Source organism: Sus scrofa, chromosome 5 (assembly GCF_000003025.6).
Source record: "Sus scrofa isolate TJ Tabasco breed Duroc chromosome 5, Sscrofa11.1, whole genome shotgun sequence".
NCBI lineage: Eukaryota > Metazoa > Chordata > Mammalia > Artiodactyla > Suidae > Sus > Sus scrofa.
Window position 1 is genome coordinate 23,625,616 of NC_010447.5, and position 72,089 is coordinate 23,697,704.

Here is a 72,089-nt window from a genome sequence, read left to right on the forward strand (position 1 = left end):
TGTAGCCTGAATCATTCCCAGTGTCTCTGGTTCCATATTGGTTTATGACCAATGACTAATGCTTCACCCATGAGTCATTAAATCCATTCTGCACTTCCCTGGTTCCCTAATCTTCTTGGAATTCATCCTTGTGTCCACTGGTCCAATGCTCTAGCTTGGTATTTGGATGACTGAACAGAAATAGCAATAAAAATGTATATGTAATATAACAGTTCAAAATGCAATTCCCTTTAGAGAAGGCATCTGAGCAAATAAAAATCCACCTAAACTGTTTCAAATCCTTTGAAATACTTGAAGCTTTCAGTTTCCTTTGCACCTTCATGAGAGGTCAACAAATACAGCAAGAGCATCTGCTGGTTCTGCACATACTTTGCTACAAAATTCAGACTTCATAAGGTAGCTCTATTTTCTAATGCTCTTGATTAACTGCACTAATGGAAGAAGGCAGAAGCATGGATAATCTAATATAGATAGCAGCTGATGAATATGTATGTGTTTGATGTTCTAGAAAACTACTTTGAAGGAAGTAGTGAAATGCCATTGATGGTTAAACTTAGGATGAGAAAATGTCCACCTTCTTGACTACCGCTCAGTTCTCTGAAATCCTTATCATTTTAAGAGCACTTATTTTCACAGAAAGAGCCAGGAATTGCCTGATAACTGTGAAAGAGTATGGCAGACTAAGTGGAAGGGAGGTGACTTGAGGTGGGGAAGGAAGGAGGTGTAAATAAGACATGGGAATATCCTATTCACAGGAGTGCGGTGGGCTCTGAGGGTGGGGAGGCCCAGAGGAGATTTAGCTGCTAATGCTGGCCAAAATTTACTTTAGCTATCCAAACATAAGATCTAAATGGCATAGCCTAGGTGGAAAGTCCACCTCAATCTGAAATAACTGCTAAGTATCCTATAAGCAGGCAGATAGAGCAAAGTGATGGAGCCTCCAGAGAGATGTGATTGATGTTCAGGAGTCGAGGCAGAAAATGTGCAGTCATCTTCTTCTGGAGGGATGGTAGAGAGAGGAGGCTAGCCTGCGTGGTTAGGGGTGAGACTGTCTAGGACAGAGTAGGGTACCAGGGTAGGAGGATGGTAAGTCATATAAGAGTGTTCATACTGGTCACAGGAGGAGCTCTTGATGCTGATGTTGGGAACCTGAGTATGAAACCAGGAGAATCATGGAAGTCTGGGTCCAGATGGGAGGGTGGTCCTGGTGTATACCTGGCACAGGATGTGGCCCACCTGGCTTTTATTTGTTCTCTTTGGAGGGACCTCTGGCATCCGCAGCCACAATTAAGGGCAGAAGATATAGACAGACAAGTGACTGTCACCTACAAAACCTGTTTTCAGGTGGCAGGGCATTATCCAGCATATCCCAGTGCTACTCCCTAGATTAATGCCTCAGGTGCTCTGGATAGATTTTCTCTGGTTGGCCTGGAATAGATATGGATTGTGTCAGCTAGACGTTATTTTGATCTCATCCTTTCTCTTCAGTATGAGGTGTGGATGGGTAGTGATGATGTCTGAGGGAATGACCACAGCAGAGGAACTAGCAGGAGAGTGACTGGGAAGACAATTGGGCAGGCAAATTTTATCAATTTCTCATCAGTTATTCAGATAAAAGAGACTATAACAATATTCCATAACAGAAAATTGAGTTACTGAATAATCACATGTTGTATACAGACTTTCTAAAAATGTGCCACTAAAAAAAATTGACTTTTACCATTTGATATTGAAAATGAAACTTAAACTCCACTGTAATTCCTTTTGGAACCTTATGCCACTTAAGTTTACTTAATGAGATTTTCTTCCTATTTTTCAAGTAGAAAATAAAATAATATAGTTTTATCTATCATAACTCCATTTCCAAAAAGGGTTGCCATGTTACTACTGGATAGGCTTGGTTAAGAGAGGTTTTATAACTTTGGGGCCACCAGGCTTGAAAATGAATTGGTAAAGTCCATTTCAAAAAGATGCCAGTGTTAATGCAAGAGAGTTTAACTACCATTTACTGGCATCCACCATTGGGATAAGTTAGCTTCAGGGCTTAAATGTAAAGTGAGCTAATGATGAAGAGGCATCTGAACACAGACAGCATGTCTTTTGAGATTGAATGGGTCTGAATGATTATAATCATGAGAACATGAGTGTACAATTAAGATTTTGTGAACTAAGAGATGACATGTTTCTTGCCGGATTTCAAAAAGCTGGGTCACTTTTGTGCAGTAGTGCTCAGTCATCTTGAGCATCTAGGACTAAATTGCAAACTGAGCACAGCTGACACATGATGAAACCATCCCTTCACTATTTACCCAGAGTTCTCTGTGTGATTTCTCACTAGCACATGCACTAACTCCTGCTGTCAAAAGTCTAGTTTCACAAGTGCCCAAGCAAATCAATTTTGGGTATTGATCATTCAGTGACTGCTAATTGCTGTGGCTTAGAATTTGATTCACTAGTGAAAAAACAAAACAAAGGGCCATTTGTTCTATTCTTGCTATATGTTTTTGCAGGAAGATGCTTGCTTTTGCTACCTTAGCTAGTCATTTTTTAAGTGTAAAATCAGAAAAATTTTGTAAAAATGTTATGATTTGTTGGCATTAAAGCTGAGGTTGCCTTCAGGCTGCATTAACTTTTGTATCTTCTTTTAATTCCTCTGTTTTGTTTTAACTTAGTTGTCCCTGCGCAAGATGGAAGACCTATTTTTCAAACAAGATTACTTTTTCTGATATTAGGCAACCCATCTTATTCTCTCCAAAGCACATTTTCATAGATGTAGAAGGATGTATTTTTCTTAAGTCATCAACTGTGTCTCCAGTTTCTCAAATGCAGAGGAAGTCTGCAAAAGGAAGGGTGAGAAACCAATTTGTTGACTCAAACTTTGGTGACAACTTCTTTCTGTTGTTGGCTAATCTTCCACTAGCGTAAATCTGAAAATGATTTTGTGGGTTGAGAAGATAAATTTTCCTTGGCAATTCATGGGATCAACCTTTGCTGGATGCCCACTGAGACAAAAGACAACAATTGAGTTGCAGTGATTTGCTCTGGGGAGCAAAGACCACTTTGTGGCCAAAGGATTCACATGAACCCAGAAATGCAGTAAGAGAAGGGGGAGATTTGCTCAGGAGAGGCCGGTCTTGAATATGTAAGAACTGGGGATTTTAACATGCAGCTTTAAGTGGGCAAACTTGTGATATTCTAAAACAAATATATATTTTTTGACCCTAGAATGGAACCTACAATATGAAGGTAAACTGTCGCTATAGATTAAGAACATCATCTCCTTTGGAGGACAGCATCATCCACACTTTGGTTTAGTAGTGATATCTTTAGATTTCAAAGTTTACATCCTGTTGGGAGATGTTTTATTCATACACCCCCCCCCCCCACTGCATCCCTGTTTCCATCCGTACCCAGATTATTGGCTGTAATTTAAGACTACATTGTCTGGTGTCATGACCACTAGCCACATGTGGATACTCTGAATTGGGCTGTGTTTTAAGTGTAAAATAAACAGTAGGTTTCAAAGACAATATTAAAAAAAATCTTAATTTTCTGTATTGATTAAATGTCAAAATTAATATTTTGGATCTATTAGATTACTAAAATATATTATTAAAATCAATTCTACCTGTTTATTTTTACTTTCTTGATGTGGCTACTTGTAAATTCACTTTTGTGGCTTGCAGTATGTCACTGTTGGACAGGGGTGGTCTTAGAGCATATGTCATGACAAATGATCCCCTGGCATTTCACAGTGAGCTGTGAAAAGTTACTGGAACTTTTGTCGCCAGGTCTTGACATGCAGGGATCCTTTCCGTGGTGTCTCTTCTAGGGCTCCTCAGTAGCATCCAGTCTCCTCTGAGCCAGGACTACAGGCAGAATCCATTTTCCTGTCTTCTTCACTCCATGCTTTATCTGCCTTCTTAGCTGTAGCTCCTCCTCTTGTCCTTGCTTCTAGACACGATCCACTCCTACCACTGTTGAGGGGAGAAGAGAGAGAGCATCATCTCTGATGGTTGAAAACTCTTTTATCTATGTATTTATTGTCTTGGAAAATCAAATAGTTTGATGCTATTTCTTATAGATCCCCTGATGATAGAAGTTGCCTATTTACCTTCTTCTTAAAGTTTATTATGTGGTTTAAGTTCTTGGTGTAAGTCCCCTTGGGCTAAGGTGGAAAATGATACAAACCTCATCACACAGTGGAGTACATGAGAGTGGTTCCTCTTTGCCTTCCCCTGACTATGCATATATGGATTTCTTTCCTATTCCACCTATTGCTCAGATATGGAGGTCCAGCCACAGTTCTCCAAGATTTATAGTCACATCCCTTTTTCTAGGATAGGGCCATGTCCTGACTCTGGCATGTGCAGAGGGTACTAGCTTGGACCCTTGTTCTGAGACAGTTATTACATGTTGTATTCAATAATTGATAATAGATGCCAGTTGTCAGATAGGGATTAAAGTATAGTATCAGTATTATACTAGGAAAGCTGAATTAGAGAATGATAGCTTGGGCTCTTATCTCATACCTCAGTTGAAACTTGCCTATCAGTCCGTAGCAGAGAGGCTAGAGAATATTGGATCTCTTGGTAGAGGAAAAGTACTGTTTGGGGCAGGAGCTAGAGGGGCAGAGAGTACCCAGCATGAGGGTATATGAGTCAAGAGAATAAGATAGCAAGAGCCTGGCTTGTGCAATGTTCGATGCCATGATTTTACCCTTGGTAAACAAGGTCCTGTGGATTTCAGGTGCTCCTTGCCTCATCTTTCAGGGAAATCACCCCTCTTCCCATCAGGAGGAGTGAGTGAGTGAGGGGATGGAGAGAGAGAACCACCTGTTTGTCCTGTACCCTTCTTCATTGGAAAAGGAACAGAAGTTTCTTCTCTATACAGAATGTGGGAGAGGAGAAGTAAGCCCTCTGTATACTATACAATGTAGACATTAAATCAATTATAGTATCATAGACTCTCAGAGCTGACAGGACTGGAAATTCTGACTGGTCAGATACCATCATTATAGAAGAGGAAACAGCTTCACAAAAGCAAAGTAACAGAGACTAGAGAAAGCTCCCCTGTAGTGTCGCCTGTCTCTTAGCACCTCTAAAAATAAGCAGAAAAAAATAGGCTTCCATTTAATATGACTTGTGCCTTATTAAGCATCCCTGTTTTTGACTCTAAATGTTTTCAAATGTTAAAATACAATTAATAGTAAGATTATAAATCCAGGGAAGAATTTACACTTTGGTTTGGCACATTTGCTGTGGATTTACATACAACAGAACTAATCCAACTGAGAGATTTAATATTTTTATTTTCCTGCCATAAATTTATACAGTCCTTGAGCAGCAGATTCCCAGGAGGAAGGGTGTGTAGCACTCAGATAGTATTGTTCATATATAGAGAGAACTGGGTCCCTGGACTATTTTAGCCAGACTCTGTGTGTTGAACAAGGTACCTGCTGAGATCAGTATAAAAATCACCAATATGAAGCCCAGTTCTTATTAATAGAAAGCTTAATTTAAGGGATTAAAAACAAATATATTTCCAAACATGAGCTTTGCAACTTTAAATAACTGTGGCATACACAGTTAGTGGCTAGGGGTATGCACCTCTGTATTCCTGCATTTGTTTATTTGTCTAGTATAACAGTTATGTCACCGAATTGTAATTATTTGTTTACATGATCTTCTGGTCACTAAACATATATGAAGTCTCTGCTAGATGTTAGGCAACAGCCTGGGCCCTGGGGAGAAGTAATGTTTTAAATTTTATATATTGGCCTATATAAAGGATTTTGGTCAAGTTCATTGAAATCTTCTGCTTTCCTCATTTTTCTCATCTTGTAAAATAGAGGGTGAGGACTAGATTCTTTTTAATATCTATTCAAGTCCTAAGAAAGAAATGTGTTTGAGGTTTTGGAGGAAGCTTGAAAAGTTTATCCTTCACGCAGTTGAAGTCCCTCCTCCCCCCACCCCAAATCACAGTTTTTGAAACAAAGAGAGCTGTACAATTTCTCTCTCACGTAAAGGAAATAGACATTAAGAAGTTGAGACTTTAATGGCAGTTTCACGAGGCTGCAGGATCCCAGGTTCGGTCATCCTTACTCCTCAGCCATCCTTAGTGCAAAGCATCTAGTCCAGATGGCTACTGGAATAGGCATGGGCATACTTAGTTGCTGAGAGGACTGGAGCATGTCATGTAATATCCTAGCTGAAAATATTACTACTCTGAATAAGATTGGTTCTAAGGAAAAAAGGGGTGGTGGATGATTGGATTGTGAACTATTGTTTGTAAGAGAAAAATTGTGTTGGATCAGTGCAGTTAAGTAGTCAGGGAAGATTTTATTCAAGACTGTTGCAATAGAGGAGAGAGACTGTTTTGGTGAGGAAGAGAGATTGAGCTTAACTCTGTTGAAATAAAAGGCAGAAGGAATTTTCAATGCTGGGGTGAGCTAATGAAAAATACTCAAGGATATTAAAGGGAACATGGGTTTAATGTGATTAGGGCACCTGCATTTAATTGTTACTTATGGAACTTAGGCTCCCCACCCCCTTCCACAGAGACTGGGGGATAGGGGTGCTCTCTTTCTAGATAATTGCATTCCAAAGGGATGACTTCCAAGTCCTTAAGAAAGACAATCCTGCGTTGTATAAGATTTATATTTCAGAGGGGCAGAGAAGGAATTTACAATTTCAGTTTTTTCTAAACTACATGCTTTAGGAAAAAGGGGTGGGGGGGTAAAGGGCCTGTAGTCAGGAAGAATTCTGTCTCAAATTTAGGCAAGCTGAGAGAAACTTGCCACCTCAGTCCTGTCTGTGCCATTGAATTTATTCCTTTTTGCCTCAACTTTGTTTACAATACTAGTATCTTAGAAATCCTCCCTTCATGGGTAAGAAAAGCTTCAGCTCAAATTGCTTTCCAAAGTGTCCAAAATTCTTAGTTCATGGAATCTGAGTAGATAAGACGGTGCACTACACAGGGGAGAGGAGATTGAGGAATGCAGATCATCACAGCTTAACGACCACAAGCACAAGCTGTGGTATTGTGAACAAAATCTGGGGACTTCATGCCTCCAGAATCAGGGGAGAGAAAGTTTCAGGTTCTGACAACAATTATAAGTCACTCTCACTGGGTGTACAAACCTCCTGGCTGGCTGTTCCTAAGAATAGGCTGCTATGAACTCCTGTTTCTCGTGACTTTCTATTGAAGATTGAGCTATCGAGGTGGCTGTATGATTTGAGTCTGTTTTCTTCTCCCCTAAAGATGACAAGCTCTAATTTTATTTTATTCTTGGTAAACTTGAAAATGAAAGGTCTCCCTGGGCTGTGTGGGAGAAGCTGTGTGTGCCTTTGCATTCAAGGTGAGCAGCACATAAATGTTTTCTTAATGTGTTTCAGACACGTTTGGAGGCATAAAGAAGGGGAATAGACCCGGCAGGTTAGTGAGCCCATCTCCCTTCCTTTGCATTGATTGAAACTGCCTTACTCGAGCGTGCCTTTTAGAATTTTGAGCAAACTAATTTTCTATGTCCCCAGGACCTGATACTTGTCACAATTCCATTTCAGAATGTTTTTTTCTAACATGGCAGACCTCATTGTCAAGATATGTTCCCTCATCGGTTCTATCTTTTTTTTTCTTGGCTAGCCAGGCTGGTCCATGAGATCAGACCCCATCACTGAGGTGGGAGAACAAAGCCCAAAGAATAACTGTGTTATGTTAGAATTTTACTCTGTGAAGTTACATTTCAAGGGATGTAGTTCAACACTTAATATGTCTCCAAATACATGTAATAAGAAGTTGAATTATATTTTGATTGCATTTATTAATATTTTTCTTTTTCATATGCCTGGAATTTCCCCATGTATTGACTATTTTGATTATTTTCTTTTATATGCTATCCTATTTTCCACATTTTAAAAAACCCCAAACAATAGTAAGTCATTTTGAATTAATTTAATTCACATATATAAAAGATGCTATCAAGTACCATGGAGTTCTAGCTTTCAAAGAGTTGATGATGGAAAAATATTCTAGGTTAATTTAATAGAGCACAAGAAAGACACAATAGATCAGAGGTTCCATTTTTACCAAAAGGCTGAATGGTAGAAGGGGAACACTGAGATATCAGTATTGAAATGGTTATACAGTCAGACTAAGCAGCTAAGTCAGGGGGAGGGACTGTTTAATAAGACTGAGGTAGGAGATACATAGGCACCAGGCTGAGCAGCTACAGCTGGTCTCCTGCTGATGCTTAGGGATGGGCTACCAGCAGGACTGATGGGCCCTGATTGGGTGCATATTTGTGGATTTCTCATCCTGGCACATGCACAGAGAAGGCCTTCAGTCTAGGGAAAGGATGAAAGGAGGAAGAAGATGCCAGCTGGAATCCATCTTGGCTGAGAGATGTGTGCACACACCAGAACCAAATATGAAAATGATTGGATAGGAAAATTGCCCCTATATAAGCAACCCAAGCTAGCTGCCCCTATTGTATGCAGCTCATTCCAGGCTCTCCCGTGTGGTCTTCCACATGGTACTTTGCTTCTAATAAATGCTTTTCTCCCCAAAACACCAAATATAAACTCTATTTTTTTGCTATGGCATGAGAATACACACCAGAAACACCCCCCAAAACACACACACACACACAAAGCCAGAGCGGGGGCGGAGGGGGGGAGGGAGGGAGAGAGTGCAAGTGAGCCCAGCACTATGACAATAAACAAACAGAAAGAAAAACCACTCCTAGCAAAAGAAATCAAGGATATAGTTGGCATTTTTGAAATTACTTAATAAAAGAACTCCTCTTTACAAGTACCATTAATAAAGGCTGCATTGATAATACACATTGAGCAAGCACATAAGGAGAAACTATTTCTCTGCTCTTGGTAACATCAGCTCTGAAATGCTAAGAGGATATTCCTGACCAGAACAATGTGGCATGTACAGAAAAGGATCAACCAAGACCGAAAGGAAGAGAGAATATTTAACTAAAAGAAAGACTATCTTTTTATTTCTTCTGTCAAAGCTTACCCCCCTACCCCTGCAGACTATTTCCAAGTTGTGGAGCTAGGAATTAATTTTGTTAACACTACAGTAAACAATCTATTGTTTCTGTGTACAGTTGTTTTTAACTGCTTCTGTAATTTTTATTTTAATCTTAATGTTACTCCTTTATTCACTTATTCATTAATTTGTCATTCATTCATTTGTTCATACATCCTTTTACTCATTGAATAAAAACCAAAGTATGACCAGTCATTCTCTACCTAAACCATCATTGTTTTCATAGGAACACAAATTTTTTTTTTCTTTCTTTATAGATCTGTACTTGGCTGACCTCACTTGATTATTCTAGTGAATTCTCTGCTACTCAAAAGTTAGGAAACAAGGAAGGCAACACTCCTTACAGAATTCTGGCTTAACAGATGGATCCTACATGATACACTGGTAAGGCAGCCAGCAAACATAGGTGTCAAGTACTTTTATTTATTTCTTTTTAATGAGCCTATCTACAGCCAATTTGAAACATGACAATGATGGCTGATTCTAAAAAACAATAACCAGACAGATGCTACCATTTTTAAAACTATCAGCCACCATGAAACATCAGGCAACGGTTTTATTAAAAGGAATTAAATTCAGTGTATTATCATTCCTTCAACTCAAAAGAGATAATGAGAAATTTGCAACAGGCATAGGCCAAAAAAGCATTTGCCTGAATATAAATGACAGTGTAGATTCTATCTGTGGAGAGAGGAAGTAGTATTCACTCAGATAGATGTGAAAACACTTGGCAACTTGTTAATTGTTTTAGTCACCCTATCTAAACATTTTAACACAGTTCCTTGGCATATCTTATTAGCAGAACTCTAATAAGTAACTGTTCAATGTGGAGTAAAAATCACATCCTTAACAATGTGCTAAAAATGAATCGATTCAGTCAATTTAGTCAATTTTTAAATTTGATGTGGAGCAGATTATTTAATTAATGGAATTTTCTACTTTCCCATCATATTTTGATTCATCTCTTTTGGCTGCTGGAACACAGCCGCTCAGGTTGCCTCTGGAAGAGGGAGAATTTGTCAACAGAGATACTCGGGGAGCTATTAGGAGCAGAGCAACTCTGGCTCTCACTGAGGCCTGACTTCCTTTCCCAAGTTTCCAGCTCCAGTATGTCCCAGAGAGGGAATCTAATTGCCCAGCTTTTCTCACCAGGCCACAAACAAGCTCATGGATTGGTTGACCTTGGGTAGCCTATCTAATTAACTATGGCCAGGGTGCTGAGGAGGGAGGGGAGACAGTGTGTGTCAGCAGCAGAGTGAGGATGTATTCGTACTGCTTGCGGACTGGACAGTAATGCCTTAGAAGGAGCATTCTGAGGTTTGTTTATGTGCTACCCATAGCATCTAGCTGACACTATAAGAATGGGCAAATTTGTAATGTGTTTGTCAAAATAGATCTCTTTACTTTTATATTTTTTTCTATACTCTGTAATAATATTTATCACTTTTATAATTATGAAATTGAAACATCTTTATTGAAAGGAGTTTTGAAACTAAAGAAAAAGCACAAAGCAGAAACCTGGATTTTTATTTTATTTTTTTAGGTTTTTATTTTTTCTATTATAGTTGATTTTCTTTGTTCTTTCAATTGCTGCTATACAACAAAGTGACCCAGCCATACACACACACACACACACACACACACACACACACACATTCTTTTTCTCACATTATCCTCCATCATGTTCCATCGCAAGTGACTAGATATCTTTCCCTGTGCTTTTTAATTGGGCCTTAAAGATGTTTAATCCATTAATATTTACTATCACAAATGGTAGATTTAGTTCAGTGTAGTTTTTAAATACTTTTCAGTTTTTGTACTTCCTTAAAAAAATTTTTTTTTCTATATAGAATTTTTTGCTACTCTCAATAATTTAAAAGTTCTTATCCTATTTTTATTTAATGTAGTTAATGCATATATTGTTAATTGAAATATATTTAAATTTTTTTATTATTTATTATTTTATTCTTTTCTTCCTTCTAGGTATCTTTGATATAATCTGGTGTGTTAGATTCAGATTTTTATTTTATATTGTAAATTTTACATCAGAACTATTTTATTTAAAGAATTATTTTTGAATAACACATTGCATCTTATGACACTGCTATTTACAATTATTCAGGTAGAATTCTAACTTAAATCTCTCCATTACTGATTACAATTTTTTAAATACCACAACTTACCCACATTTTTGAGTTTTTCATTTTAATTTTTGAAGTAATTATTTTTGGAAAGAGTACATGGGTATTATACATTCTTTATTTTTTATGTCTGAGAATGTCTCTTACCTGGTTACAAATAGATTCTTTGGGTTAAATATTTTTTTTCCCCAGAAAACTACAAACTTTCTATATGAAAACTTCTGGTGCTTAACAATGTAGATGAGAAATATAAACCAGCTTGATTTTATCATTGTTACTATTTTGCTGTTTGTTTTTTCTACTCTGAAAATAGCATTTTTTATCCTTTAAATTAAATGACCAGAAAACATTTTGGTTTTGAGATCTGTTATGACCAGAATTGTGTCCCTGCTGCCCAAATCCACATATTAAGGCCATAATCCCTGGTACCTCAGAATGTGACTGTATTTGAAGGTAGGACCTTTAAACATGTGATTAAGTTAAGATGAGGCCATTGTGGTGGACTGTAATCCAGTCTGACTGGTGTCCTTATTTAAAAAAAGATGGAATTTGGACACACAGTGAGACACCAGTTATGTGCACACAGAGGAAAGACCATTTGAGGGCACAAAGAGAAGGTGACCACTCTGCAAGCCGTGGAGAGAGGCCTCAGAAGAAACCAGCCTGCTGACATCTTGATCTTGGACTTCCAGCTCCCTGAACTATATAAGAAGCAAATTTCCTCCTAAGTCAACCAGGCTATGGCTTTTTCTTTTTTTCTTTCTTTTTTTTTTTTTTATCATGGCAGCCCTAGCAAAGTAATACAGAATCTTTTAACAAATAATGTCTACTACTTGTTAAGCCCTTTTAATATGAACATTTAGTTTCTCTTCAGTTTAGGCAAGTTCTGTTGTTTTTGCTTTTGGTTTTTTCTCTATTCTCTTTTTCCAGAGTTTTTACTATAATGAACTGATTCTCAAGGATCTGTCCTTCTTGCCTTTTATCTTTTTGACCTGTTAATCTTTCTCTTTTTTACTTTTACTTTTTTTGAGATAGTGGATCTGTTGTTCAGCTACCTTCATTGTAGTATTTATTGTGGACTTTATGGTTGTCATCTCATGAGGTCTTTTATTATTCAGAAACCCCCTCCCACCTGTCCTAGTTTTTTGGACCTAATGTCTCTTTTATTATTGTTAAAAATACATTTTTAAGTTGTCCTTTAATTATACTAGTTTACTGGAGGATCTTGCTTTGATTTCTTAGCATGATGTCCTTCCTTTGAACTGCCATGTGGTTTCATGCAATCTTTGTGGAGGGTTGGTCTATGCTTGTTAGAATTTCTCATAGATGCCTGTCCACTTACTTTCCTGGCCAGCAGTTCTTTCTCATACATGAAGTTGTATGATGGGAGTTCCCATCATGACTCAGTGGTTAACGAATCAGACTAGGAACCATGAGGTTGCGGGTTCGATCCCTGACTTTGCTCAGTGGGTTAAGGATCCGGTGTTGCTGTGAGCTGTGGTGTAGGTTGCAGATGTGGCTCGGATCCCACGTTGCTGTGGCTCTGGCGTAGGCTGGTGGCTACAGCTCCGATTCGAGCCCTAGCCTGGGAACCTCCATATGCGGCCGGAGTTGCCCAAGAAATGGCAAAAAGACAAAAAAATAAAATAAAAATATTAAAAAAATTGTGGGTTAGACGGGTCCTTGTGCCAATCTGCTTTCGTCAGCACAATATCTAGCAGAAATTCCCCAAGATTTGTCATGTGGATATGGCTATTCTCTAATTTCTAACAATTATGCAGAATTTCCCCTGTTCATTGGTCATTTAGATGGAATTTTTTGGGAGGTGAAAAATTAAAAGTATGTTATAAATGGAATATTTCCCTAGTTAAGACACTTGCAGTTGGATCTTTGCACAGGGTATGAGTGGGGGTGGGGGAGCCAGGTTTTGCCAACCACTTCAAAATTTCCATCAGAACAGTCCATAGAAATGATCTGCTGATATGTCTCTCTCTACCACTGCACCTTTCTCAGCTGCCATGGCCTATTAGGTGCTCAGAAATATTTGCTGGGTCTGCACATAATCTTCCATGTGCTCAAAGCCCTAGTCTCTAGGACACTAGTGACTGATCTTTATCAAGAGCATAGTACCTCCCTGGGGAAGAGGGTTGACTCTTCATTGCCATCTTGATTTTGCTTAGGTTTTTTTTTTTTTTTTTTTTTTGTCTTTTTGCCTTTTCTTGAGCCGCTCCCGCGGCACATGGAGATTCTCAGGCTAGGGCTCGAATCGGAGCTGTAGCTGCTGGCCTACGCCAGAGCCACAGCAACACGGGATCCGAGCTGCGTCTGCGACCTACACCACAGCTCACGGCAACACCAGATCCTTAACCCACTGAGCAAGGCCAGGGACCGAACCCGCAACCTCATGGTTCCTAGTCGGATTGGTTAACCACTGAGCCACGACGGGAACTCCAATATTTATTTATTTATCTATTTATTTATTTTTCCCTTAGTTTTTTGCTCATGACTCTGCTTAAGTTCTTTGCTTGGGATTTTGAAAATTGTTTAAATATTTGCTTTAGTGTCTTTCTGGGAATCAGAATAAGCTGACAAGTTTTGGTCCTGTCTAATTTTAATGGCTGGACATTACTTGTGCCTCTTAATTTTTTTTGGAGATTTTATTTATATTCTGGGAAGTGTAATTAGTTGTCTGATGAATATTCTAAGTACTCTGGGATATGCTTTCTTAGGCTTTGCTTTTTCAAAAACTTTGAGTTTTTATGGAAATATTTCCTTACCCTTTGTCAGTATTCTTCCTCATATTAACTAACTTTTTACATGTCTGCTCTCCTCTATTAGGTTGTAAGTTCCTTGGAGAGCAGGGACTATGTATTACTTACTTCCCTTTCTCTCTGCTAATGCCTAGCACAGTGCTTTGCTCGCTAAGTATTTAAATATTTTCCCAGTAAATTATCTCATTAAATTGCTCCTTTCCTATCTTGCTTTCTTCTATATATTGTGGATATTTGCTTATTATCTGCCAACGATTTTTCCTTTTCTTGCCAGTACTCCTACTTTTATTTTGATTACCTCCCCCTACCCTTACGCCTGTATGCTTCTAGGGAAGGTTATTCTATCTGAAGTTTCTGAAGTGGGCCCTCACTGGCTTAGGCTAAACAACATTGTCTATAACCTGGCTGCAGTGTTTGATTGAAGAACAAACATGAGACCCAGCCTGGACCAATTGTAGTTAATTTCAGGACTTTTCCTTGGATGTCTGAGATAGAGCTGTTGGATGTAAACGAAACAGCATGTAGCCCTGGGATTTTTTGGCAGCTATGTTGCAGCCACAAGGAAAGTAGCTTTAGGATGAGGTAGACAGTATGGAAGGCAGAGCATAGAGACAGGTTGGATTTCCTTGTGGACGTTTTTGTGCTACTGGCTCAAACTAAATCTCAAACCCACATTACTCTTGAATTTATAGATGAAGAATAATACATTTCTTTATTGTTTTAGATGATTCGTGCTGGGTTTCTTTTATTTTCAACTGAAATCCTTATGACTGGTGCACTGCATTTTCAGCTATTTGCTCATGAAAGCATTTTGCAGCTTGCTTCATTGATTTTTTTTTCCCCTTGCTTAATTCCTTGCTCTATTTCGGTTTCATCTTTTTTCTTTAGGTTTGCAGTTTCTATTAGTTAGTGATAATCAATTGTTTATAGCCTCATAGAATCACAGAATGACCAGAGTTCAGTGATTCCTACTCTCTTATTTTTAGATAATAAAACTAAAGGTTAATGAGGCTAAATGATGCACCTAAGATGATTATAGTTTTAATATTTTATTCATGACTTAGGGTCATTATCAATATTAATTGTTAGGCTGTCTCGTAATACATAGAGGGTTAATTGCTAAGTACAGCCTATTCACTCCCCCCCCCCCATGAATGAAGGTGTTTTTCTAGATAGTTTTCCATCTATATTTTTCGGTTAAGAGTCACTTTTTTACTGATATTTTGATCATTCTTGTTGCCTCTAATCTTAGGTCTGTTGAATCATAGGAAAGGAGTGAGGGTCACTAAGGCTAATCATGTTCTATAAGCTGACAATCTCAATTTTACACACAATATTAAGGCAATAGTCACTTAAGGATGACAGTAATTATTATATAGTATAGATGGCCACTGAAGTTATTTTCACCGGTGCTCTTCAGTGTTTTTTCAGTTGCTTCTGGTTTGGGGCCAAATAACTAGTTGTGTGTATGTGTGTGTGTGGCCCCCCCCCACACACAAAACCTACTCATTTTATATATGTATAAAACTAGGTATGTATATATTTTATACGTATCTAAAACTAGGTTGAAAGAGTAGAGAAGAATTTTTGAAGGTTGTTTTATGTTAACTATCACCAAACTTAATTTAAAAAGAAAAGCAGGTAAACCCAAGTTAAGTGGTTTGTTTGGGGAATTGTCCTCTGGTTATTTAATATTTCAGCTTACTGAAAAGATATTCTGAAAGTCCTTCTTGTTAAGCTCTTTGCATATTATGTTAGTTCATTTAACTTTCCTAAGAAATTTATGGTGTGGAAGAAATTTTTTTTCCTGATCAATTTGTATCTTGCAATACTTCATTCTTAATAATACCAGGTGAAGACAGGGAGGGTGATGGCTTTGAGCTGCTGTAGTTTTGACGCTACTAGTGTTGCTGTATGTTAGGCATGGTTCCTGTCCACTGCTGTCTTGCTCTCCTGGAAGGATCTGTCCTTTCTACCACCTTATGACTAAGCATGGCTGTGAACCTTCTCTGGTCAAGGAAATAGAAACAGAAGGGATGCGTGTCATTCTGGGCAAAAGCCTTTAATTGCCAGGCTTTAGAATCAACTTTGCTTTTTTCCTTCTCTGGCAATAATAGAAGCATGTGTCAAGATGGAGCCTCTGCCGGCTAGAAAAGTAAGACATAAACCGTTGTTATTTCAAGTTGCTGAGATTTGGGGATCTATTATACCATAACATATCCCAGCCTCATCTGGCTAATCCGTAGGTTAGGAGTGGGCAGAACTCTGAACCAAATGCACCTTACCTCCCACCCCAATGCCTGCTCTGCAATAATTTTTGTTTTATTTGGAAAAAAATTTTACTGCTTCAAAAAATGAAACTCACTGACGTAGGAGTTTGTCCTTAATGTGCATTGGAACCCTAGGATTTAATGGATTTTTAAAATGTTCACACCTTGAGTTTTTTTGTGATTGGCTTCTCTCATAAAAGTAGAATGTAGTTAAAGTTTAGTTAATTAAGGGTTTCAGTATATTCAGCTTTTCCCTAATGGTATACCCAAGCTGTGCTTATAAATTGACATGTCTGATGATTGTATGTGGTTTATGAAATGAGGCTCATTGGTTGATAATATATATTATAAAGCACAGCAGTGACAAATATTAAACGCAGTAGATAGGAGTAGGGATATTTTGATAACCATAGCTTATCATTTAATATTATTTTATCACTTGATATCAATCAGTACACACACTGCCTTCCATGTAAGACAGACATTTACTATGCTACTGGAATTTGGACTGAACAGTGTTATTTGAGGATCTATGGAGAGTCTTCAAGGATGGACTTAGTGGGACAGTGACATTTTTTTAAATATACACTGAAAGAAAATTATGTCATACTCGGAATTCGTTTTTGGAAAACACTTTTTGAAATTATTTTCTCTCAGGAATTTGAGCACAAAATTCCTAAAAACAAAACCCATTCATGTGTTAACTGTTTATTTAAAATCATACATGCTTCAATGTCGGAAAAACAAGCAACCCAATCAATAAGTGGGCAGAAGCTCTAAATAGACATTTCTCCAAAGAAGACATACAGATGGTAAAACAAACAAACAAACAGGAAAATAGGCTTAACATCATGAATTATTAGAGAAATGCAAATCAAAACTACTATAAGGTACCAGCTTAACTAGCCAGAATGACCATCATCAAAAAAAACTCTACCAACAAAAAATGCTGGAGAGGATATGGAGAAAAGGGAACCCTCTTACACTGTTGGTGGGAATGTAAATTGGTAAAACCACTATGGAAAACAGTATGAAGGTTCCTCAAAAAACTGAAAATAGAACTAATCTATGATGCAGCAATCCTCTCCTTGGCATCCCTCTGGAGAAAACTATGATTTGAAAAGATACATGCACCCCAGTGTTCATAGCAGCACTATTTACAATAGCCAAGACATGGAAACAACCTAAATATCCATTGACAGAAAAACAGGTAAAGAAGATGTGGTACATGTATACCATGGAGTATTACTCAGTCATAAAAAATAATGGAAGTAATGCCATTTGCAGCAACATGGATGGACCTAGAAATCATCATACTAAAGAGGTTAGTGAAAGATAAACACATGATATCACTTATATGTGGACTCTAAAAAAAAGGATACAAATGAAGTTATTTGCAGAAAATAAACAGATTCACAGATTTTGAAAACAAACTTATGGTTACCAAAGGGGACAGGTGTTGGGGGAGGGATGGATTGGGGATTTGGAATTGGCATATGCATACTGTAGTATGTGGAATGACTGGCCAACAGGAACCTGCTGTATAGCACAGAGAACTCTACCCAGTATTCTGTGATAATCTTTGTGGGAAAAGAATCTGAAAGAGAATGGATGTGTGTATATGTATAAATGAATCATTTTGTTGTATAGCAGAAATTACCACAACATTGTAAATTAACTATACTTCAATAAAAATTAAAAAAAACAGTAAAATCCTATAAGCTATTTCCAGATGCAGACAATTTTTGATTACTCAAATGAAGGGGAAGAGACACATGGAATATACTAGAGAATGGATAATCCCAACCACTTATAAAGTAATACAATGATCCATAAAATGATGAGGACCGAACTCTTGGATAATTAAAATTTTGGCTTAATAAGAGATTAAAATAACCCAACTGCTTTTACTTTGACAGTTTAAAAAATTCTTTTTGATTTATCAAGTAGAATTTCATGACTAATATTGAGCCTTTTTTTTTTTTTTAAAGTTTGAAGACCTTGTACCACTTTGGTGTCATTAACATAAACATAAGGGTCAATGCACAAATAGAGAATGGGTGGGGGAGGCCTTAAGGTGCACTGATCTCAGAATTTACTCCCCAATGTGTTGGTTTAAAGAGATGAATTCTTGTGAGTGTATTAACTGCTTTTGTGCTTAAAATGGCTGCTGAGGTGACTGTGGGATCAGGAAGTGGATAAAAATTGGAAAGTAAGGGATCATCCAGTTGGGTTCTAGTCAATTGAAGCTTTATATTATTTGTCTCACTCCCATCATTATTACGACTCCCAAGCATTTGGGTTTGAAGAACACCCGACAAAGAGTTATCCACAGTTGGATTGCCTTACTGAACGCAGTGTAGACTGGATCTACACACTTTCTGTCTGTCCATTCTGTATCCTTGGCACTATTGTCCCTGCTTCCTGGTCTTGCATATTACTAACACATTTCTTGAGTGAATTCATTGGTTCTGACAGGATCCATATTTTTCGATCTATTTGTGTCCACATGGCATTAAATCTAACTATGGGAAATGTTATCATCACATTACAGTTATTATATTGACAAGCAAATTTCCCTGAGTAGTCAGTCATGGAAATGGAGAGATTGTTCATTTTCTGAAATGCATGATGGTAATGAAGAGGGCAGTATGGGCTAATGGAAAGAATGCTAGATGGATGATGTTGATTCTTATTATGACAGAAATCCATTAATTAAATGTTTTTTTATGTGTGTTACCTGGCTAATCTCCACATAGAGGGACTTTTTTTAAGGCTTTTTTTTTTTTTGGTTCTTTGTAAAATATCTATTACAACTATGATATACTGATAGAGACAAATATTTATAGATATCAGGAAAAATGACATTAAATTCACATGTGGTAACTAAAAACACTATAATATCATATAGCTCAAGAATTTATTTTGGGAAAGGTGAAAAATGATGGGGTAAGAAATAGAGGGAGATAAAGTCACAATGTATTTTAGAAGAAAATTGAGAAAAACAGTTATTGGGATTGATTCTGCGTCCTTGCTCAATAAGTTGTAAGGAAGTAGCCAGGACTGTTCTGGTTAATGCATAAAAACTTGGATTTTTTTGAAACTTAATGAAATGGACTAAAGGATGTGAAAGTAAATGTGTGCTTAATATATTTTTATGACATCTGTTTTATTCAGCATTGGGTATTTGTGTTGCTCTCCTACTACCAGTCAGACCTGAATTCACTAGGAAAAAAAAATGAAGAACTGTGTTCCAGCCAACTCAGTGATTCAGGTCGTTATATGGTGATGGGAAATTCAGGGGCCTGGAGTTAGGAGGTGTAAACCAGAAGTTTCCATTGAGAAGAGATGGCTGTATTTTGTTTAGATCAGGTGAAAGGGGCAGCAGAAGAACAGAATATATGTTTTTAAATAATCAAATAGCAGAGTTTCAAGGCAGGGCTTTGGCACCCTTCTAAGCAATGCTAGGCACATATTGTTAGAAAGTTGAAAGTACCCTCCGGGGTGGCTTGTGACAAGAGTTGGAGGATATCTGCACAGTACTTCAGGAATAAGCCCCAGTCCCACATGGAAGTGATTGTGGAACTGAGGTCTTTGTCCTTGGGGGAAGATGAAATCAAGATTGGATTAAGTTCCACAGTGATTAAAATTATTTTATACTAAGATGCTGAGCATATGCACTATACCTTGGTTATTTTTTCTTTAAATTGTCCTTCAAATATTGTGATCTCTTGATGTTAATATGTAATAGATTATAGTACTTCTCTATAAATATAGATCTATCAGTGGATAGTGAATTATAGTTAAATTAGTAATAACAAGTGACTTCCAGCTGACTCTGATGCTTGGTGCTGGTTCTTGTTGAGGGGATGTGAGTTGGCGACTTGACCTAGGATTTCATCAATGAATGCATACCAAGGAGGAGAAGAGGGAAAGGGGCCTTCAAGGCAGATGGCCCTGCTAGACTCTGGTTCCTTAAAGTGGTGGATGGGATGGAATGGAAGGTGGAATACAGCACATCTCAGCTTAAATGAAGGAGTGGGATATAAATTTTTAAGCTTATCAAGGAAGGAGAGAAGTGTTTCCTCTTTAGCTTTAAAAATTTTTTGAAAAAAATTTTAAAAAGCTTTTACTTCCGATTACCTTCGAAAGGTCACAACATTTTTATTCTGAAAAATGTGCTATTTTCTTAGGGAAATGAAATTCAGAAATAGTGAATAAAGATGATTGTTTTGGGCTCATCTTTTTTTTTTTTTTTTAGGGCCATACCTGTGGCATACCGAAATTCCTGGGCTAGGGGTCAAATTGTAGCTGCAACTGCCGGCCTACACCACAGCCGCAGCAACACAGGATCCCAGCTGCATCTGCAACATACACCACAGCTCATGGCAACACCAGATCCTTAACCCACTCAGCAAGGCCAGGGGTCAAACCTGCATCTTCATGGATACTAGTCACACTTGTCCACTGGGCCACAACGGAAACTCCTTTTTGGGCTCATCTTTCTCAGGCATAGAGGATTTAACATGTCTCTGGGTGAAGCGTCATGTCATCTCTATGTTTGGGCTCTCCTTGATGGGTCTGTTGTCAAGGGTCATTGATGTCAGGGAATTAAACTTATAATCACTGTAGGAAAGGAATCTGCAGGTTGGAAATCCTTGGCTTAAATCTGTCATATGGATAGGGGGCTGAGGCCACCACTGTCCACCTTCCATCTCCCCATATTACCTCACTCCTGCTCAGATGTCAGCCATTATTCTCCCAGACTCAATGCATGTTAAACTCTAGTGTGAGTTTAAGAAGGCTGCAAGTGGGTGTCCCAGAGTAGGTACAGTGCGAGAACTTTGAGAATTGTTTTTCTTTAGACAACTCATTTCGTTGAGCAAACAGTTGGACAAAGACTCACCATCTCCCTTGTTCCTTAACTCTTATCAGTGTTTCCAGAGGCTTATCTTTCAGGTTGTCCTTTTCGGGTGTCTTTGTGGCCCCTCTGTCCCCTACTCATAGTATACTTCCCTTCTGCATGGTTTAACACAGTCTTGTCCCCAGTTCTTTTTGGTGCCCTGTACTCTGTCTCCTTAAGTTAGGTGGATAATAAGTAGGTAGTGCTTTAACTCCAGTTAACTCTTCACTCATGACGTGGCAGATCTTCATTTACTAAAAACTAAGTGCATAATGCAGTGAGAATTAATTTTCTTCTAAAGACTACCTGGTCTGATATGTGAAGAAATGGATACCCCTTCTATGTCTTTGACTCTTTTGCAATATAATAAATCTGATTCTATTAAATTAAAACACATTTGCCCCTTCCTGACCCAGTTTTCATAAGAAAGGCTCCCCATAGATTTTATAGAAAATGCCTGAGGTGGTGCCATACAGGGTAATAGGTGGCTCACACATCATCTCTCTCTGATGCTCACATTTATCCTCTCTTATCAGGGATGGGGATTTTATTTCATCCCACAACATATAAAAAGTCTGTAAGCCCTCAGTCATAGAGTAGTCAGATTTTTCTCACACGTCCCTATGCATCCTGATTGCATATTTAGTGTACATTTTAAAGGTAGTTCTTTTGCTGACAAAGGGAAATTGAGACTGAAGCAATGACATAAACTGTCAAGACCAAAGGAAGAACTTGTGTGAAGTTTCTAACTTGTCATTTCTTTCTGGCTGGATATATCAGATCTTAGAGGAAATAGGCATGGTGGGATACTAGAGCAGAGTTATAAATTGCACAAGGCCAGTGTTACAGCATCCTTCTATCACAGCAGCTCTCTCATGTATGTTTCATTTCAAAGCTAGCACCTTTTTCAGATCAGCTCCTCAGGATATAAGCAGCAGGAGTGCAAATGCATGTGCGTGTGCATGCACACACACACACTCATATACACATACACTCCACCGTAAGGTAGTGTAACAGTAAAATGTTTTTCTCTGTACCCAACCTGCTTTCTTTCCTTTGAATCCTTATTTTATGCATTTCATCTTGCTTATGTAATCCGAAGGGAAATAGGCTATATACAAACAAATGCTGAAATGACTAAAATCTGACTTCACAAACACATGCAAAGTTATTTCTGGTGACAACTGCAATAGAGGCCCTCTTGATGGGACTAAATTGACTTTAATTTCTGTGTGATGAATGAATCTTAAACTGGATTATGTAGTCAATTTGGTTAAATTCTATGGCTTTAGTTAAATTTTCAAAGAGGAAAACTTAAGCATGCAAGTCAGCCAAGAGGCTTTGAGTTTGTATATATATCAGAGGGTAGGAATTTATTTCTCCCTGCTTCTATGAGGGGAAGAATCATCAGTTACTCCTGGTGTGTATTTATGAAATCAGAGTGCTGGTTACTAGCCAAGATTCCTTTTCAAAACCTGTGGAGAAGACTTGCAATGAGAGCCAAAACCTTTTGAAGAGGGGCATTGGATATGCCTCTTTCTATGAGTAAAAATAAATGTTGATTTCTCCCTAAGCCTATGTGACCAAAGATAATTCATCTCATTCCAATGATAGGATTTCCCTCCCTTCCTTCCCTTTCTTCCCTCCCTCCTTCCTCCCTCCCTCTTTCTCTCTCCCTTTCTTTCTCTTTCTTTCTTTCTTTCTTTCTTTCTTTCTTTCTTTCTTTCTTTCTTTCTTCTTTCTTTCTTTCTTTCTTTCTTTTCCTTCCTTCCTTCCTTCCTTCCTTCTTTTCCTTCCTTCCTTCCTTCCTTCCCTCTTTTGGGTACTATATAAACAACAACAAAAATCAGCTTGGAAGAGCTGAAAAATATAATTAACACCTCAAGCAAGTTGATTTCCTGCATCTCATTAAGCAGCTACATTCAGGCTCCTAAAAAAAAAAGACATTTGTGGAATATTTTCATTCATCAATTGTGTATTGACCACATTGGATAATTTATGCACTGCTTGTGGTTGGTGTGGTCATACAGCATGTTCAAGGCAAAGCACTCACTGAAGAGGGGAGAGGATTAATATGGTAGAGAAATAATTATGAGAGAGACATAGCAGTTGCTAAGACTGAGATATGAAAAAGCTGTCATGGGGTTCCAGAAGAAGAAAAGACCAGGAAGCTGGCAGTATAGTAGAGAGGGTGTAGGCACTGAAGTTAATGGACCTGGATTTGAATGCCAGTTGAGTTCCTTACTAACTTTGAGAATTCTCAGTCTGTTTCCCTCTTTGTACAATAGAGTTTAACATGCTCATATTTTGGGTTTGATAAGATTACTGAAGCATTTTTAATGTTCCTTAAAAAGTCCCTGGGACATGATAGGTTTTCAGTATGCAGCAATTGTTATTGTCATCATCCTTGTTATTAATATTGGTAATTTTTTGGTTGTTAAACATTGTAGTTTTACAGAGATGCTGATATATAAGCAGACTTTGTTGTATAGGTAGGATCTGGACATTCAGCATTTGGATGCAGTTCATTTTAGACAGAGGGTTCAGGTTAGTAAAATAAGTTTGAGGAAAAATATGGAGAGCATATATGGACAAAGAACATCTCAAATGAAAGCTGGGGGTTAGTAATGAATTTTACTTCATTTATTTTTGCTTTTGCTCCAACCTATTTTAAGAGTATAGTTGGCTGTAGAAAATCAAGCCGGAACACTTCAATGAGCATTCTGATTCCAATCTTTGCTATGGTCCACTACTTTTCACAAAGTGTACAACATTATTGGCTCAACTTTCCTTTCTCTTGAAATGCCTTCTCTCCAAATTCCATCTATCCTACTAAGTTCATCATGAATCACCAAGACTTCTATAATTCTCCCAGAAAAATTAACCTATTGCTTCTTTGATTCCCATAGCGCTATAGCTGCCCTTCCTCTGTGAACCCATATTTCTTTAGCACCATTGATGTATCAGGTCCTCTGCTAGGCATTGGGGAATCCCACCTTAAAAAGTCTCTAACTTCAGAAGTCTTACAGTCTAATAACCACAAACAAGTGAATAGATAACTCTAACACAGAGAACTATAAAAGGGTCAAAGAAAATTCTTTGGGATTGCTTGGGAGAGGCACTGAGCTCAGTTACAGACAGCTTCCTAGAGGATGTGTTGACTAATTTGTGATCTGAATGGTGAGTAGTTAACCAGTCCAAATCAGGTGAAGGACAGTGCACAGCAGGAAGCTACTCTAGGCTAAAGGTGGGAGCTTAATGAGAACAACGCAGCTCCCTTAACTCAGGGTCTTCATTATACTAAGCATTCAGTAGACATTTGTTGGATGAATGGGTTCTTAGGGAAAGAAACCAAGGCTGGTAGCTAGCTGGTGGGTGGCACCTTTTCCTTTGATATAAGGAGGCAGCTGCTGAAAGGATGAAAAGAGGGTAGACAGGAAATAAAAGAAACTTATGATTAACTTCACTTACTTCACAGAATCTGGCAGGCACATAACCGAAGTGAATTCATAGCTTACCATAAAGCTTGCTCTAGAAGGAGTGATGAATAAATGAATACTGTATTCATTTTTAAACATCATTTTGTGGCCTGTTATCAGCTAAGCATAATTCCTATGTAAAAAAAAGGAATAAAACATATCTTTTGGATCTAGATTTGGAGATCTTAGGGCTATTTTTATGAAACTTAGGAGAAAAGGAAAAGTGGGAGAAAGAAAATGTTCAAGTAGAAGGGGAAATAATTTAAGATGTCTTAGGAAAGTGAAAAATTAGAAAGAAAATTCCCTGACATTCTTACCAACACAAGCAAAATATTAAAATTCTACTTATTTTAAGGATACATACCCTTAGGATTGAAAAAAAAACAAATCTGTCCCGAATATACAATACTAGTTATTTAATTGTTTTAAATAATTGAATAAGTTAATGTGAAACAGGTAGACTTCATTAAAATATTACTGTTTGCTTACTTTCTGGATTCTCTGTCTAAAATGAAATATAGAAGTGGTCCATATAATAAAATTTCTGGGGAGGGAGATGCAGTTAAGAGAGTTTTTATTAGTATACAATAAGGACAATTATAAAGAACAACAATCTAATACCTTTGACAAAATGTTTAGCTGTATTTTTGACATTCCCAAGGACTGTAAACCATTACAGCAATTTCAGTATGCCTTTAGGAACCACTGGCATTCTGACTGATAATACCTTAAGTCAATTAAATTAGGATATCAAAGTTAATTTTCCACCAAATAACATGAAGAATCTTACTGTGTTTTTTTTTTTTTTTTTTTTTTTTTTTTTTTTTTTTTTTTTGTCTTTTTGCCATTTCTTGGGCCGCTCCCACGGCATATGGAATTCCCAGGCTAGGGGTCTAATCGGAGCTGAAGCCGCTGGCCTATACCAGGGCCACAGCAGTGCGGGATCGAGCTGCGTCTGCAGCCTACACCACAGCTCACGGCAACGCCGGATTGTTAACCCACTGAGGAAGGGCAGAGATCGAACCCACAACCTCATGGTTTCTAGTCGGATTCATTAACCACTGCGCCATGACGGGAACTCCCAAATCTTACTGTTTTTGAAAGGAGAATAGAAAGCATATAATATGACTTCTATTGAGTCACGAGAAAGGATTCTTGGAATCCCCATTTTCTGTGTTCCATTGAGCCAGACATATCAGGAGTGACTGAATAATTGTAAGGGCTTAAATATGTAGTTGAAAGAGCATTACCTAACTTCTGAAGAGTCACTGTTTTATGTATTATTCACCAATGGAGAGAGGTCTCATTTAAATTTGCATCTGTAACTTTGTGAATCACTTTTTTTAATATTCTTTGCAAAATTCATACCTTTTGTTGATTACTTTTAATAAAACAAATGTTTCTGTACCCATGAATTTCCAGCATCACCAGTTTGTACAGTTGAATGATTTTCTCAATGACCACAAGTAAGAATGGAGAAGGAAAATAGTTGGATTTATTCAGGTTTGGGGATTTGCCAGGCATCTGCTATGGAAGAAAATGGAACAGATTGTGGAAAGAGAATTGGCAAGAAATTGGAGGAAGTGAAGGACCAGGGATTCTGCATTAAATATGGAAGGTTGTGTATTTAAGAGAAAAGTCAATATATAGACAAGAAAAAGGGGAGTCAGGGTCTGGAGGATCCTGTAAAGTCAGGTAACTAATAGAGCTAGAAGAATGGGAGTTTTAGTGTGAGATGTTTGGACTGAAGATTTCAGAGGAAGACATATGTATTCGTTTTCTCATCTTGTCCAACAAATTAGCCACAAACAGTGACTTAAAGTAACATGCATTTATTATTTTATAATTTCTGTGGGTTAGGAGTCTGGGTATAGCTCAGCTTGTTCCTTTTAAGCTTGTTTCCAGTATCCTACAAGGCTGTAACGAAGGTGTCATCCATGCTGCCTTTTCATCTGGAGGTATGACTGGGGACGAAAACACTTCAAAGCTCACTCAGGTTCTTGGTAGAATTCATTTCCTTCCAGTTGTGGGACCCAAAGGCCCAGCTTGTTGAAGGCTTTCTGCTGGAGGCCATTTTCAGTTGCTGGAGGCAGCCCACAGTCCCCAGAGGTCCTTACCATGTAGACTTTCCACCATGGCTGCTTATTTTACCAAATGAGCAAGGAGAATTTCTAGGTTGTGTCTGCCAGCAAGATGGAGCCTTCTGGATCTTAATATAATCAAGAGAGTGGCATCCCATCATCTTTGCCATGTTCTGTTGCTTAGAAGCAAGTCACAGTTCCCAGCCACACTCAAGATGAGGAGATTACACAAAGGCATCCACACCTGGGCATGGGAATCATGGGAGACCACCTTAGAGCCTGTCTGCCACAATGTATAATGCCAAAAGATCAACTGATTGCTTTGCCCTCATGTAGAGGCAGTAAGTGATTGATCCTTATTGGCCAGAATATCATTTGAATTGTTCATACATAGGAATTGGCAGGATTTCAGGACGTAGAGAATGGAGAGAACTGAAGAAGAAATAGGGGGAAGGAGTACTTATGATTTGAAAGTCTGTTAGAAATTAGTGCTGGTGGAATGGAGACATTCTGATTAATTTTTGCTAAAGAGGAGCATAAATTCACAACTCCTTAACCTTATAACCAACTTGCTATTTTAGGTAAATTCCTAAAATAAAACTTCACATATGTGTGAAATTTATCTTACTGAGAGGGTTAACTAGAAAATTTGACTTGGATAGAACATAAAATGTTTATTTTTATAATTTTGTTTTTAACTGCATAATAAAATACATTCTTAGTAACATGGCAATATTTTAGACTTTAACTCTATAAACTGAATTTTATGGTTGAAATGAATGATGCAGATTTGAAAAAAACACATTAAGTTTGAAATGCGGGTCCTCTGTTCGTAACATTCTTTTATTCCCAAAGGCCGAAATACTCTAAAATTCATTTACAAGCTATTTGCCCCAAAGAGCAGCTCTCTTTTGCAAAATGGACTGCTTACTTCTTAGCTATCCTTTCTTTTTTTTTGTACAGTAATAAATTGCAACTTTGCAGGCAGAACCTGAAAAACTGAGCTTTAATTCATGTAAATATTTTTATTAAAATAAGTCTGGTAAAACCTTTCAAAGATTATTCTTCTGCTGGTTCCCTCTGTTACACTCCAGACCATGATTTCTCTACCCTTGGGTATAATCATCCTTCTTCCTCCTAAAGTTAGAAGGGACACTGAATTGTGGTAAAAGCAGTGAATCTGGCCACCCCCCTGACTTCTTATTAGCTGGGCGATGCTAAGAAAAATACTTAAACTCTCTGGGCCTCAGGCTCCTCATCTGTACAGTGGGTTTTTGTGAATATAACATGTGATTATGAGCATTAACAGAGCTGAGTATATAATAAATGTCCAGTTAGTGTTAGCTACTATAATCATAACTTCAGGGTTAATTATTCTCTTCTCTTTTTCTTGCCATCAACAAATTTTCTGATCATTGCCCTATAGTGGTTCTTATATATAATTCTTTTGGTTCTTTTTCTCTGGAGAACCCTAATACCCAGTACATACTGCTGATTTGGAAACTATGTTTCTAGATTTTTCACATACCCTCATTGCAATTGGTTATAGGCATCCAAAACTAATCAATTGTTGAGGTCTTTAAATTGCTCCATACCTCCACTCTGTTTATTATCTTAACTTCTATTTGTTTGAGAAATAAGATGGAAATTTGATTATCTCTTATAATGAGACTTACAGTCTGGAATACGATGCTCAAAAAAGTAATGGGCTTTTAAAGCTCTTCCTCATGATTCCTAAGCCTCTATTTGGACTAAATGGAAATTCCAGAGACTCCTGGAAATTTGCATCTTAAAAGCTTTAATAATGGTTAACTCTATTCAGAAGAATTATTCACTAACCTCCACTTTATTCCCTAGGTCGGATACTGAAATATAAAGTTATTGCCTGTTAGTCACATAGCAGACTGGGCACGTATGCCTCTTTCAGCTATAGCAGCTTAATTCTGCAGGGTCAAGTAGTTGTAACTGAAATTGAATAAATATGGAATATTAAGACACTACGACTTGTATTTAAATCATAGAACTTACACTTTACGTGGACATCGTTTATAAAAAAAAAAGCAGCATAGCAAGGAGGCTTTCTCCTTTGATACCCTCGAGGTTAATATTTTAGAATCTCATGATACATGGCTGGCTAGTTTCTGAAAAGAAAAGAAAGAATAAACCGGTAATAGTAATTTATCATTCTTGACATTTTCTTTTCAGTTTAATTACTGCTGAGCACCAGAACTGACACTTAATAAAAGTAGGAAGCATTTAAAAATCCTCCTAGACAATTCCCACCTTATAGGAGGATTGGAAAGCTACAAGATACACCTGACCACACCTATTATTTTATTTGGTCCCCCAATTTTAAAGTGTACTGTTACAAAGCTTTAAAGAGAATGGACTTAAGGAACAGTAATGTGCTGATAGTAAGACACCCGCTTCAGAGACTCCACAATGTCTTTAATTTTTTAAAGATATTTCTCATCTTGTTCTCTTCTCTTCTTATTAGGGGAATGTGGAAACCTGTGGCCAAAATCAGAGGAAAGCTTCTCTGTTCCCAAGTAGCTTGTCTAATTTCAAATATTCTGAAAAACTCATTTTTTAAAAAAATCTCTTTTTGCCTGACTGTAAAGTAAGCCCAGAGGGTGGAGTATTGGGGGGAGGGCAGAAGCCATAGCCCAGAACAATGTAACATGATGGGACCTGGAGATTTTCCAGTTCCGAATTTCTCCCCATCACCTCTCCTGATGCCAAAAATTCATTTCTTCTGAACATTAATTTTTTTTTTCAGGCATTCAGAATCTCCTATTAAAAGTACCCTGTTAGGGGATCATTAGCTTGTCTTATGGCAAGGCCCCTAGGGTATAGAACAGGAATAGGAAGGAGAGAATCTCCAAGAAGAGGATTAAGAAAGATAAAGAACCCTTATTTATTTAACTCTCTATTATGTGGCAGGCATCTTTCCTGGAACTTTCTCAAACGCCTTCTTATACAAATTTTCCAACAGCCTTGTGACTCAGGTACAGATGCAGAAACTGAAGCTGAGGGAAATCCAGTGATTTTCCTGAGGTCACACAGAAAGTTAAAGAAAGTAGGAGTGACCAAGGATTTGCATAATCAAGATATCTTCCCTGCCCATGGAGTAGTACTAAGGCTTATTTTACATGGTAAACCATTCCTAGATCACTGCAGTAACTGGCAATAGCATCAGACATCCCCAAGACCTGGAGCTTAATGAGGAGTTCCTGTCATGGCCCAGTGGTTAACAAACCCAATTAGGGTCCATGAGGACGGGGGTTCGATCCTTGGCCTCACTCAGTGGGTTAAGGATCTAGCGTTGCTGAGCTGTAGTGTAGGTTACAGATGTGGCTTGGATCCTGTGTTGCTGTGGCTGTGGTGTAGGCCGGCAGGTGGTAGCTCTGATTAGACTTCTAGCCTGGGAACTTCCATGTGCTGAGGGTGTAGTCCTAAAAAAAAAAAAAAAGAAAAGATGTTACTGGGAAGAAAAGCATACTGGGCCAGTATCACAAAGCCATCCTTAGAGTTGTTGAAAAAAAGGGGGAGGGCATTTGAATGTTTCATGAATGAAATGGTGGTGATCTCAACTGGCTTTCTGCTTTAAAAAAAAAAAAAAAGAGAGAGAGAGAAAAATCCCTGAAAGGTAACACTACATTATAGCTTAAAAAACTTGGAAAGATAATACAAAATATTCTTCAAGTATAAGAAGTATAAGCATAATTTACAAATTTAACACCAGAAACAACCATATCAAAACCTATGAATTAGCAACAAAAGATCTGGATTAGATATGGTAAGAAAATGATGCTCAGGAGAAAGAAATCAATTTCCATTAGTCAAATTTCATAGATTAAATGAAGGAGCACACTAGATAAAAAAGTAAAAGTTGATGTAATTTGAAACAACTCAACTATTTAAAGACACTCTACACAGTTACAAAATAGTCATAAGATTTGGGGGAAAATAATAAAAAGCATAATTATATTAGAATTGAGCATTGTTGATATCGTGGAATTAAGCATCAATTAAATAATGAAAAATATTTAGTGAGCTCTAGTTAAATGCTCAACATTTCAATTCTGTTTGACAACTATCCCCCCTCCAAAAAAATATGTAGGATGTAAGCATGCAATGCACCAGATAGCTGGGTGCTATCTGGGACAAAGGCAGAAATAAATGGCCCCAGTCCCCACTCTAGGAGTTCGCAATTAGTGAGTAGTTTGTAGTAAGTACAGATACATGTACTTACATCTTTATTGTCAAGTAGAGTGTGGGAACTGTTCTGAGAGTTTAAGACCTTGTGCTATGGCAAGCTTGCAAGGGAGAGGTTAACATTCCCTGGTGGTATTAGTTATGGTATTTGAAGAAGAGAAGAGAGTGGGGATGTGACCCATGTCCCCAGATCACCTACAGCCTGGTTGGGACAAGCTGACACACTGGACGTAGACTTTGATTCAGACAGACTTGTTCTGCCTGTGGGGAGACAGATCAAGACAACTAATTCTATGCTTTTCCCCATTTCTTCTCCTTGTGACTTGAGATTCTCCCAACATTATGGTATTATAGTATCTACTTCAGTTTTAAGGACAAGAAGCTGAGATGATTTGTCTGGGGACCACAATCATTTGGACTCCTGTTTAAAGTCATCATAGGTAAATTTATACTAGATGTTTAAAACTGTCTTGGGCAAAATGCACTGTAAGTGATCGGAAGAAGAAGATAATATAAGAATACTTATAAACAAAGGAAAAGAAAACAATCCTTCCCTCAAACCTATTAGAAACTCACACAGACACATTGATTAACAGCATATGGTAATGAAGCTTCTGACCCTTCATCAGCTACGCTATGAGCGAGTTGTTTCCCCTGGTTGTGATGCTATGCTGGGAATCATATACATTCTCTTTCCTTCCTCTGCATATTCTTAGCAACAGGCTGAGTCCAAATATGTGAACCAGAGAAAAAAATCTGGCCCGTAATTTCTGAGAAGAATCATGAAGCCACCTGTGTGCTTACTGTGTGCCAGGCACAGTTACAGGATGGAGGGATGTATCTGTCACAAGGCAGACAAATCTGCTCCCCTCATAGAATTTGCCATGGGATGGCGGGGGAGGAGGGAGGCTGGCCACAACAGGCAAATGACAGTTGTGTCTGTGACAAGGGCTTGATGAGGGAAATAGATAGAAGCACTGAGATGAGGTATCTAATCCCAGAAGTGAGGTCCCAGCTATGTCCTAAAGAACAAGAAGGAGGCAGGGATGTTTCAGGCAGGGGAACAGCATGCATAAAGAAGTTAGAGAGAGTATAGTGTGATGGGGAAACAGAGTCCAAAGTGGGCAGCTGCAGAGGGTGAGGCTGGAGAGGTAAGTGGGACCAGATCTTGAAGGGCTCAGTTTTTTCCCTGAAATCTTCTAGACCTTAGCTCAAGGAGGTAGGCATTTGATAGTTATTTTCTTATTCTGTGACATCTTTCTCATGATCCTGCTCCATCCTGTGGCTGAGACACAGCTGAGAATGAGGCTGAAGGTCTCTAGGCTCTATTCCCTATAGTCTAAGTAAAGTGGCCATTTCTACGGGTCATGAGAATCAGCTTGAAATTTGGATCAAGGTAGGTGTTTTAAGGGTATTGTTTTGTGCCTGGTTCAGTACAGTGAACAGAATAATTATGTTTTTGAGGAGTTATGAGTTTACAAACTATAAGTTTGGAAACTTTCTTTGAGGGTGGGATTGTGACATAACTTTTCAGAGAACTAAGGGGATTGATAGAGATTGCACTATAGTTTCCCACTGCAAGTAATTTCTTGAGGCCCTCTTTTTTGGCTGTTTCATTCATGTGGGATTATAGGGACCACCCTAGGTGTATTTCCAAACTGACCTGGGAATACTGGTGCTCTGTGAGGTAAATTTTTTTCACATACATGTGTGTGGGGCAGCGGGGAGAAGTGGGTGGCTCGTTAGAAGACTCTTTCACTTGCTGGACAACAGTGTGGGTGTAGTGATCTTATAGGGACTCTGCTTTACAGAGGGGCAAAGTTCAGTTGCTAACTTGATATATGAAGTCATAAAATACGATCCAGTTTATTCTGTTGGATTGGAGATGCCTTTTTATGAAGGAGGAAAAGTAGCTTTTCTTGAATGGGCATGAGACTCACTCCACTGTTAGATTAAATGTGTCTTTCTTCTAAGGTGACTGATGTGACTGAACTGGTAGTGAGGTCCAGTTCAAGAATCGGAAGAGAAGTTCGGCTTTCAGCAGCCATTGAAAGACTTCATACTTTTGTAACTGCTTGGGAGGGGAGGTGATTCAGTATGAAAACTTAAGAAATCCTGGCTGTCATTCATTCCAAGTCTCAGGAAGTGAGCAGTCCGGGGGCAGACTGTTCTGGGTGTTCATCCCATCTCCATTTTCCAGTCTGCTTTACTAACTATTTTGAGGGCGGCAATATGTCTAGCTGGAAAAAAAAAATCTACACATTTCCAAATCTCTTTTGCACCTAGGGGAGGCCATGTGATAGAATATTGGCCCATGACGCATATACTGAAGTGTGGGATTTCTGGAAACACTTTTGTTTTCCTGCTACAGATGCTGTGCTTTCTGGATTTTCCATCCTCTCCTTCTTTACGCCTGGAATACAGACTTGATATTTGGACATCAGAGACAATTAGGGAAAGGCCAGGAGAATCACAGAGACCTTGGCCATGAAATCTTTGAGCTGCTTAACCATGACAGTAGCTGCTACCTTCAGACTTATTATTATTAATAACAAACCTCTATGCATGTAAACCACTGTAGGCAGCTCTCTTGACTTGCAGACAAAGCCAATTCTTAATTGACACAGATGCCTTCAGGGATGATGGTGGCAAGCAGCAGAGGGATCCCAGAGCATTCCTCTAGGACATGACTCTGCAGAGATCTGCTGACTTTAGATGCCTTTGCTCAGGAAGTACCGTAACCGTGAGAGTGGTACACAGTCTGTCACAGTCATCCATATGCCAAGATATGCCTCCAGCATCATCTCTTCACCTGACTTGAACCTGGATGTATGAATCTCTGAGAACTAGTTTTGTTGTTTTGTTTTTTAAATTATGGCTAACCAAAGAGTGACATTGTATCCTACAGACTTTTCTTGGCCTTATTCTTTTTCTTGTTATAAGGGACCAGATGGGAGAAGAGGGAAGCTGAATAAACCTGTGCCTTTATTAATTAGTTAATTCTTTAAATAATTATTCATTGCCTAACATTTTCCAGGCACTGTGTTAAGCATTGAGGACATGATGATGAACAAACACGAAAGTCACTGCCTCAGTCTTATGCTCTAGACTCAGAACAAAATTGTTACCATAATAAATGCCTGCAATGAGAGAGGTACAGTTTTAGATGCATCATACTCACCATATTACATAATCTTCATGACAAACTTATGAAACAGATACTACTAGCTTTTTAAAAAAGAGATTTTAAAATAAAAATGAGCACCAGAGAGATTTTATAATAAAAATGTTACTATTGCTGGTAGGTGAATGGAGTTGGGATCTTACCTGACTTCAAGAGTTACAGACTTAGCCAACTTGGAAAGCCCCAATGGCTCTGTTTTGTTAGGGAGTATATGACCTGGTTGGTACTGTCTTAGTGAGTGATGGGAATAGAGAAGCTTAGGTGGTGTTTCCAGAGCTAAGCACATGTTTGAAATTATATCATTTCCAGAGAGAAACAGATTGGTGCTCAATTTTAGGAATCATGTATGTGGTCATCCAAATAAGTCAGTGAGTATTGAAGTTGGGGAAAATAACACAATCTAAAGTGTAAGCTCTTTGAGCTTAAGAGCTGTATCTCATCTCTGCATTCTCAGCACGTAATATAATGGTTTGGTAATAGGAGGTAATCAGTACATGTTGAATTGGATGAATTAACTCCAGACTAAGAGTAGGAATTTTCAAGTTCCCATTATACCAAATATTTTTTGAATGCCTTTTATATTCCAGATATGTGATGGGTGCTGCATCAGTAGGGGATCTGATTTCTGCCCTTAGGGAGTTCATTACTTCATCACACCTCTCTAGTCCTCAGAACTAGAGGATGAGATATCATATTATAGATATCATAACAGACAGTACATCTACTAAGCATCATTTCACAGCTGATGGCCATTGATGATTCCTAAACTGCATCACAAACCCTCAGACCAGGTGAAATCCAGAGATTGGCTTTAGATAAGAAGGTGTGCCTGAGTGAGTCTCAGACTCTTAGATGCTCTTTAAGCCTTCATAAATGAAGATAGTCTGGATCCTTGATAAAGAATCTTAGAAAATGGTAGAGGAAGGGTATATAATAACAATAATATTAACAATATTTATTGTTTATTAACTGCTGTATGCCTAGCAATATAATTTTTATTTAGTTCTTAATCCTATAAAGAAGTTTTGTTCCTATTTTAGAGGTAGAAACCAAGCTTAGATAGGTTAAAATATTTTCCCCAAATTATACTGAGACTAGCTGGTAGAGCTGATTCAAATCTAGGTTTGCCTTACTTCAAAGTTGTTACTTTTAACTGTTGTATGGGGTTGCCCTCTTAGGTTGACATTGCAACTCTTGCAGAGGGGTCTCGGTATCTTTCAATTGTAACATATAAGTAGATTTTTTCCCTCTAAAATGTTATTTGAGAATGGTTCACTTATAACATTCTGGAGCCAATTCTCCAGGGTCACCCCTTAAGAGTACAGGGCCTAGGACTCAGCTTGAATGGACTGATGGCATCAAGGGTCTCTTCCGAAGCTGCAGGATCTGGTGGTTGAGATGCCCCCTCCTTTACTGCTAACATTTAAAAGAATTATGTTTAGGAAGGAGATTGCTCTATTGACCGATTAGAGGCAGGAGTGATGCATTGGCGGATGTTCCATTCTAGATGAAGGGTCAGCACCCCCAAAAGCTCAGGCTGATTGTATTGGACTAAAGTTGTTGGTGACTGGATGGATATTTAGTAAAGAAAATGGCTACTAATTACGGGCTCCTCTGAACTTATCTTTCACTTCTGGGGTAAAAAGAAAATTGTACCAGGGCCAGCATAGTGGCATTTTCTAATTATCTGGAAGTTGTGATTTAGAAAAACTTATTTATATATTTAAGAAACGTATGGTAAACATGTACTGTGAGTCAAGTACTGTGCTAAGTTCCACAGAGGAAAGGAAACGAATATTCTCAACATTTAACCATGTTACAGTATAGGGGAGACAGAGGTTGAAAAATAATTATGTTTAAATATTAAAATGGATATTGTTCATATCTATCTATCTATCTATCTATCTATCCATCTATCCCAAGTGCTATGAGAACCTTCTGCCTTGAGAAGGCTTCCTGGAGGAGGTGACATCTGTTTTGGGTCCTGGAGGATGGATAGAGGTGCAAGTAGGCAGTGAGAAGGAAGTGGATAGAAAGAGGCTTCCTTTGCAGAGAAGACATCATGAAGGAAGGTACCAGGGCGTTCAAGGCAACAGATATGTTGAGAATGATATGATAGGTATCTGCCCTATGTATGACCCAGGCTGCAGCTCAGGTATCTTCCCCTTGGGCCAGTTGGAGCAAAGGACCTTGTGTTCCTGTCAGTTTCTTTAGGAGATGCAAGCCAGCAGGCTTGGGTGGATGGGGAACATCGTATCAGGGAGCCTAAGCAATAGGTAAAGATCAGGACTAAGGGTTAATAAGGCCAAAGCAAGAACAGGTTGGGGGATTGGTTATAACAACAGAGTGAGGCACCAGATGCCAAGAAAAGAAGTATATTCAGACCAGCTCAGGCTTGATAATCTGAGATCAGACAAGAGCAGATAAGGCAGACTCCAGGTTAGTGTCCCACAAGAACTACAAGATTCTTACTCGTACTAACATTTAACACGGATATCACAAGTCTTTCCCCATTTCTCAGTTGCTTATCTTAGACCATAAAGGGGTGAATCTATGAGGGTTTGTGAATCTATGCTCTCCTATAATGAAGTCTGCATTTTTTACATTCTCTCAGAGAGTTTCATTTAGTCTGTTTTATAATACATTTAATCTTAAGGGAAAATTAGAGCAAGCTGGCTGGGTTGTCCTCTAGGCTAGATGGAGACTCGGTCCTCAGCATCCTTAGAAACCTTTTTATAAGAAAGCTTTCCAAGGCTAAATATTGACACCATCTCACTCACCCTATTCCAGCATCTTGATTGAGATTCTTGTGACCAGTGATACTAATTTGAGTCTGAGCCTGGATGGGGATTACATCTGTAGCCTTGATTCCAGAATTCTGCCCTAATTGTACTAATCTATTCAGTATGGGCATCTTGGCTGAGTCCAAGGGAAAGGTTAAAGAATGTTGCCAGCTATTCAGGCACAACTGGACTCTTTATCTTCTTTATGGTTGGCTCATTCAAGTGTGTTGTTTTCCTTTGACTTATCCTGGTAGGAGTCCATCCAGCGTGGTGTTTTGATGATGTGGCCTGTCCTTGAGAAAACCAGCTTATTTACTCTAAAAGGGGTATGTAAAAGTGAGATGATACATTTCCTATGATCCTTTGAAAATGAGGGAGGGCATATTTTTAAACCAATGCCATTTGCAACAACATGGATGGAACTAGAAAGTCTCATAATAAGCGAAATAAGCCAGAAAGAAAAAGACAAATACCATATGATATCACTTATTTGTGGAATCTGAAATATGGAACAGATGATTCGATCTAAAAAAGCAGAAACAGATCATGGCTAAGGAGAGCAGATGTCAGGTTCTCAGGCAGGAAAGGGGGAGGAGTGGGATGGATGGGCATTTTGGGGGTTTTGGGGTGCAAACTGTTGCAGTTAGAATGGATGGGCAATAGCACCCTCCTATGGAAATGTGTGGGATTGGGTCACTTTGCTGTACAACAGAACTTGAAGAAACATTGTAAATCAACTATACTTTAATTTAAAAAATAATAATTGAAAAAACCCTCACATCAAAAAATCAGCTGTAAGGTCCTTTTTCCTACAGATACTCTAAGGAACCCTTACCTTGGAAATAGCCTGTTATATCTTTATCTGCTTGTCATCTGTCTTCTGTTTCACAGATAATCTCTGTAGGTGACTTAGAAAAACATCTCAGCTTTTTCCCTTTTCTGTAGACTATCACTGAGATAATATTTCTTCTAGGTTTTTATCCTATTTGGGAGTGATTATCATTTATCTCCATAGGTTTTGAGATAATGTCTTTCCTTTTCCCATTTTCTATTCTTTCAAAAGTATTTCCCCTTATTCTTATATAATTTAACAAATTATATCTCATCTTTACTTATGCTTCCTTTTTCAAATTTAAGTCTTTGCTGTCTCTTTGCAAGCTCTCTTTTCAGTGCTTTCATAATGATATTGAAATTTTAGAAGTAATTTACATTACTTCCTCTTATAGCATTGAAGCATACACAGATATTTCAAGGGCAAAGGAAGTTCTTGTGGACTATTTTAAAATATGCTCTAATTTTCCTGATTTCTACTTAAAAAGTATGTACAATATAATCTTCCATTTCTCTTAAGTTTCAGAAATGCTGACTCAATACTACTTAAATAAAATGTTTACTTCTCTTAAGAATAAGACATTGAGTAAGTTCTTTTTTTTTTTTTTTTTGCTTTTTGCTCTTTAGGGCCACACATGCAGCATATGGAAATTCCCAGGCTAGGAATTGAATCAGAGCTGCAGTTGCCGGTCTATACCAGAGCCTCAGCAACTCGGGATCCAAGCTGCAACTGCGACCTACACCATAGCTCATGGCAATGCCAGATCCCAGACCCATTGAAGGAGGCCAGGGGTCAAACCTATATCCTCATGAATACTAGTTGAATTCATTTCTACTGTGCCACAGCAGAAACTCCCTAAGTAATTTCTTTTTAAGCTATCCATCTTCTTCTTTTATTTTCAACCCAACTCTGTTTGGTTACAGTGTCTCATTCAATAATATTAGAGGTGTTATATTAATGTTTATTAAAAAAGTTATTATTTCTAATCTGTGGATATATTATTTTTCTTCTAAGATGCTAATACTTTTGGTGGAAAATATCTGATGAGAATCTCCTGAGAAGAAGGTCTTATTACATTCATCAAACATTTACAAAGTACAGACTGTGTTCCTGGTTTTGAGTAAGAGAATCTAAGATGATTAAGACTCCTTCCTTTTTCTCAAGCTGCTTGTAAGAGATTTGTAACCAGAGTAAGACATGAGCTGTGAGAGGATATGGGATGGAATTTTAGCTGAGGAAATCAAAGAAGGTGGCATTTTAAGGGTTTAGAGAACTATGATGGGCAAGGAAGAAGAGGAAGGTCATTCCAGAAAAAGTTAGGGCATAAGGTTGGGGAATTTGCATTAAGACGGAAGGGACTAGAGCAGTTACATGTACGGTATTGCTGTAGTGAGAGGGGCTGAGAGAGAAATTAGGCCAGGTGGGCCAGACTCTGGGAGGTCTTGGATAGCATGTTAGATTGCATTTCAGTCTGGATTCAGTGAGTAACTATAGAAGAATTTGAGCAGGAAAATAATCTGGCTATTCTGATGGTATCATAGAAAATGAATTAAATAAGGCTGAGGCTGGAATCTGTGACATCATATAAGAACTTTTGCAAAGAGAAAGAGGTTGAGAAGTAGCACTTTCTGGAGTTCCTGTCGTGGCTCAGCGATGAACAAACCTGACTAGTATCTGTGAGGACGCGGGTTTGATCCCTGGCACCACTCAGTGGGTTAAGGATCCGGCGTTGCCATGAGCTGTGATGTATGTCTCAGACGTGGCTCAGATGCTGTGTTGCTATGGCTGTGGCATAGGCCAGCAGCTGCAGGTCTGATTTGACCCTTAGCCTGGGAACCTCCATATGCCTCAGGTGTGGCCCCAAAAAGACAAAAAAAAAAAGAGAGAGAGAGCGAGAGAAGCAGCATTTACTGAGAGCCTACTGTGTTCTCAAAACTGTATTGAGTATTTCACATGCATAGTCTTGGTTACAAGAGGGTACATACAAGGAGGCATTTGAACATGGATGATTATGCCTAATATGGCAGATAGCACCAGAGTTTACTAATTTCTTACTATATCTGTGTACACAGAGCATTAAGCATCCCAGGCTGTTGCAGTCAGGCATGGCTGTCATTTCCAGGTGGAGGCACTTAGGAGCTGGTATACAATTCTCCATTCTTTCGTCCTCTGCTTCAATGATTATGGGAGTATATGTGGAAATGGATGGGCCACAAAACCAAAATGGCACATAATGCTGAACTAGCACATGGTAAGCGTAGTGCCCAGAGTCATGTCAACTGGCAGTGAACTTTTAGTGCATGAAAATAAACTTTTGCTATGTTAAACCTCTGAGATTTTGGTGTGGTTTGTTACCACAGCGTAACCTAGATCAGGCTGGTCTAATAAAACTTTCTGTGATTTTGGAAATGTTCTATATCTGCACTAACCAATGTGGTAGCCACTAGCCACACGTGGCTGTTGTGTACTTGAATTATGGCCAGTGTGACTAAGGAACTGAATTTCAAATTTTATTTAGTTTTAATTAATTTAAATTTAAATGGGCAAACTGACTGGTGTTTTTAAAAATTTTTTAACTCCCGGAGAAAACCTACCCAAAGCTTTTCTTTTTAAATTCTTTTTAAAACCACGCCTGCAGCATATGGAAGTTCCTAGACTAAGGGTCAAATCAGAGCTGCAGCTGCCTGCCTATACCACTGCCTCAGCAACATCAGATACGGGCTGCATCTGGGACCTACACTGCAGCCCAAGGTAACATGGGATCCTTAACCCACTGAGCGAGGCCAGGGATCAAACCTGTATCCTCACGAACCCTATGTTGGGTTCTTAACCTCCTGAGCCACAACGGGAACTCCTTTCTCTCTCTCTTTTTTCTTTTAGCAAAATTCTTTTTTTTATTTGTAAAGTATAGTTGACTTACAGTGTTGTGCCAATTTCTGCTGTGGAGCAAAGTGACCCAGGTGTGTGTGTGTGTGTATACACACACAGACACATACAGATTCCCTTTCTTATATTATATTCTATCAACTGGCTATAGTTCCCTGTGCTATAAAATACAATCTCATCACTTATCCATTGCCGAGGGGGAAGAGGGAGGGAAGGGGACGGACTGGGAGTCTGGGGTTAGTAGATGCAATCTTTTTCTTTTTTCTAAAAGCTTTTCTATCTGGATAGAAAATACTAGAGCTAAAGGAACCTTGAACCAAAGTGAATTAGAAGGAGATTTTTGGTTATGATGATGTCATGCTTTTTATTAAAATTTAGGAAAATACTTCATTGAAGAAGCAGTTGTTTAATTATAGAGTCAGATATATGAAAATATATATTAAAAATGAAATTAATTAAGTTTAAGAAAACATACAGTGTGTACCTACTACATAATAAGTATAAGATTAGGTGCTCTGTTGTCATTCTTTCACATAGACGTTCTTTGAATTTTTGAGTGCATGCTATACTAGGCATATATTCCCAAGACTCTGGGAATACACCAGGGAACAAAATAGACAAAAATGCCTGCCATTACAGAGCTTACATTCTAAGCACCTTGAGAGACACAAACATATAAAAATAATGTCAGAATGATAAATGATAAATGTCATGAATAATAATAGCTATCCTTTATTGATTACTTTTATGTGCCAGGCACTGTTCCAACTATTTTACATATATTAATTCATTTAATCTTCAGAACAACCCAATAGGGTAGGAGTTATTATTATCACTGTTTTATAATGAGGAAATGGAGAGTCAGAGAGGTGAAATACAAATGCAAATGATACAAGTTTTACCCCTTGGGAATTCCAGGATGCTCTGGGAAGATAAACAGTGGTGCCATTCAGTGTGGTAAGTGCTATTTAGATAAAATCCTAGATACCCTGTGAGATAAAGGAGAAAAAGGAGTGCAGGGCCAGGTATGCTTGAGGGAAGTCACATAGGAAAGGCTTCACAGAGAGGGGAGAGGAGATAAGCTCTGAAGGAAGAGGTGGTATTTTCAAGCAAAGCAGAAATGAAGGCAAATATTCCAATTAGAGGGCACGCTATATGCAAAGACTCAGTTCTGCGTGGGAGCCAGATGGTGGAGTATGTGTGCCTAAAGAGTCATCTGACTCCATCAGGAAATCTTAGACTATGCCACAAGAAGGAAGGGAGGAGGGAGAAGCAGCCATTTCCTACCTGATGAGGGGTAGACAGTTCTTACTGGAAGTTAGTCACTATCTTCCAAGAAACAGCTTGTAAGGTAAGGCTCCCGAAGAGAATTCTCTGACAAGGCTAGGAGAGAAAGGGGGCAGACCCAAGTCAGTTCTCAGGGGCAGAGGACTTAAGAGTCGACAGGCAGAAGCTGACTGAGACTGTTAAGGTTGGATTTGCAACTTAGAGAACATTAGATATTGTTAGTGGGGAAAATGTTTCCTTAGATGGAGACTCAGCAGGTGTAAATATTTTGAATCTTGCATTGAATGGTCCCATTTAAAAAGAGGGTTAAACTTGCTGTGATAGGCTGAACAATGATCCCTCAAAGACATTCAGGTCCTAATCTCTGAAATTTGTGAGTAAAGGCAAAATGGTGAATATTACCTTATGTGTCAAAAAAAAGTGATTAAGGACTTTGAGATCAGGAGATTGTCTGTGTTATCCAGATGGATCCTAAATGTAATCACATATTCTTATAAGAGGGATGTAGTGGGAGGTTTGTTTAAGAGGAGAAGGTGATATGACAACCTCAGATGGAGAGGTTTTTTTTTGGCCACTCCGTGGCATGTGGAAGTTCCAGGGCCAGGGATCAAATCTGTGCCGCAGCAGCAACCTGAACCACAGCAGTGACAACACTGGATTCATTAACTGCTAGCTAGGCCACTAGCAAACTCCTGGATAGAGATGTGAAGATAGATGCTACTTGTTAACACTGAAATACAGAGGAAGGAACTATGAGCCAAGGAATGCAGAGAATGCAGTGTTAAGTTGGAAAAGCAAGGAAATGGATTCTATCCTAGAGCCTCTAGAGACCAGAGCCCTGCTAACACCTTGACTTTAGTCTGGTGAAATGTATTCTTGTCTTCTGTCTCCCTAAACTGTAAGAAGATGAATCTGTGTTGTTTTAGGCCACTGATTTTGTGGTAATTTGTTACAGCAGCTGTAGGAAGATAGTACATTCACTAAAAACTTATTGAGGACCTATATGTTAAAGATTTTCCTGGTCTGCCAGGGCTATAACAATGACTAAAAACAATCTTTTTCCTCTTGATATTTACCCTTATTTTGGAAGACAGTAAAGCAGGAAATGCCAATAAAGGCAAAAATGTCAGAACTGTGAGAGAAAGAAGTGATGCATTTTGCTAACTCAGTGGATGGGAAGAGAGTCTCATAGAACTCTGGACAACGTTAAACACACCAACATCCATATTATAGGGGTGCCAGAAGGAGAAGAGAGAGAGAGGAGACAGAAAAAATATTCAAGAGATAATAGCTGAAAACTTCCCTAACATGGGGAAGGAACCACTCACTCAAATCCAGGAAGCACAATGAGTGCCATATAAAATAAACCCAAGGAGGAACACCCTGAGACACATATTAATCAAACTAACCAAAATTAAAGACAAAGAGAAAATCTTGAAAGCAGCTAGGGAAAAGAAATCACATATAAGGGAACCCCAAAAAGGTTATGGGCAGATTTTTCAGCAGAAACTCTACAGGCCAGAAGGGAGTGGCATGATATACTTCACGTGATGAAAGGAAAAAACCTCCAACCAAGATTACTCTACCCAGCAAGGCTCTCATTCAGATTTGAAGGAGAAATCAGAACCTTCACAGATAAATAAAAGTTGAGAGAATTCGGCAACACTAAACCAGCCTTACAACAAATACTAAAGGAACTTCTCTAGGCAGAAAAGAACAAGAGAAGAAGGAAAGAAAGAAGAGCAGCAAAAACAAATCCAAAGCAATTAATAAAATGGCAATAAGAACATACATATCAATAATTCCCTTAAATGTTAATGGACTAAATGCCCCAACCAAAAGACATAGACTGGCTGAATGGATTCAAAAACAAGACCCATATATATGCTATCTTCAAGAGACCCACTTCACTTCCAGGGACAGATACAAATTGAAAGTGAGAGGATGGAAGAAAATATTTCATGCAAACGGGGATCAAAAGAAAGCTGGAGTAGCAATACTCATGTCAGACAAAATAGACTTTAAAATGAAGAATATTTTAAGACAAAAAAGGACATTACATAATGATCAAAGGATCAATCCAAGAAGAAGATATAACAATTTTAAATGTCTACGCACCCAACATAGGTTCACCACAATATATAAGGCAACTGCTAACAACCTTAAAAAGTCAAATCGACAGTAACACAATAATAGTTGGGGACTTTAACACCACACTTATAGCAATGGACAGATGAACCAGACAGAAAATCAATAAGAAAACACAGTCCCTGAATGAAGCATGAAACCAGATGGACTTAATAGATATTTATAGGACATTTCATCCAAAAGCAACAGAACACATTCTTCTCAAGTGCACATGGAACATTCTCTAAGATCGATTATATCCTGGGCTACAAATCCAACCTCGGTAACCTTAAGAAAATTTAAATCATATCAAGCATCTTTTCCAACCACAATGCTATACGACTGGAAATCAACAAAAGGAAAAAGACTGCAAAAAACACAAACACGTGGAGACTAAACAATATGCTACTAAACAACCAATGGATCACTGAAGAAATCAAAGAGGAAATTAAAACATACCTAGCAGCAAATGACAACGAAGACACAACACTCCAAAACCTATGGGATGCAGCAAAAGCCGTTCTAAGAGGAAAGTTTATAGCAATACAAGCCCACCTCAGGAAACAAGAAAAAGTTCAAATAAACAAGCTAACTGTACATATAAAGCAGCTAGAGAGAGAACAGACAAGACCTAAAGTTAGTAGAAGGAAAGAAGTCATAAAGATCAGAGCAGAAATCAGTGAAATAGAAACAAAGAAAACCATAGAAAAGATTAATGAAACGAAAAGCTGGTTCTTTGAAAAGATCAACGAAATTGATAAACCCCTAGCCAGACTTATCAAGCAAAAAAGAGAGAGGACTCAAATCAATAAAATTAGAAATGAAGAAGGAGAAGTAACAGACATCACAGAAATACAAAGGATCATAAGAGACTACTGTATGCAACCATATGCCAATAAAATGGAAAACCTAGAAGAAATGGACAAATTCTTAGAAAGGTACCATCTTCCAAGACTAAACCAAGATGAAATAGAAAAGATGAATGGGCCAATCACAAGAACTGAAATTGAAACTGTGATTAAAAAACTTCCAACAAACAAAAGTCCAGGACCAGATGGCTTCACAGGTGAATTCTATCAAACATTTAGAGAAGAGCTAACACTTCTCCTTCTGAAACTATTTCAAAAAATTGCAGAGGAAGGGATACTCCCAAACTCATTTTATGAGGCCACCATCACTCTGATACCAAAACCAGACAAAGATACCACAAAAAAAGGAAACTACAGGGCAATTTCACTGATGAACATTGATGCAAAAATCCTCAACAAAATACTAGCAAACCACATCCAAGAATACATTAAAAGGATTATACATCATGATCACATGGGATTTATCCCAGGGATGCAAGGTTTCTTCAATATCTGCAAATCCATCAGTGTGATACACCACATTAACAAACTGAAGAATAAAAACCACATGATCCTCTCAATAGACGTGGAAAAAGCCTTTGACAAAATCCAAAACCCATTTCTCATAAAAACCCTTCAGAAAGTGGGCATAACGGGAACCTACCTCAACATGATAAAGTTCATATACGACAAACCCACAGTGAACATCATTCTCAATGGTGAAAGCTGAAAGAATTCCCGCTGAGATCAGGAACAAGACAAGGATGTCCACTCTTGCCATTATTCTTCAACATAGTTCTGGAAGTCCTAGCCATGGCAATCAGAGAAGTAAAAGAAATAAAAGGAATCCAAATTGGAAAGGAGGAAGTAAAACTATCCCTATTTGCAGATGACATGATACTATACCTAGAAAATCCTAAAGACTCTACCACAAATTTGGCAAAGTTGCAGGATACAAAATTAATACACAGAAATCGACAGCATTTCTATACACTAACAATGGAAGAGCAGAAAAAGAAATTAGGGAAGCAATCCTGTTTAACATTGCATCCAAAGTAATAAAATACCTAGGAGTAAACCTACCTAAAGAGGCAAAAGACCTGTACTCTGATAACTATGAGACACTGATGAAAGAAATCAAAGATGACACAAATAGATGCAAAGACATACTATGCTCATGGATTGGAAGAGTTAATATTATCAAAATGACTATACTACCTAAAGCAATCTACAGATTCAGTGCAATCCCTATCAAATTACCAAGGACATTTTTCACAGAACTTGAACAAAATCTTTTAAAGTTAGTTTGGAAGCACAAAAGACCCAGAATAGCCAAAGACATACTGAAAAAGAAAAATGGAGCTGGAGGAATCAGGCTCCAGGACTTCAGACTATACTACAAAGCAACAGTCATCAAAAACCATATGGTACCGGCACAAAGACAGAAATACAGATCAGTGGAACAGGATAGAAAGCCCAGAATTAAACCCACACACCTACAACCAACTAATCTATGACAAAGGAGGCAAGGATATACAATGGAGAAAGGACAGCTTGTTCAATAAGTGGTGCTGGGAAAACTGGGCAGCCACATGGAAAAGAATGAAATTAGAACAATCCCTAACACCATATACAAAAATAAACTCAAAATGGATTAAAGACCTAGATATAAGGCCAGATGTTATAAAACTCTTAGAGGAAAACATAGGCCAAACACTCTCTGACATAAACAACAGCAACATCTTCTCAGATCCACCTCTCAGAGTATTGACCACAAAAACAAAAATAAACAAATGGGACCTAATCAAACTTCAAAGTTTCTGCACAGCAAAGAAAACCCTAAACGACACAAAAAGACAACCCACAGTATGGGAGAAAATCTTTGCAAGTGAATCGGCTGACAAGGGATTAATTTCCAAAATTTATAAACACCTTCTGCAGCTCCATACCCAAAAAACAAACAACCCCATCAAAAAATGGGCAGAAGATCTAAACAGACAGTTCTCCAAAGAAGACATCCAGATGGCCGAGAGACACATGAAAAGATGTTCAACATCACTCATTATTAGAGAAATGCGAATCAAAACCACTATGAGGTACCACCTTACACCAGCCAGAATGGCCATTATCAAAAAGTCCTCAAACAATACATGCTGGAGAGGGTGTGGAGAAAAAGGAACCCTAGTACACTGTTGGTGCGATTGTAAATTGGTGCAACCACTGTGGAAAGCAGTATGGAGATTCCTTAGAAAACTAAACAAAGAACTACCATTTGATCCAGTAATCCCACTCCTGGGCATCTACCCAGAGAAAACCATGACTTGCAAAGACACATGTCCTCCGATGTTCATTGCAGCACTATTTATAATAGCCAAAACATGGAAACAACCTAAATGTCCATCGACAGAGGAGTGGAATAAGAAGATGTGATATATATACACAATGGAGTATTACTCAGCCATTGAAAAGAACGAAATACTAGCATTTTTTGCAAAATGGATGGACCTAAAAATTATCATGCTAAGTGAAGTCAGCCATACAATGAGACACCAACATCAAATGCTTTCACTGACATGTGGAATCTGAAAAAAGGACAGGTGGAACTTCTTTGCAGAACAGATGCTGACTCACAAACATTGAAAAACTTATGGTCTCCGGAGTAGACAGTTTGGGGGCTGGGGAGATGTGCTTGGGCTGTGAGATGGAAATCCTGTGAAATCAGATTGTTATGATCATTATACAACTACAGATGTGATAAATTCATTTGAGTAATAAAATAAATAAATAATAAAAAATTAAAATAAATACCTCAGCACATAGAAAAAGCATTAATTATGAAGATGTGTATTGCTTTGTAAAGCATCTGAAAGAAATTAGTGCCAACAAACAGTCAATTGGCAAAAAGAAGTAAATTGTATAATTAGTCAAAAGTTTGAAAGATTCACCATTAAAGATGGAGCGAAATTCCTTCATGGCTCAGTGGTTAACGAATCCGACTAGGAACCATGAAGTTGTGGGTTCCATCCCTGGCCTCGCTCAGTGGGTTAAGGATCTGTGTTGCTGTGAGCTGTGGTGTAGGTCGCAGATGCAGCTCGCATCCTGAGTTGCTGTGGCCCTGGCGTAGGCTGGTGTCTACAGCTCCGATTCGACTCCTAGCCTAGGAACCTCCATATACCGCAGGTGTGACCCTAAAAAAGACAAAAAAAAAAAAAAGATGGAGTACAAGATAAAAGAAAAGAAAGCAGGTGTAAGAAAGGAGCTTCTTCCAAGATAACCTCATATACAGAATTTATCTAAAACAACATGGGAACATTTATTTGTGTTATTGAATGATTTTGAGATTAAAAGGCAATCTTTAGGAGCTCAGTTCTATGTAACATAGATTCATATCTGACATCTAAATATTCTTCAGGGCAGAACAGAATAGGGTCTGATTCTCCCCTTTTCTACAGAAAACACCCAGTTGCTGATTTGCACCAAAACTCTCAAGGAAACTTCTCATCATTTCCGTCAAGAACAAATAATCCAATGGAAGATTGACTCCATATGGGCACAATTGTAGCAAAGAGGTTATGACTTCCTTAACTGACAGTTTGGATTAAATATCCATAAATTTATTCATAATTTACATCAAAAGTTCTGATTTCTAATTATCTTTTCTCTTTCCTTTTCCTTAGTGTGTTATTTAGAATGGGTTATTGCAGATACAGTAAACTCAGGGAAAGACTTCAGGCCTTTCAGCATCTGCAAGGAGATGAACCTGGAATCCAAAATTCACTTATGTATTGTACTTTGAGCTAGGCATTTGGTTTCATCTCTACTATAGGTGCTTTAGTTAACATGAATATTGTATCAGTATAGACTCTACTGACTTATTTATCGGTGTTAAGGAAAACAGTGATTCCTTCTTAACATTTGTTAAAGAATGGTAAGGCAGACTTTCTTCAGGACCATTGTGGTAGGTATAGGTCTATTGCAATGGGGTTTGTTTTGTGAGGGAAGAGAGATTGTATTCAACTTTGAATATAAGGAAAAGTGAGAATTTGTAACCTAGGAGCAGAGTGGAGATCAATGGATAGAAAATTACTGAGAGAGAGTTTCCACTGTGGCTCAACAGTAATGAACCTGGCTAGTATCTTTGAGAAAGCATGTTCAATCCCTGGTCCCACACAGTGGGTTAAGGATCTGGTGTTGCCAGGAGCAGCAGCACAGGTCTCAGACGATGCTCAGATCTGGTGAGGCTGTGGCGCAGGCCTGCAGCTGCAGCTGTGATTGGACCCCTAGCTTGAGAATTTCCCTATGCGGCCCTGAAAGAGTAAATAAATAAATAAATAAATAAATAAATTACAGAGGAAATAGTAAAGGGGACATTCTAGCTAAAGTGACACAATAGGATTCTTGCTAAAGACAGGCCAAGATGATCAGATGTCACCTGGAAGATGATGCGGGTTGAAGAACATGATCACGTGTTGAGGGTGTTCTGGCATTGATGGTGGAAGATTCTGGCTAAACTCTCTTAACAAAATTCTTGCTAAAATTGGACAGTGCAGTGACTCACAGAATTTCAGGGGAACTGGTTAAGGTTTGTTCAAATGAGAGTTTCAGGAGATCCTAACTAAGATTTGTTCAAGAAGATACTGTTTCTGGATAGCCTAATCATGCCTGTGCATGTGTGTGCACACGTGCAGAATTTATATCATTTCAAACACTAGCAAAGTCAAAGTGATAGGCTTAGACGTAGGGCGTCCTTAAAATGGACGGAACAACCAGCAATGGCTATGTATTAGGTGTTGATTTGACTGTAACAGACAAAATAACAGTAGCTTAGACAAAACAGGAGTTTAATCCTCTCCCATGTAGTACTGAGGGCTGGCTATAGGCCAGGGCTGACAGGCAGGATAATTAGCACGCCTTGTCACATGTTGTAATGGTCATTAATACTCCACTTAAAGGAGATATTCATTCACTGTGCTTTGTCTTCATGAGCTATTATACAACCCATGCCTGGAATTCCATGCTAATGGTGGCACGACTTAAAAATTAGTTGAAAGAGAAAAAACAAGAAAGCAAATAGGAAATAAAGTGACACACACTGGCATCAGTAAGTTTGCTTGCCACTGCTCATTTATTTTCCTACCGCATTAGATTGTGAACTTATTAAATATATGGTGACAAGTTAATTAATGAAGCTCAATAAGATACAGGGTCAAATTAGCACTCTTTGGCTAAATGAGGTTCAAAAGCACTAATTATTAGAATTTCTAAGTTGTGATGAAACCATTGACATGAATAAACTCTTAAAATGTATTATTAATCAGATAACATGATAATTTTAGAAACTTACACATTCTTTTTTATCATTAATAGAGCAAAATATGCGCAAAGTTTTCTTTTTAAGTGCAAAATTTAAATTTTGATAACTAAACACACATTTCAGGATTAGTTATTCAAGATGTAACTTTGGGTACACACATTATATAAATCCTAAAAGTTTCATGTGACTTACAGTTTTATTGTCTTTCCTTAAGGAACTTGGGTTCCTCCTATGACCAATGATTCCCAATCATCAGAATGACCTTAAAAAAGAAATAAAGATTCAAGGGCTCTACCTCTGGAGATTCTCATTTTGTGGGTCTGGGGTAAAGCTTAAGAACTTTTATTTTTAAAAAACTTTCCAGATGCTAGAATCTCTGGTTTAGGTAATTCACTCAGTAACACAGATTTATGTAAGGATAATGTCTGACATATTTGAAATGTTAGATGATCTGGATACTGTTTTTAGATTGTTTTCTTCACATTAAAAAAATAATCCTGATACTGCTACTGTTTTGGTAAAAGAGGCTGTACTTGCTTTTTAATGACTTTTATAAACCTAATGGCTAAAAAACAGATCTCTTAGAAAGTCTACCCAACACTTAAGATGTGATTTTTTTCCCTGTCATGTTCTCATTTTTAATATGTTTAGAGAGAATCTCTTTTCAGTCTGTTATTCCATCTTTCACTAGCTATGTAATTTTCTTACAATTCAATATTTTAAGAACTGTTAAATTAATTAAGCAAGGAGGCCATTAGACTGTGGTGGCTGCAGTGCTTTGGAAGTCTATGTGAGTCTATATGTAGGTCTAAAATCTAAGCTTCTAAGTGTCTCAAGGTTACAAAATCAAAATGCTAAGGACAGACAATCCCAAAGAGCTAACTAGGATTTAAGCTGTAACCAATCAAATAATTTCCTTTCTTTCTTCTCTTTCTCTATATGTCTTTCCCCTGGTTCCTGTTCACTGATGGCTCTTAACCACTTCTGGTTTGGTGCAGCAGACTTGGAATACATTTTTGCTCAAATAAACCCAACATTTTTGGTAAGCCTTGGTTTATTTTTTAAAAGAATATTGCCTAAAGTAAGTTTTGCTTAGGGAACCAGTGTCACTAACTTTTTTCCAAGTTGGTATCTCCAGTTGAGAAGAGTTCATCTTCATCACTGTGGTGCTGAGAAGTCATGCAGGACTCTGCCTCTATCTATGTCAGTCATGGCAAAATGCAGTCTGGGCAGGTTTCCAAGTTCAGCTGACATTCCTAAACCAATAAGAAGTGTCCACAATGGTTTCCAGCTTTCTCCCCTCGGGTAAGAGTTGGATTTGTTGCCATGGAGACCGACCTTTACCAGCTTGAACACATTTGCCATTTGACACAGAGGAATAAATCAGTGACCTGACTGTGGGCACAGGGCTGAAGGCCGATTCTCCTGGAACATTACCATCAGTTTGCTCAACAACTTTTGCTGACTTTCTTCTTGAAACTGTGCCATGACATTCATGAGAGCATGACTCAATCAGCCCAGCAGCCTCAGTGAGCTCCAGTGGCCTCAACTTGAGGATTTATAGTCTTCACAAACACAGAGTACATTTCTTTGTTTCCTTTCAGAATCGAAGAGTGATTCATTTTCAGTAAACAAAGAGAGGATTACCAACCTGTTTACTAGGCTGGAATTTAGCTTCCTCTGCATGCAGTTCTTCCCGTTCCTAGGAAAGCCCTTGTGCATTTCAAACAGTTCTCTTTCTTTTTTAATCTACTTTCTTTCTTCCTCCATGGAAAAGATATATAATTTAGCCCTCACTCAAATCCAAAGGAGATAACTTTCAAAGGCCACTTAGGCCCTAATGTTTGTCCTTTGCAAGAACACGCAATTGTGATTCTGAAGAATTTAAATGCAGATAGTGTTGGAAGGCAGAGATGTTTTGCTACTGTTGAAATGCAAAAGAAAATTCTGCTTTACAACTGCACTGTGCCACTCCTGACATTGATAGGTCCTGTATTTACCAGAAGGGGAAAAAATTAAAATACCTTACCTGTCTGCACAGTATCTTTGGTGGTTATACAACAATAAACTATTCAGCAATCGGATACATGTCCTGTTAAAATTGACAGACCAAGCTGAAAATGGTTGAAGATGTGTGCAGTAGCTCATGTTCCTACTTTCTGTAGATTAGCTTCCTATCATAACAGCTGCATTCACGAGGGCTCTTATTGTCTCAATTATAAAGTCAACTCAAACACATTAGCACTACGCTGATAGCTTCAGCAAATCTGAAATATTTTTAACTGTTGACAAAAGGTTCAATTTCATTATATGGAATGCCAGGGTAAAACTATGGTAATATAATCATTTCCTCAGAGTTTCATCATTTGTATGGTCCCAGAAAAATGATTCTTTCTAAAATTATCTCCAAATGGTCTAAAGTAAGCAGTTTTCAAGTCAGTGGTTATCTCAGGCAGCTGATATTCACCTATCCATTTATTTACTAGAAATAAGTCATAGATAGCCAGTTTTTGACATGAATCTTCTCATTTTCAAAAGAACATTAGAAATAGCTCAGCTAATGTACCATAAAAGTTCAATTCAAGTTCTGATAATGAACCTAAAGAGCATATTAACAAATGAACCTATTCCTTTATATGCCAACAAGTCAAAGTTTTATTTTCCAATTTTTTCCCTGTGGTATAAACAAATTCTCCTCACAGAAACTCAGCATCAACTCAGAAAAATTCCTTTTGACTAAATATGTTTAGTCATCTGTCACCTATTCAAGGCTATCTCCTGAAGTACAGAGATATCCTTGGAGTAGGGAGATTTTTATCTTATGATTCTGGATTTTTAAGCCACTAGCTTCCTTAGACTATGGGATGAATGTGGGGAGTGAAATCCTGTATTTTTAAATCCAGTTATTTCCATCTATTGACAGAAGGTCCAGTTTCATTATACTGAATAATGGACTAGCTCTGTAGCTATGTAATAAAAATGGAGTTAAACATGCTTTTCTCTCTTCCTGGCAAGATTTCTGTGCTCTGAAAATAGCCACAAAGTGAGATGGGTTTTATTTCTCTTTATTCAGTAAGGATTGGATATCTTGACTTTCTTTTATCATGTTTCAAATTGCATGCTTTGATGAATTTACCCACCTACCTTGCTTTTGTATCTTAACCGGGGATGTGAGTGTTAGTGCAAATATCTCTATATTGATATTTTAACCATTAGCATTTCTTGAGTTTTGGCAATAAATTTGAGGATATTTTGAAATTTTGCTTGTTTTAGGGAAAATGCATTTGATGACCCAGAGGGTTTGAGAGTGCAGAATTATTCTGATCTTATATAGCGAGAGATTAATCCAATTTCCCAAACAACTTTTTCTCTCATAATTATGTTATTTCTCATGAACTGAAAATTACTTCACTGGGTCACTTAATAAGTGTAAAAATTGGAAAACCTTGAAGGGAAACCTATTTACAGTTTACCCCTTAATACAATTTAATATTAAAATTAGGACCATATTTCCCAGCTTGTGTAAAGACTAATTCAAGTCAATTTCCATTGCATTTGGGAAAAGCAAGAAGCAAAATTGTATTTAGGGCAAGTAAGAATCTAAATGTTTTAACCTTAGTAATCATCTGTCATTTCTACTTGCTAGAAAATGTCGTTTCATCTAGAACACTCTAGAGAGAAACAATTTGAAAATATTCTTTGAGCTATTTGGTTCTAAGTTCCTTCCTGGTTGTCAACTCAGAGAAATGATGGCCTAAGTCTTAAAAGAGCACAGTCACTGCTCTTTTAAGAAAGTATAGCAGTTCCCACTGTGGGTCATTCAGGACTCCCAGTAAATGGTGATAAACTTAAAACAGTGAGGAGAAGTGCAATATTTTTAATTTAAAATTTCATATATTACGCCTTATTTGTGTATAGTGAAATAGGAAAATTACTATGTACAAGGTACTTATAGTAAATTCATCACCATTCATTGATTTGCATATCGCATTTCAGTTTGCAATGCTTTTTTTACATACATAAGCTCATTTGGATCTTTCAGTATCTCCTAGGTAGAGTAGCTGAGCTGTTACTATTTACAGCTATGAACTTAAAGGCTCAGAGAGATTAAGTGACTTTCTGAAGTTCACACCACTAATGAGACAAGCAAAATTCAAACCTGTCTCCAATGCTTTAAAATGTAATAAAGATAAGATAGTTTTATGAGCACCTAGAGCAATGTCTGATGCATATTAGCTGTTTATTAAAGAATAGCTTCCATTCTTTTATGTTTCTTTCTTTTCATGTTACTCAAACTATCAAAGGGATCAGGCCAGTTTTATATGAAAGAAAATAGTTTTCTTTCTAAAGTAAAAGTTACTGTGATCTGAGAAAAGATGTAAAGCCCGATATATTCCATGTGGATTAAGTGATAAATCAAAAAGCAGGTGCTGGTGGACCAACCAAAAAGCGTATAATGAGTATGAACTGTGTGCCCAGAACTGGGTAGGTCTGTGAGGATGCAAAAGCAAATAAGTCAAGGTATTTACCCCAGTGGGGCATGGCTTCTAGACTCAGGCAGACTTGTCTTCAAATTGAGGCCCTGTAATTTACTAGCATGGAGACAGAGGGCGTGTTAATCACCCATGAGGTTGTGGGTTTGATCCCTGGCCATGTTCAGTGGGTTAAGGAACCGGCGTTGCCGTGAGCTGTGGTGTAGGTCGTAGGCCCGGCTCGGATCTGGTGTTGCTGTGGCTTTGGTGTAGACTGGCGGCTACAGCTCTAGTTAGACCCCTAGCCTGGGAACCTCCATGTGCCGCAGGAGCGGCCCTAGAAAAGGCAAAAAGACAAAAAAAAAAAAAAAAACAAAAAACAGTCAGTGGAGTTCCTGTTGTGGCTCAGCAGAAACGAATCCAACTAGGAACCATGAGGTTGCAGGTTCAATCCCTGCCCTTGCTCAGTGGGTTAAGGATCCGGCACTGCCGTGAGCTGTGGTGTAGGTCACAGATGCAGCTCAGATTCCGAGTTGCTGTGGCTGTGGTGTAGCCCGGCAGCTGTAGCTCCAATTAGACCCCTAGCCTGGGAACCTCCATATGCTGCGGGTGTGGCCCTAGAAAAGACAAAAATAAATAAATAAATAAAACTTGCATCTGGTAGGGGAGTGCCCTCCAACTTCTTTTTTTTTCTTCTTCAGCAGTGTTCTAGCTTTTCTTGACCCTTTGCTTTTCCTTATAAATTTTAGAATTTTTCAATAATCATTTTGAGATTTTATTTGGATCTTTAGGGTAATTTGAAATATTTGGCATCTTTTTGTTATTGAGTCTTTCTATTCATGAACATGCTGTCTTAGTTTTTTAGGTCTTCTTTAATGTTTTTAATAAAAATATAAATCTCATACATCTTTTTCTATATTTGTTCATAGGGTCTTTAAGAGTTTTTATTGATTTTGGAAAAGGTGTTATTTAAAATTTATGTTTTTAAACTTTCCTGTATATAAAAAAATGTTACTGATTTTTGTATATTGATCTAAGAAAGGCTAGTTTCTCTGCTAAATGCTAGTATTTATCTTAATTGATGTATAGTTTATTTACAATGATTTGTTAGGTTCTTGTACAGAGCAAATTGAATCATGTATATATATATATTCTTTTCCAGTATAGTTTATCACAGGATATTGAATATAGTTCCTGAACTATACAGTAGGACCTTGTTGTTTACATATAATAGTTTATATTTGGTAATCCCAGATTCCTAATTTATCCCTCCCTACCTCCTTTCTCCTTTGGTAATCATAAGTTTGTTTCCTATGTTTGTGAGTCTGTTTCTATTTTTTAAATAAGTTAATTTGTGTCATATTTTAGATACCACATGTAAGTGATATGATTTGTTATTTGTCTTTCTCTTAGTTAAACATCTCTAGGTTCATCTATATTGCTACAAATGGCATTATTTCATTCGTTTTTATGGCTGAGTTGTATTCCACTATGTATATATGTGATATCTTCTTTATCCATTCATTTATTGATGGACGTTCAGGTTGCTTCCATATCTTGGCTATTGTAAATATTGCTGCTGTGAGCATTGGGGTGCATGTGTCTTTTTGAATTAGAGTTTTCTCCTAATATATGCCCAGGAGTGAAATTGCTGGATCATATGGAAACTCTATTTTTAGTTTTTAATGGTTGCATCTGCAGCATATAGTTCCCAGGCCAGGGACTGAATCTCAGCTGTAGCTGCAACCTACAACACAGCTGTGGCAATGCCAGATCCTTTAAGCCACTGAGCTGAGCCAGGGATCAAATCTGTGCCTCCACAGTGCCCTGAGCTGCTATGACTGGATTCTTAACCCACTCTGCCAAGGCAGAAACTCCTACTTTTAGTTTTTAAGGAGACACCATGCAGTTTTCCATAGTGGCTGCACCGATTTACATTCCCACCACCAGTAAAAGAAGGTTCTCTTTTCTCCACATCCTCTCCAGCATTTGTTATTTGTATATTTTTTAATAATAGCCTTTCTGACCAGTGTGAGGTGGTACCTTATTGTAATTTTGACTTGCATTTCTTTAAGAAATAGTAATGCTGAGCATCTTTTCATGTGCCTATTGGCTATCTGTATGCCTTCTTTGGAGAAATGCCTTTTTAGGTCTTCTGCCTTTTTGCTTCCTGATTTTTTTATTGTTTTATTTAGGGTATTTGCACATATTTTTATGAGCTATATTGGCCTGCAATTTTCCTTTTTTGTTCTCTCTTTTTGATATCAGTGTCATATTCAACCAATGTAATGGCTTGAGGTGTAGTCCTTCTTTTTCTGTTTTATGGGAGAATTTGTTTAAGATTGAAATGTTTAGTTCGTTGGAGGTTAGTTGTTTTTGTTTTGATATTGTCTAGGCTTAATCCTTGTGGGAGGATTTCAAACTAGTCCTTCAATTTCCTTAATAATTACAGAACAATTCAATTTTTTTCTTAAGTCACTTGGGGTGTAGTACATTTTCCTAGGAACTTGTCATTTTGTAAAAGTTTTCAAGTTTATGGATGTCAAATTATTTATAGAATTCCTTATGTTCTTTTAAAATGTCTTCTGTACCTGTACTTTTGTCCCATTTATCCTAGTCTAATACTGTTGTTTATAACCCCCCATTTTTTTTTTATCTTTTGTCACTTTAGGGCCACACCCACATCATATGGAAGTTCCCAGGCTAGGAATCTAATCAGAGCAACAGCCACTGGCCTACGCCACAGTCACAGCAATGCCAGATCCCAGATCCAAGCTGCATCTGCGACCTACACCATAGCTCATGGCAATGCTGGATCTCTAACCCACTGAGTGAGGCAAGGGATGGAAACTCATGGTTCCTAGACGGATTTGTTTCTGCTGTACCACAACGGGAACTCCAGCTTTTTCTCTTTTTTCTTGATCAGTTTTGCTTGAGGGTTGCTTATCTTATTAATTATGCTTTTCAAAGAGCAAACTTTTGACGTTATTGGTTCCTTCAGTTATAGATATTTTTATTTCTTGAATTTCTGCTGTTGTTTCCTTTCCTTCTCTTTCTTTGGATTGGCTTTATTGTTCTTTTAATAACTTCTTAACTGGATGTCTAAATCATAGGCCAGTCTTTTATTATATGTGAACATAGCTACCACTTTTACTGCATCCCACAAGGTTTGCTATGTGGCATTTTCATTATTATTCAGTTCTAAAATTTTAAAATTCCCATTATTATTTCTTCTTGATCCATGAAATTATTTGCAGTATGTTTTTAAAAGTCCCACTGTATGGGCACATTGTGTTATTAATTTCTAACTTAATTGTGTGGCCAGAGAACATGCTTTATATGGTATTGATGTTTTGAAATTCATTGATACCTGGCCTAGTATTCAATTAATGGTTGTAAATGTTCGTGTGTGCTTGAGGATAATGTTTTTTGCCTGATTCTTGATGTCCAAGTTTGAAATATGTCATTTGGACCAAACTTATTAACTCTGTTCAAATATTTTATATGTTTTTGAGTTTTTCTTTGTTCAACTATTAATAATTGAAGGATATACTTAAATCTCTGCGATGATGGATTTTTAAATTTATTCCTATAATTCTGTCAATTTTATTTTATATACATATTTTAGGCTATCTTATTAGGTGCATAAAATTAGAATATCCCTGTCTTATTGTGAATTGAATTTTTATTATCACGTATCAATATTCTTAACATTTATAATTTTTTGTCTTAAAATCTTTTGTGCCTGATGTTAATATATATGCATCTGTCTGATTTGTACTTTTATTTTCAAACTCACCCTATTCTTTTGCATTAAGAGTATTTCTTGCAAATCGCACCATATGTATAAATAAATAATAAATGAATAAATAAATAAATACACACACACACACATAATCTGACAACTGTTCCTCTTTGACTGACAGATTAGTCCATTATTATTTATTATGATTAGCTTTAGAGCTTCTCAAGGAATATACCATTTTTTTGTTTTCTTATTGTATAATGCCTCTTCTTTATTTTCTCAATTGGAAGATGATGGTAGAGATGTTAGCTAACACTATAGTGATGATCATGCAGTGTATGAGAATCAGATCAATACATTGTACACCTTAAACTTCCACAATGTTACATGTCAGTTACATCTCAATAAAGCTGGAAGTAAGACATTAGACTATTTTGGAATGGGATAAGAGTATTTCTTTTGGAATTATTAGCATCCACCACACTGAACTAGTGATTGAAAAGAATGTAATTATGATTCAACAAACATGTAGTTAGCGCTTCTAATGTAATTGGCTCTGTTGCTGAATGCAGGGAGTACACCAATGCATCAGAAGTAGCTTGAGTTTGCATGAAACTCACAATATAGAAGGGGAAGTACTTAGCTAAGCACCCAAGCATAATGTGAAATTAGAAGACCAGACATGGCCTGTGGCCTTGAGTTGCTCACAGGTTAGTTGTTTAGAGACAGGACAAGGACACTTAAAACTAGCTAGGTCATAATCCAAGGCAGTTGGTGATTCAGTCCCAGAGTGATGGCAGCAGTGGGTGCCCCGGAGGGGAGGAATCTGAGATGCTTATTGCAGAAAGTCTTAGGGTGCTGATACTGGAGGACATTCATCGATTCATTCATCACTTATCTAAATTTTATTGTGTGGTACTTTGTACCAAGCAGTGCTCCATACATTGGGGTCATAATGATAAACAAGACAGACAAGATTCTTGTCTTCAGAAGACTTAGGGGTGTATGAAAGTGTGGAGCAGACAGTAAATGCACAGACCTGTAAGTGAACAGATACCCATGCTGCCCATGCTGCCCGTGCTGCCAAAAGAGAAAACCAGGGTAATGAGTGGGACTATTATTGGGAAAGGCTGCTTTCTGAAGTCAAAATTTCAGCTGAATCGAGAGAGATGGTCAGTCATGTGAAGATGTGGGGGAAGGATGTTTCATGTGGAGGGATTAGCTCTTCTAAGTGCTCCCAAATAGGACTCATCTTGGCATGTTTGGAGCAGAAAAGGGTTGCAGGGACTTTCAGAAGGTGGTTGGTTTCCATTTCTATAATGCTGAGTTAAGAGAATCAGCAAACCTTTCCTGCTGTGTGTAACTAGAGGACAGCTATGGCCTTTTCCAAGCTCCTTTAGGGAGACCTGGATTTCTGGGCAGTCACATTACAGCCACATTACTGTGTGAAGCTGAACCGACAACATTAGAATGCAATTTAGCAAGCCTCTGAGATGTCGCTTCAGGTAGACACACTCTCTCACTTGCCTCATTCCTCAGGCTGTGCTTTGATCCATGCCAATTTTCAGAATAATATAGAGGAAACTGTAAACCCAAATAGGAAACTTCAACTCTATCATTTTATTTTTCCATTTTATAGCTTTTCCTTCTGTCCAGGCTCTGTTCTGACAAGCCAAGGCTTTTTGGCAAATCAGCTTTTCAGTAAACTTAAACAAATGAATATGATTATAGGAATCCAGCCTACCAGGATTACTCTATTAGAGAACTTGTTTAGACAAAATCTATTTTTTCATTCCTGCAACTGACAAAACTGTAGGAAAATCACTCAGGTTTGAAAGCAAAGTATAGTAAAGTGCTATATTGTACCATTGGTTTCGTCAAAGGGAAAATAAACAACTGCAAGCAAGAATGTGTTGCTGAAAATAATAGGTCAGAGGTTTATTTAAAAAGGAGAAAATCCAAAAATTTAGACTGACAGCTTGATTCTAAAGGTTGAGAATACATGTGAAACAAATATAAAGAACAGTTTTCTAAAGATTTTGAATTTTGACTTTGTGATTGGGTCAACATATCAATAAACAATAGTTAGGGGAGAAAAATAGCACTTGGGTTTTGCAAGGAAGAAGTGAGACTAACCTACATTTTAAATTCACATGTTAATCTCTAACTGGAGAACTGATCTAAATGATCTAATATTCTTGATAGATTGATTTAAAATAAGGCAAATAGAAAATTATTCATCAGATATTTTCTTGGCAAATATGGAAGCAGTGACTAGATAGAATTGATGATTTGGAAAAATTTAATAAAGACTATATTCAGCGTAACCATGTGTTCTGCCCAAAGATAGTCCTCCTTCACACCTGCTGTTCCAACACAATTATTAACAACAGCTCCTTTTTATTCTCAAAAGTGTTTCCCTAGCTAGAGTGGATCCTGGAAGTAACAGTTCTCTCCAGAATGGAGTCTGTCTGTATAGCAACTGTGCCTTTCACTGTAATTTCCATATCTGCTTCACCCATTCATTCACAAATATTTTTGAAAAGTGCATTTCCAGATATCTTTTCCAGACCCTGAAATTGCAAAAAAAGAGTAAGAAATATGGAACAGATACACCTCTCAAGAGACTCAGAGTATAAAGGATCAGGGAAGGATGTACATAAATGATTTTCTCATTCAGGACAATGAGCATCTGTGAGAACACATCATGTGTTAAGCACTGACTAGGTCCCAAGTGGATAGAGAGGTGAGCAAGACAGGGTCAGTGTCTTTTAAGAAGGAGTCATGCTGGTTGATCTGCTTGTCTTCACCTGTATTAATAAGATGATTTAAAGCCTTTAATGGCTTCCCATTTCACCTAGAGTAAAATCTGAGCTGCTTATCATGGTCTTGGAACCCTGATCTGCTCCCCGCTTGCCTGTGACATGATTTCACACTACTCTTCCCCTGGTTCACTAAACTCCAGACACACTGGCCTTCTTTGTCCTTGGCATGGTCTGAGCTTGCCCCTGCCTCAGGGTCTTTGCACTTGCCATTTCCTCTACGTAGAAGCCCCTTCCCCCATTCCCCATCCTCCTGTGGCTGGCTCCTTTGCATCATTTGTTTCTAGGATCAAAACGTGACCTCTTCCAAGATGCTCTCCCATACCTCCTTACCTCTCCTCTGTCTGCCCCATTTTACCTTGGTGTATTTGCTGCATAGCCTTTATCATTTCTGAAAGTAATTGTGAAGCATGTGTTCCTTTGGGGGGATATATTTTCATGATAACATTTAAGCATATTCTTATCTGTCTTGATCACTCCCAAATCCATGTGCCTAGAGCTGTGTCCTGGTACATAGTAGGTGTCAATAAATATTTTTAGATGAACGAATAGGTACACTTCGTGACTCCTTGGGCTTATGCTAGTTTCTCAGAATTCAACATGCATTCTTAAAAGCCTTTCTCCAACTTCTTGCCTTTCTCCTTTCACGTGATCCGTTTGAGCTTGTTACTCAGTCCATTCTCTTGACAAAAGAGTTATTTTATGTAGCCTGTACCAATACACCAAGTTGACTTTTGAAACTCACCCAGGTACATGACTGCTGTGGCTGTTGCCTTCTGTGCCTCCTTGCTGTAATAAAATACAAACTTGAGGAGATTTTCAGTTACTTCTCTTGCCTCCTTTCATATCTGAAGAATGAATACCAGTCTGTTTTAGTCTTGAGGGACCAGTGAGAAATCCATGGCTTCTGCCTGGCAGGGGTGGAGCTGTGCTTGGAATTAGAAGATGACACTCCTAGTCCAGTGTAAACAGGATAGAAGTTTTGAGTATTTGATGCTATAATGGTGACAGTGTGCCTGTTGGAAGCAGGGCTGTTGATGCAGGTGAGAGATGCCTTATTTGTCCTTAGTAAAATCAATTGGTCACTGAGGGGATCAAGCTTGCAGTGTTGGCTGCATTACATCTCATTCTTCAACCAAGAGTAATAGTCAGCCAGAACAGCTTGTTTGAACTCTGCATAAGCTTTATATTTATATTTATAAATATATTTCTTCTAAAATCAACAACTTACATTTCCTCTAAAATTAACAACTTAACTTCTCAGTGCAATGCCGTGGCCATGACTAAGGATAAAAAGAGGTACAATGATTCAGATATGGTGCCTAACACAGGTAGTGTCTTGAGTGACACTGGTTTGCTTTCTTATATGTTCTCTCAACAATCCTATGAGGCAGGCAAAGCAAGATTGACCCATCTGTGAGATGATCTGAAGGAGTTGAAGGCCATAGGGCCAGAAAATAGCAAAGCAAGAGTTCCCTCAAATCTTCTGAGGCCAGCCATTGTAATTTCCATCATGTCATACTTTCTCCCTCAGTGCGAATAAAGCAAGAGGAAGGAGGGGTAGCCAGGGAGAGCAGGAGTAGACAGGTCTGACACCTGTGAAAAAAGGAAAGATGGAAAGATTGGGGAGGAAGAGCCTCAGATCATAGCACAGTTCTGAGAAACTTTTGGCCAGATAGTGAGGAATCTCTGAATCTAAATCCTTTAGAGCAGGGGTTGGTGAACTGTGGCTCACGGGACAAATCCAGCCTGCTACCTGGTTTTATAAATCAAGCTTTATTGGAATACAGTCACACCTTTTCATTTACATTGTCCCTGGCTGCTTTTCATGATAAAATGGCAGAGTTGAGTAGTTGCAACAGAGAACTTAGGGCTGGAAAAATCTAAAATATTTATTATTTTTTTAGAGGAAAAAAATACTGACCTTTGCTTTAGAGTAATCCCATGTTGGGCAGGAATTCCCTCACCAAGTTAAAATGTTTTTGAGAATAGCTCTAGGAAAATGTGGTCTCGGGGCAAATGCTGCCCCTGGGTGGACTCAAAATTGTGACAGTTGGAGACTTTTAATGATCTATGTTCCTCAGAGAAGATTATCTTAAAAGGAGATTTGTGTAGGGCACCGCTACAGCTGTCACACAAGGAGGTCTAGCCATTGATTGAATATTTTGGTTGGAAATGGGAACTCCCAACTATTGCATTAGAGATAAAAATGCAGAGACATTATCGCTACAAATCCTAAAGTATTTACTATATGGATTTTTACAAAAAAAAAATCTGCCAATCCCTGGTCTATATAAAAAGTATTGTTTATTCCATAAGGGAAGTTGTTCTTTCTTATACATAATGAATGAATTATCTAGTTAATAAAGCAATTTCTTCTAAGTCTGCATAGCAGGAATTATTTTCCTAGGATTCTACTTGATGAACTCTTTCTTAGTTGATAAAGCTGAGTTGCTGAGGGAGGTCAGGGTGATATTGGAAAGAACACTGCATGGTTGAAAGAATGGGGACTTTGTCCAGTATTGGCTATTAATTACCTCTCTGAACTCAGTATGTCACATTTGAGCTTTAGGAGTCCCATTTTTAGAATACAAAGTTTAAACTAGGTGACTATTAATTCCTTCTACTTCTAACTGCAACAAGAGTATAATTCAGAGAAGTGTTAATTAAAGTGGTGGGCCTGAGCCAGTGGCTGGCCTTTGGTAGCCTTTGTGGGTTAGAGGCATTCTCTACCTGATGTGGGAAAGCCTGTAGCAAGGAGAGATTTAGACTCTAATTGTAACACAAATTACCCCCCTTTTTTTTCAGAATAAGCAACATTCTGTTTATGAAGGTATTCAATTACATAATACTGTGGTCTAGCAAGTGGAGACACTCAGCAAAGGACCATGGTGTTATAGCCTTACAGAGCCTGGCTGGTGGTTGAGGAGGGCCCTTGTGCTGGGACATAGAGAGACTTCTTCCTGCTTCTTACAAGATCTACTCCATTCTGTTAGAGGAGAAAATGAGAGGAACAATGTGTTTATCACGTGTGTGTGTGTGTGTGTGTGTGTGTGTGTGTGTGTGTGTGTGTGTGAATGTGTACCTGCATGTGTGTGCACAAGCCTAAAAGTGGCGAGTAGTTAGACACCAAAGCAGCAACTCAAGGAAAACTACTGTCTACATGAAACCCAGACACTGAGTGTTTCGTCCATGTGTAATATAGATTTTCCTTGTTTGAACTTCTCATATAGCTCTGTGGTAACAGTATTAGTGTCAAATCTTAGATTTTCCCTGGAGAGCTAGGAGGGGTTCATGAGAAAGGAGAACAGGTTTTCCAGTTCTTACAAATAGGGTTGCTAGACTTAGGAAATAAAAAAACAGGATGCCTAGTTAAATTTGAATATAGATAAACAATGAATACTTTTTTTTAGTATCAATATGTCCCATGAAATATTGGTATTTTATTTGGCAATGTTAATTGAATGAGACCCACTTCCTGGAAGAGCTAATGAATATAGATTTTGATGCTCCATGAAAGAGTTGAAAAAATGAATGTACTCTGCAACAGGGGTGGCTGAGGTCCTTTTAATGCCTGTCTTTCCTATCTTTTCTCATCCTCCAGCTAAGCATGTGATATATTTTAAAAATTATGAAGTAAGAAATAAAGCTTTAACTCTACCCTTAGAATAATCAGAGTTTATTTGAGGAAACCACTAGAACTCTAAGTCCAACTGTAACTACAGAGCTGATCCAGACCCATATTAAACATTGTGATAATTTGTTTTTTTTAGTCATAATGAGAGTGAGATGGAAAACTTTATTATGGTTGAGCTAGGAATGTGTTCTGTCATTTTATGGGAAAATAAATTGACCTGGAAATATAAACAATTTTTTTTGGACTTTTTTTGAATCCCATTGAACTCACAAAATGTGAAACTTTTTAGTTGATTCAAAGCAATAATAAGAAATGTCACCTTTAGACCCTTTTTAGCCAGCAAGTAGAATAGGTAATACTGTCACTCAGAGGAGCTTAGGGTACTAGAATACTTTTCTTTTACCCATTAAAGAAGGCCACAGTAAAAAAGTGAAAAAAAAAAACCAGTTTTATCAGGAGCAGAATAACATTATGAACTTTCTTTTTCAATACCTTTTCCCATTATTGTTCATCGAAAGTTTATGCTTATGTCAGCATAATTTTGATAAGCCTCAAATATCTGCAACTATAATTGTAGGATTCTCCCTATAATAAAATAAAATTTAGTGTACATTGGATAGTAGTAGGGAGTTGCTAGACTTAAAGAATCATTACGAGCATGTTATAAAAATATACCAGTTTAACAGAGTTTCATCACTTAAGTTGCATAAAGGTATTAACTAGAAAGTTAACCTTCACAAGGTTAGAAGCTGCTGGCAAAGCTCCAAAACACTATGAAACCTTTGAGATTTTTAGCCCCTTTTTTCCCACACTATATTTCTCTTCTTTTTATCCATAACTCTTGTCCCAAGGCATGCTCTTCCTTTTCCAATTCCCCATCCTTTTGTTGGCATGCAATTAGCCTCATCATTGACCCACGTGGAGCTTAACGTGGGGACTCCCATTTCTCATTTCTCATCATATGTTACTTTAAAAAATCATATTCTCAGCTCATCCCAGCCTCTTCTCAACTTAAAATATGCCTGGCTTTTAAAGGTAATGTTCAGGACATTCTGTCTGTTTGGTTGTGTTGTCCTGCTCTGTTCAAGTCTCTGTCACTACTGTGTTTCAGTTATCTGAAACTATTCCTGACTTGGTGGCATAAAATAACTGTTTTTATTATGCTCACTAGTTCTATGGGTCAGGAGTTCAGACAGGAATCAGTGGAGATGACTTATCTCCACTTTTAGATGTCTGGGACTCAGATGGAAAGGCTCAAACAATTGGGGATGACTTGAATAGCTAATGGCTAGAATAGCCTGGAGTCTTCACTCACCTATCTGGTGTCTGGGCTGGGGTAACTCAAATACTGGGCTTAACTGGGACTATCAACTGGAATAAATATGTGTGGCTCGAGCTTCTTCAGAGCATGTTGACATCCGGGTAGTCATACTACTTACATGGCAATTTGGGCTGCAAGAACAGGTGTTACAGCAGCTCTAGGCGGATGCTGCATGGGTTTTTGTCACCTAGCTTCAGAAGTCACATAGCATACTTTGGTTGTACTTTATTGAATGAAGCAGTCCCAAGCCTGCCCAAATTCAAGGGCAGGGAATATAGACTTCACCCTTCGATAGGAGGAGTATACAGGAATTTGTAACCTGTGTTAAAATTGCCACACGGTAGAAAACTTTACATAATCTTTTTGTTTGTGTGAAAGGCAGAGTTAGCTACAATGGACATCCTAGATACTGCTCATCCTAGACATTGTTCATGGAAGTCATGTCATCATTTTGGGGAAAAAAAAAAACTTTTATGAAGACAGTAAGGTAAAGACGCATTGAATTTGTGAATGCAGAGGGGGAGTGAAACATACATACATATAAAGGTGGGGAGGGCAGTAGGGCATTGGGGGGAGAGAGAGGTAGAGAGGGTAGAGAGGTTGATTTTAAAGTACTAGAAATAAAGAGACAGACTTAAGAAGAAAGTTCAAGACCCATTGAAAATATGCAAGGAAATATTTTGTAGATAATTGTTGGAAATAAAAATAGATAAATCAGGCAGGATGGTTAAAAGTTTTGATGTATTAGTCCACATACTTAGGTATGCAAGAAATAGGGCATTTACAGTTTTTCTATGTATCAGTTTAAATCCGGTTCTAAATTTTCATTCTGCTAAACTCCCTGACCTTCACAGCCTCCCTGGTGATGAGCCAATACCTTGCAGTTTTCTTCTGAGCCAGAAGTGAGCTCTGGTCTGTGGTGTCTGTTGGTCACTAGCAGGGCATTTGTGATTTCATGCCTTATGGGTCCTTCAGGTCCAGTGACAGCTGCTTCTACACCATGGTTGGACCCAAGAATCCTTGGGAGGTTGGGAATTGGCTGCTTAAGGAGTCTTCCTTCCAAGATCTTGCTATTTCCCGTGAAGAAGGGAGTCTTGTGACTTACCAAGCTTCATCTTCTTCCACTTTCGGGTGAACTCACTCTGTTACCTCCCTCACCCTCTCAGAATCACTATCTCCTTTTTCCTCCTCCTCTTGCCCACCTCTTCAATGATGGGGGGCTTTTCTAAAAACAGAAATAGTAGCTGACTTCAAGGAACATTTGCTCTCTATTCTGTAAATTTCCCATGGTAATGAAATGCTAACTCTGCTAAAAATGGGGGTGGAAAAAAGATAAGAGAACAGAAAACACATTACCATCTCAAAAGTATATCCCGCTATATAAGTAGGGTCTTCTTCCACCTGTGTTAGACCATTCATATATAATGAGAAAGATTACTTTTAGCTGCAAGAAGCTCATCTATATTGGTTTAAACACTTAAGGACTTACTTGTTTTGGATATTAAAAAATAAACAAATAGAGGTAGGTGGATCTTAGCATTTACTCAGCAGTTTATGAAATTCTTTTGGCTTTTTCTTTATGCTTATTGTTTTATGATCAAAAAATGGCTCCTGTTACTCCAGACATCCTGCCTCCATTCCAACACTCTGTGTATCACCAGTCTTAACCTTAGGCCATCTTCTTACTTTATCTCAGGTTAACTTGCATAAAACACTATGTTTTGGTATTTCTAGTTCCATCATATCATCATGGAATAGCACAATTTGAAACCAGAATGCAATCTTATTGTTTGCTTCATGTCTCAGGGTAAGAAAAAGAAAGCACTTCAAATCCTAAGATAAAACTGACAAACAAAACCAGGGTCACTCTAATGTTGTCTCCCAGAATGTCTGAAACTTTCTTTTGAAAGTCATTGGTAATTTGCCCCTGAGTTTTCCAATTGCAGAAGACAAAAGCCCAATTCCTGATTTGCATGAACTGTCTGTCCCTCTGGTATTCTTAGGATGGCCATCCAGCCTTGCCACTTTCAGGATGGAGAATTCACCACTTCCAAAGAGGCCTCTAGCAATTATCATCCAATCCAACTACTAGAAAATACTTTCTCATACTGAGTCAAACTTTGCCCCTTTATAAATTCCATATATAGATCTTAGCTTTGTCTTCTAAGAAAATATAATTAAACTTAGTATCGCTTATTTATTTAGTTCCTTTAAACTAAACAGTTATAAAATTTCTCCTTAGTCGTCTGTCAACTAAACAGAGTTCCTTCAACTGACCATTTCTCAAATAACATGACTTCTGTACCTGTGATTGTCTTGGGCATTCTTTACAGACCTAACTGCTAGCTCACAGTCCCCGCTGCCCCTGCTCCCTGAGGCCAAGGACTATGCTTCTTGTTTGCTGCTACATCACTGTTGTCTAACGTGATTCCTGTTTGAATCATATTAGATCATCGTCTTTTAGGCATTCAATAAATATATAGAATTAATGAAATTAGAAGGTGTGGCACATGGAAATAATTTACAGTGGTTATTGATGGCTGATTTCTATGTTCTTCTTAGCTTCCTATAACTTCCAAATTGCTTACAGTGGGAATGTATTGCTTTTATAATCTGAGAAGTAAAACGAAAACACAACTTTAATTTTTAACATCTTGTACAAGGCTAGATATATTTCAGATATAGTTGATTAGTGCAGACCTTTGTGGAATTATGAATTCTCTTATACCTGTGCTGTAATACTTTTGTTGTAGGCTAATGTTGCATGGCCATTTTAAAAATAACTCATTCAGACATTTTTTGTGTGTGTCTGTTTTGTGCAAACCATCCTGCTCTCTCTTAAGGAGCTTGCTCTGCTGCTATTTTGAATTGAGCTTACAGTTGTCCTGCCTCTAGGTATTTTCCCTATGAGGGAAGGGAAGAATGTGGAAAAGGAAGATAGTCAAGTTGTTTTCATCCTCTATTTGACTTATGGAATAAATTTTTAATTTTATATACAGACTTTCACATTTTTACCTGTTATATTTCTTCTTGTTAATTTCTGTTCATCATTCTAGTTTTAGGTACCTTTTTGGAATTCTTGTTCTATTATCAAGCATATTACATATCTCTTAAATTTTCATGGCTTTCTATATTTCAATAAAGACCATTTTCATGTATAATATCCCTGTTTAGTGTTCTTTTACCTACCTCCTAGATTCAAAAGTGCAGTTCTTAAAATGTGGGAGGAAAATATTAAGTGACCTAAAATATTTCTGCAAAGTGATGGTCGATCGAAAGTAGTAAAATACTGATGCAAACATATGCATAAACAAAAGCAATTGCACAGCACATTTCTAATCCTTATGGGAACCATGTGGCTGCCATATTAGGAGGTTAAAGCATAATGACTTGATTGGATCTGATATCCACATTGATCTCACTGAACATGCTTGTTTATAGAGACTTCTACTTCTGGGAAGATGAAGTAGATATATTTTTCCCTATTCTTATATATACTAAGTACAACTAAAACCCCTGAACATCATATATAAAATAAAGATAATACTGAAAGGTAGGAAAGAAGGAAGACAGGTTAGGGACCTTGGGGCCCAAGGAACGACATGGTGGTGAGTTCCCTGGTTTTCTTTTTGCCTCATGTATTCTAGATTTGGAGCTGGAGAAATTGGCAGCCTGAAATTGCCAATGAATATGAACAAAAAAGGCTCCAGCAGAAGCCTTCACTCTAGTGAAAGGACCAGCCAACTTTGAGATAATAACTATTATACTCCATAGAAAAACTATGGCTCCACCTCCGATCATGGCAACAAAGACTGACTGAGGAGCGTGAACTTCCACCTTCATGAGGCTGGAGCAAGGCACCAAATTCCCCTGCCAAGCAGTATCAGAGAAGGCTGGGTAGGGAGCTTGGACTTCTACCCTGCCTGGGAGTAATGAGTGCTATTCTCACTCCCTATTGGTGTGACGTCAGAGGAGGCCCAAAGGACTCCAGTACCATCACCACTACCCATCAGGCCACCTTCTCTCCTTCTCCCTGGTATGAGTGGAGATTGCATGGAAAGCAGTAAGGAAGCACTGTCATCTCTCCCAGGTAAGGAGGTATCATTGTAGGCCTAGTTTGGAGCCAGAACTCTCACCCTTGACCAGCAGCAAGGACCTCAGGTATCAATAAAGGCTCAGTGGGGAACCTGGACTTCTATCCTCATCTGGCAGTAACAAGGCAACACATTCTATCCCCTTTCTCTAGTGGGAAGGTGTCAGAGAAAGTCAGAAAAACAGAAGGCTAACTAAGATTCAAAGTCTCATAATATAATACACGTAAGGTCCAGATTTCAGTCCAAACCCACTAATTGTGATCACCAAGAACCAGGAAGATGTCAAACTGGATAGAGAAAGGCAAGAAATATATGCCAACACCAAGGTGACAGAGACGTTAGAATTATCTGACCAAGATTTTAAAGTAGAAATCCTAAAATTATTCAGCCAGCAATTCTGAACACCCTTGAAACATATGAAAAAAAAGAAAATCTCAGGAAAGAAATAGAAAACATAAAGACGACCAGATGAAACTTTTGGAACCAAAAAAATACTAACCCAAATAAAAAACTATAATGAATCAAAGCAAAATGGAGAGGATGTAGGAAAGAATTAGTGACCTTGAGGACAGAATGATATAAACAGTCACCCAATCTGAATGAACAACAGAGGGGAAATGGACTTAAAAAAGCACATAGAGCCTTGTGGATCTGTGGAACTGTTCCTGAAGAGAAGTTTCTTGTCTTGTCATATTTCTTTGGCACACTGGTTATAAGGGGCATCCAATTGCAGAGGCAGAATGTTCACTGGGAAGGAAGGGTTTGGAGATCATGTTCCCTGACTTTCATCCCAGCTCCATCTTCCCAAAGGGAGGAAGCATTTTTTGTCCTTATTTAGCTTTGATTGGAAGTGTCATGGCATTGGTACATGATGGGTACTTCTTATTGGAATGGCCAATTTTGTTACAATTTTATTGTAATGAGGGCATATAATGAACAACAGGTTACATTTGGGTGCTGGAGATTCATGCCGTTTGTCATTCACCATTCTTTGTCTGCCTCCAGGGCACTTATCACCCCAAAATATGTGGTTCCTTGTAAGTCCGGAAGTTCCTGCTTTTCTTTATCTGCCCAAGGACCCTGCTGTTTGTAGGATGTGTGGTTTCCTGTCATCTGGCCCCAGGTTCCTCTTTATCTGTTCCTACCTAGCTATCCACCTGCTGTAACAGAACTATAACAAAAGATTTAACACTCATGCCATCAGAGTCTCAGAAAGATAAAAAAGAGGAACAGGCTGAAAAGTTACTTATAAGGTAGAGGCAGACTCAGACTCTGAAACCAAACTTGGGGTTGTTGGGGGTGTGGGGAGGAGGTCATGGAATGGGTGGCAGACTGGGAGGATGGGATTGACACTTGCACACTATTATATATAAAATGGATAACTCGCAGGGACCTGCTGTGTAGCACAGGGAGGTCTACTCAGTGTTTTATGGTGGCCTGTGTGGGAGAAAAGAATGAGCATATGTGTGTATGCTGCTTATTAACTTTGCTGTGGGGCTGGAGCTTATGCAGCATTGTGGGTCAACTATATCCCAATAAAATTTTTTAAAAAGTACCCAAAGATATAATGAATGAACACTTCTCATATTTGATAAAATACACAAACCTCTAGATTCAAGAAGCTGAATAAAGTCTAAAGATAATCCTCCAGTTCCACAGCAAGACACATCATAGTCAAATTTCTGAACACTAAAGACACATGAGAGAAATGACACCTTACTGATAGGGAAAAAGTAGTTTGAATGACATAGAATCTTTCATCAGAAACCATGGAGGTCAAAAGGTAGTGCAAGACATTTTTCAGAGGCTTA